This window comes from Melitaea cinxia, chromosome 17, assembly GCF_905220565.1.
Source record: "Melitaea cinxia chromosome 17, ilMelCinx1.1, whole genome shotgun sequence".
In the NCBI taxonomy this organism is placed as follows: Eukaryota; Metazoa; Arthropoda; class Insecta; order Lepidoptera; family Nymphalidae; genus Melitaea; species Melitaea cinxia.
Genome location: NC_059410.1, coordinates 2,277,503 through 2,349,591, shown reverse-complemented (window position 1 = coordinate 2,349,591; position 72,089 = coordinate 2,277,503). Strand labels below are relative to the sequence as shown.

General features: G+C 34.1%; 6 protein-coding genes and 1 pseudogene across 6 annotated transcripts in view; 2 read left to right on the top strand and 5 right to left on the bottom strand.

Moving 5' to 3' along the window:
* The window catches only part of LOC123661793 (homeobox protein TGIF1-like), a 12,580-nt gene extending 1,507 nt beyond the window's left edge, over nucleotides 1-11,073 (bottom strand). The window contains exons 1-3 of the mRNA XM_045596733.1: nucleotides 10,932-11,073; nucleotides 2,954-3,072; nucleotides 1,441-1,593 (exon numbers count right to left, since the gene is read on the bottom strand). Of these exons, the coding sequence (XP_045452689.1) occupies nucleotides 1,441-1,593; nucleotides 2,954-3,072; nucleotides 10,932-11,073 (414 nt within the window). The remainder of the gene's footprint in view (nucleotides 1-1,440; nucleotides 1,594-2,953; nucleotides 3,073-10,931) is intronic.
* Nucleotides 11,074-15,815: 4,742 nt separating this feature from the next.
* LOC123661792 (lipase 3-like) lies at nucleotides 15,816-17,545 on the bottom strand. Its single transcript, XM_045596732.1, has one exon. The coding sequence runs from the start codon at nucleotides 17,543-17,545 to the stop codon at nucleotides 15,926-15,928; it is 1,620 nt and encodes a 539-aa protein (XP_045452688.1). The 3' UTR covers nucleotides 15,816-15,925.
* Nucleotides 17,546-27,657: 10,112 nt separating this feature from the next.
* LOC123661791 (lipase 3-like) lies at nucleotides 27,658-29,429 on the top strand. The gene has a single exon (XM_045596731.1). It carries the CDS (start codon nucleotides 27,658-27,660, stop codon nucleotides 29,278-29,280), a length of 1,623 nt encoding a protein of 540 aa, XP_045452687.1. The 3' UTR covers nucleotides 29,281-29,429.
* A 2,043-nt stretch (nucleotides 29,430-31,472) lies between these two features.
* LOC123661682 (lipase 3-like) lies at nucleotides 31,473-32,916 on the bottom strand. Its single transcript, XM_045596635.1, has one exon. It carries the CDS (start codon nucleotides 32,914-32,916, stop codon nucleotides 31,531-31,533), a length of 1,386 nt encoding a protein of 461 aa, XP_045452591.1. The 3' UTR covers nucleotides 31,473-31,530.
* A 1,256-nt stretch (nucleotides 32,917-34,172) lies between these two features.
* On the bottom strand, nucleotides 34,173-41,022 carry LOC123661790. The gene is made up of 6 exons (XM_045596730.1): nucleotides 40,981-41,022; nucleotides 40,045-40,360; nucleotides 39,185-39,335; nucleotides 37,933-38,015; nucleotides 35,626-35,708; nucleotides 34,173-35,054 (listed from the first exon to the last, which is right to left on the bottom strand). Exons 1-6 carry the CDS (start codon nucleotides 41,020-41,022, stop codon nucleotides 34,173-34,175), a joined length of 1,557 nt encoding a protein of 518 aa, XP_045452686.1.
* A 2,964-nt stretch (nucleotides 41,023-43,986) lies between these two features.
* LOC123661788 lies at nucleotides 43,987-54,599 on the bottom strand. Its single transcript, XM_045596727.1, has 6 exons — nucleotides 54,558-54,599; nucleotides 53,658-53,973; nucleotides 48,535-48,685; nucleotides 47,266-47,348; nucleotides 45,905-45,990; nucleotides 43,987-44,847 (listed from the first exon to the last, which is right to left on the bottom strand). The coding sequence occupies exons 1-6, from the start codon at nucleotides 54,597-54,599 to the stop codon at nucleotides 43,987-43,989; spliced, it is 1,539 nt and encodes a 512-aa protein (XP_045452683.1).
* An 8,775-nt stretch (nucleotides 54,600-63,374) lies between these two features.
* LOC123661880 lies at nucleotides 63,375-64,157 on the top strand (annotated as a pseudogene).
* The last annotated feature ends 7,932 nt before the right edge of the window (nucleotides 64,158-72,089 follow it).

The following is a 72,089-nucleotide window of genomic DNA, read 5'->3' as shown; positions in this document are numbered from 1 at the left end:
TTGGTGGTATGAGGTAGGTGGTGTTTATCACGCTTCGTAGGCTTGCCGGTGTGCTATTGGTTGGACAGTTCGACGTCGACTCAAAATACTATCGCGCACAAAAGTTTTAAATTACAAAATAGTTTTACATAGAGAAGTAAGAAAAATCATTTATAAAGTATAATTCGCGTCATGTTAAAAGAAAGCTGGCTGTCAAAATGCGCAAAGGCGATTTACAGTGTTGCCAACTCTTGAAAAAACGTTTTTCTACTGTCCATTTTTGGAAGTCTTATTTGGTAAACAAACCACTGTCAATCGTAATTCACGTTTTTTCCGCATTTATCACTCATTTTCACAACACATTATCATACGGACACTTGTAAAACTCCATTTATTATTTATTTCACTAAAAAACAAATATCAATTTATCATTTTAAACATTCATTATAAAAAACTATTAAAATACAAATATCGAGAGATTAGTTAATTAATATTTTTGAATACGACATTTCAATAACAAAAAAATTTATTATTATTTTTGTTTAAGTGATGTGATAATTGTAAAGTGATAATGATCATACTTATTTAGTCCGAATTATTCGCACTGGTATTTCTAGTATTTTTTAATGTACGAATAACCATTATACGAAGCCGCGAGTGAGAGCCTAATTAAAAAATAAAACAGTAGTACTTTACACCCCCTCCAGTTTCTTTCAACGTCCTTTTTACATGACGCGAGTTATACACCTAGTACGAAGTTATGAAGTAGGTAACACATAAAAAAGTGATCAAAATGAGAGAACCTCAACCTATTTTTGAAGACCGTTAAAAATATTACATAGAATAGAATCATAGTTAAGTATCACAAGTAAGGGTGTGTGAATATCGTTTGAATAGAATAGAATCGAACGAATATAAATATTGGATACGAAATTCGAATCGAACAACTCGAATTATTCGAACTTTTTTCGAATTATTTGGAAAATTTTTCCACAATTTGGGATGTTTCGAATAATTCGATTCGAGAATCAAATCGTATATAATATTCGATTCGGAACGAATACATCGTAAATTCGGATTATTCGCAAACCCCTAATCACAAGGTAAAAAGAAAGAGCAGCCTTATTCGCTAAAAAGCGATCTCTTTCCAGGCCAGCTCGGACTAGAATACATGGTCTAATGGCAGCATATGTGTACAATAAATATGTAGTCAATTTTTATGAATATACACATTTATTTTTATTTGACAATGACACACTTAGTCAGTTAACAAATAAGAAAAATATATTTTATGACAATATTCGACACTATTTGACTGCAGTAATACCGTAAAAAATCCAATAATTATATAGTTGTAACCTCAGTTTTACCCGTCTAAGATTACATACTAACTAACTACATTAAAATTAGTTTAACATACACTGCTTACAGTGCATTTACGTGTATGTATACAATATTTACCTGCAATACAGTCAAATTAGCCTCTTGACTAAGCGTTAGTTTCTCGGCGTCGCTGGGGTACGCATTGTACCGATGTTCATATAGCCAGCGTTTGAGTATTTTGACAGAATGTTTGGGTAGGTTCCCGCGTCGTTTGCGGACTATTATCCCGCCCTGGTAACAAACAAACAAATAAATAAATAGAAAAATACAAATATTGATTCACTTAGGAACTAGTAGGTATGGCGTCAATTGTTTTAGTCACAGTGTGCTGTTTTATAGCCAAAGTAATGATGATTGAGCGTAGCAAGCAAACGTATTGTCCCCATGATGTTAAGCGATAACCATAGCCTATGGATGCTTGCGGCATAAGTAGCATCGCAAGCGTGTTGTCGACCTTTAAACGTAATTTGAGTTTAAATTTGGGCTAATAAAGTTCATCAATTAAAGATAATTTTTTCTATCTATTTGTCGTTTACTCCACCACTGTAAAAGAAAAAAATTTTTTTTTTTAAAGAGAAAAAGGCTTTTGCCCAACAGTGGGACATTACGGTCTGAATCAATAAATCAATCAATCAATACATATAGGCTTTCCTATAACCATATATTTTCTGTGAGGTGTGGTTGGGAGTCTTGCTGTAAAGTAGTAATTTGTATTGAAAAAGAAACAATATACGACGTATGAAGTGGGCAAGGTTGGTGCGATGTGGTCGCGAACAGTGACGTGGCGGGAATTTTAAAAAGCAACTGTCGATGTCAAATTGTGAATGTTATCTCTCATTCGATTCGACAAAAACGCAACGATAAATTCCCGGGAATCTATATTGAATTAAGTTTTACTCCAATCCATGTGAAATATTTACTCACAATCCTCCACACCTGCATGTTTTCAACATGCCGCCATATTGAGAGCACACAGCTGACACCTGACAGCGCTCAAATATGCGTTTTACTTATAAATTCGCCTACAATACCTACGTCTTTTTTTATTAAATACTATTTTCATATACTTTGTTAATGCTATATATGTTACTATATTTAGTTTTTAAATATAAATCTCTGTAAATTAGACTAAGAAATCTTCTGTTTTTTTATGCTTGGTGAATAAACGTCTTTATTATTATTATTACAGCGTTCTCGGCGTTTTTTACGTTAAAGGAACGCCAATTTCAGCAGTCGCGGTCAATGGCGTTGTGGGCCTTTTAGTTGAACGCGCCCGTAGTCTACGCACCGTACCACGTGACCGCACCTATCGATAGCAGTGGCGTACAGCGGCGTTGACGCGAACGGAAGGTTATGACACTATCGTACTAATCTCTCACCATTGAAATTGGGCTCAGTTGCAAGCCCTTGAGTATAAGATCCTGCCCGTCACACGACGACGTGACAGTTTTAATCGGCGGAATAAGCGCTTGCCAACGTATATTACAAAAATATTTATTTTCGTTTTTTATAGTTAGTTATATAATAAAATTTTATCGAACGTAACAATTATTTATTTAAAACAATAAGTGTAGGTAATGTTGATCGTTACCGGTGGTGGTCCGGGGTGAACGTGGGAGAGACTGGCGCGGCCTCTGGACCGGTCAGCCTCACCGTCCGTGCCAGACTCGTTGTCATCTGTTGAAGAAGTCGATGGGAATCTGTCGCGAGCTGGAAATAGATAAATTTGCATATATATAAATAAATAAATGCGATCTTTATTATTATCAATAAAAAAAAAAAATAAAAAAAATCAAAGTTACATCAACAAAATTAACAACCATTTAGAGCTTGTACATTATAATCTTGCTAAGTGTCACCTCAATTATAGGTGCCAACGACGATTCCAGATGGTGGATTTATATTGTAGCAAATATTACATACATTAAAGCATTAAGCATATTAATAAATAGTTGTGTTTGCTCGCAAACGGAATGAAAAGAAACCGACTTCAAATACATGAACAAATAATACAACGTAGGAAGACGATAAAACAGTCAATGAAATTACACTATTTGGGATATCTCAAAAAGTACTCGTCAGATTTCGATCGAGATTTAATTTGACAACAGTTATGACAAGCGCCAGCTTTTGATTAAAGAAAAAAAAAAACGGCCAATTGCGAGTCGGACTCGCGCACGAAAAGTTCCGTACCATTATTTATAAAAACTGCAAAAAAAAAACATGTCTGATGTATGTCAGCTCCCCTTAAATATTTGTTTTATTTTAAATTAATTATTTATTTTTAAGGTGAATATATAACTAAATATTCTGTGAATATTTCTATTTGTGACCGTTATCAATATTAAGCAAAAAAATCACGTTTGTTGTATGAGAGGCCCTCTAAATATTTATTTTATTGCTTTTTTTTACCACGCTTTTTTAGTATTTAATGTTATAGCGGCAAAAATAAATAAATCATCTGTGAAAATTTCAACATTTTCTAACTTCCGCGGTTCAGGAGATACAGCCTGGTGATAGACGGACGGACAGCGGAGTCTTAGTAATAGGGCGGGACCCTATTTTACTATTTGGGTGCAGAGCTTTAAAAAAGGAATCATCAAAATCTGTAAATCCAGTAAAAAGGTGTAGAGGAACAACACACAAAAAATACAATTGAATTGAGAACCTCCTTTTTTAAAGTCGATAAAAAATGAGTGTGCTTTAGACTACACGACTTAAGTAAAAGTTCTTTAGCTCGATCTAACTCATATCTTCCTCTTAACTGCCGTTCGCCTCACCCAATCACACTGTTCGTAACGATCTCGTCACGCATTTTCCAGCATACTCCACAAGTCAAGCGTGCGTAAAGAAGCTTTAATTCAATAAAATTAAAAAATTGAAAAATATCTAACTTCCTTACGAAGGAAGTCACTAGTAACAGCTTGTATTCGATAATCGAATATTTTACTATATACTATGCCAACGCATCGTTGCCACATTACTAACATAGAATGTTTTGCCTATTAGATACATCATACAATCCTTGAAGATAACTGTGGCTGTAAATATTTCTAAGCTTATTGTTATTCTACGATTACAACACGGACATAACTCACACGTCAACAATCAAGACGTCGGTCGCGTCGAGAGCTTACATACGTTTGCTTATCGACGGCTTAAAATTAAATTTAAAACTTTCAATACACTATTTTTTATCTTACATATTATATAGAATTTTCACGATATACCTTTCATATGTTATGTATATTATGTAGAAATAAAAGGAGTTATATGATGGGAGGGGGAGGGGGGTTTAAGTAGAGTAAAAGAAGTAAAGACAATTATTGTCTGTTAGATGGTCTAGTTCCGGCAATATGTTGAGCAAAATTGGATGCGAAAGTTACGCCTGTGATACAACGTAATCCATGTAAAATGTGAAATAAAAAACCCTTCCCCACTTATATAAAAAAAAAAAATAAAAAAAAATAGCTAATTAAATACGCAAGCCGAATGAACCTGTAGCGGCTAACTCATCACAGACGAAAACAACTTCAAAAGTGTGTGTGTACGCACGTAAGAAAGTTATACTTCATTGGCTAGCTAAATTCACGTTGCTAACTCCTTTGTTGACTAGCTAACATCAGGGTGTCGGTTTTTTCGTGGCGGTGTGCGCGCGCATCCTAAAAATTCATCATCATTACAGCCTTTACAGTCCACTACTGGACAAAGGCCTCCACAAGTTTACGTCAAAAATAGCGTGAACTCATGTGTTTTGCCCATAGTCACCACGCTTGGCAAGCGGGTTGGTGACCGCAGGGCTGGCTTTGTCGCACCGAAGACGCTGCTGCCCGTCTTCGGCCTGTGTATTTCAAAGCCAGCAGTTGGATGGTTATCCCGCCACCAGTCGGCTTTTTAAGTTCCAAGGTGGTAGCGGAACTGTGTTATCCCTTAGTCGCCTCTTACGACACCCACGGGAAGAGAGGGGGTGGCTATATTCTTTAGTACCGTAGCTACACAGTACCTCCTAAAAATTTACTCTCATCATTTTTCCCTAACGCGCTAAATGAAGTATAACTTCAAAAATAATAGATGTCCAAGTAAACAACAATAAACGACAATAACACGGGTCATGTGTTAACTTTAAAGTTATACTAACACAAGTAGTTATAGTTAATCGTGCAAGTTACATATTTGTTTTTATAATATACATCTAATTTTCTATAATATAAAATTCCTTAGTTTTCATGCTGTAATCATAAACACGAGTGGAAGCTTGTAGGAAGTTCTTTTAAACTATAATATTTATCAGTATTAAATAAAAACAAGCTACAACAACTGTTAAATATTACTTAAATAAAAAAAATTGTTTTTATATTCGTAAAAAAATATTTAACTGTCGAAGTAAGAAGAAGTATAATTTGCTATCTGTACCTGCCAAATGCTTTTCCCGCCTTAACCCCAATTCCCTTCAACCGTCATAAAAATGATAACACCTATTTTTAAAAGAAAATAAACAGTTATTTTTAAAAGAAGTATAGAAATATCGCAAATAACAAAAAAATCTTAATATCATCAACACATCGTTAGACGTCAAAAGTTCAGCCCCTACGCGTGGGGTGCGATGAGTGGCAGGCGGGCAATCGATCGAGTTGAACGACCGCAGTGACGCAACTTTCCAAGGACACTCGGAAGCTTGCGTGACCTTATTCTCTTACTCTTGACATGTTCTTTTTTTCATTATTTTTTTTTACGTTTTTTCATTTAAGATTTTTACTTTCACAGATAACACTTTTCACTATAAGCTACGGCAATCACTTACCATCTGATGAGCCGTAAACCTGTTTACCGACTTCATTAAAAAAAAAAAAAAACTTCACGAACTAAAATATCTTACAGATCGATATGCATCCAACGGAAATGGTACCTTTTTCCGGGATCAAAGGTAGCCTTGACCTATCTCCACAGAGATACGATTGATTAAACTGAACGAGATTTTACGAATAGAAACCTTTCTTGCGTTTAAGGAGTAACAGAATAAATGCAAATTTTCGCAGTTTCTTAAAAGTAAAATAAAAATAGGCGCTAATAGGCGTCCCTTTCGGTTTCGTTACATGTCATTTCATTACTAATAGGTTAATTAGCTTTTTTAAGAGTTTAGTTGATAGTCTTTGGGAAAAAAGATATTTTGGCAAATGATCCTTAATAGCTAAAAGGTTGAGAACCATAGATGTTGTAGTTGTTGTAAGTGACAGTTAAGATTTCATTAAAAACAATTCTATTGTTTATGACATCTTGACCCTTGGTTTCCTTTGTAACAACACATATCATGTTAACACAAATATACTTGTCTATTGTATTGGTATTTAAAGTACAATACCAATAATGTACAATGCCATTCATAAATTACGTCACAAGATTTTCACAATTCGTTAACTCCTCCCCAGTCATTGTGTTGTTGTGTATATATTACATTTTGAAATGATATATCACAAAATCCTATCCCCCCCTTAAGGTTTGACGTAATTTATGCCTGGTCCCTAAGGTATTACTGTCAAAAAGTATTAATATTATTTAAAACAAAAAAAAAAAAAAAAAAAAACTAAAAAGGCAAATGCTACAATATTAAGAAAAAAAAAGTCTATGTGTCAGCACCACCGACGCACGACTGGTGTTTTCTCCTTCAGATCGACTGTGAGATTAATACTATATCAAATAGTAAATCATCACATCACATCAGTTGGTGATTCATCATCACAGCAGCCTTTCGCAGTCCACTACTGGAGATAGGCTTCCACAAGTTAGAGCCAGAAATGGCGTGAACTCGTGTGTTTTGCCTATAGTCACCACGCTGGGCAGGCGGGTTAGTGACCGCAGGGCTGGCTTTGTCGCACCGAAGACGCTGCTGCCCGTCTTCGGCCTGTGTATTTCAAAGCCAGTAGTTGGTTATCCCGCCATTGGTCGGCTTTTTATGTTCCAAGGTGGTAGTGGACCTGTATGGTTATCCCGCCATCGATCGGTTTCAAGTTCCAAGGTTTTAGTGGACCTGTGTTATCCCTTAGTCACCTCTTACGACAGCCACGGGAAGAGAGGGGGTGGCTATATTCTTTAATGCTTCAACCGCTTATAAAATAGTAAATAAAGGAATCAAATAACGCCATCTATCAGAACCGTATTGGGTTCTAATTGATGGCGTTATGAATAACGTAACGAAGTTATTCATTCAGTAGATTTTACTCCTCATATTTTTTCATACCGGGGCCTTATATGAAAATCGATTCTTAACAAGTAACTCCAAAACATATTAAAAAAAATCAAATGTACAACAAAGTACACCACATAATCACATATGTACATTTTTGAAATAAAAAACAAACAAATTATTCTTACACATTCAATAAAGTAAAAAAATTATAAGATATTAATAAATTTTTATAGGAAAAAATATATTTTTTTTTTAGAAACAATAACTAAATTCAGTTTAAAAATAATGAATTATTTAAATCACAGAATAAGAAAACTAGAGAAAGTATGATTTGTCTAATTTATTATCGAAACTGGTGTCACCAAACTCACACATGCAAACATTCAATAATAATATATTGCATTATAAGAAATCAATTATGATGAGTGGCTGGACGTAATTGAGTCTTAAATGATGGAGCGAAAATAAACCTATGCAAGTTGAGACAGAACTTACTTTGCTTTGGTACAGAAGTATTCGTGATGTTTTCAGCTATTCTATGTGTTGTCCTATACCCAAAGGTTGTCTGGAAGAAATCGCTCTTTTAGCGATAAGACCCCCTTTGTACATCTTTCTCTAATTGTACTACTTTTATTTGTATCTTTTAATGGTGTGCAATACAGAATATTATTATTATTATTATTATTCTCTAACAGATGTTGTTTTTAACAAATTAAAGTAACTTCAGGCCACATCATGAGAAGTTCTAAATACCAGCTGCTTCGACTTATTATCCAGGGCAAGATCCAAGGCAAGCGCAGTGTGGGTCGTAGAAGAACATCTTGGCAAAAAAATCTACACCAATGGTTTGGGAAAAGCACCCGTTTGTTATTCAGAGCTGCGGTATCAAGGGTACAAGTTACCAAAATGATCGGCGAACTTCGTAAGAAGATGGCACTTTAAGAAGAAGAAAGTGACTTCACCTAATAATACCAAGCATAGAGTTGACATTGCCTTAACCCAAAAATTTAGCGATACTTGGTAGTGAAGTGATGAGTGATAAAAAATATTTTTTTCATCGATATTATTTTACATTGTTGAAATTTAAATATCAAGTACAATATTGGTATTTCAATTATCATTGTATGTAATATTATGTATGGCTTAATTTAATATGTAAGTATGTTAATTATGTAAAAATGCATAATTTACAATTGTCTTTATTCAAAACTAAAATAATATTGTAAACAAAACGTTAAGAAAATGTACAGATTATTATATTTCTTAATATTGTATCGCTGACATGACTTATTTTGTACACATTACAAAATGTAGGGGTTTATTTAAAGAAATTATGAATTATCTCTATTTTTAATTTTTGTTATATGAAGGGTAATAAATAGAGATGAAAATTTGACATTTTGAATTTTACTCATTATAATGAGAGAACTTTTTCTTTTTTTTTGAGTCCTCCCTTGAAAATGGTTGCTGTAAAGTATCTGAAACGTCAGGGATCTAAAAACCTAATAAACTACGATAAAATCTGTAAAAGTTTCATTATTTATTGTCCTTGAAATATAATTTATATACAATGAAGGTTTGTCTGTATGTCCTTAATAGAATCGTAAACTATGCATTTGATCATGTTATGATCTTCAGCAAAGTGTTGTGCATGAACCCACAAAGGTTTTTGAGTTGGTACGACCAAATAAAAAATAAATAAATAAATAAAAAAAACGTAGCAACACACAGGGTACAGCTAGTACATTTATGAAAAGTAGTGTTACAAATGTCGTCGTCGACTTTACACAATGTTTCTAAGCAACTAGTCAAAAAAGGGTAGCTTTGCTTATTTTTGAAGCAAATGCCCTGATTATTTAACACTTCCATAGTTCTTTCTTTTCTGTGATTTAATAAGTAAGAGTTATGTACATATTAGAATTACTTAAATTTTATAGATTATATGAAAATATATTTCCAAAACTAGCTGTGCCCGCAGCTTCGTCTGCATGGAATTTAACAAAATAGTTATTGTGCAGCTCACAGTTATAAAATAAATTTCTAAAATAAAATTAGCCTAAGTTACTCCTTATTATATCAGCTACCTGACAGTGAAAGTCCCGTCAAAATTGGTCCAGCCGTTTCAGAGATTAGCCGGAACAAACAGACAGATAGACAAAAATTATAAAAATAAAAAATAAAATGTTATTTTGGTATATGTATACAATACCGCTTTTTACTAAATTCATATGATGTATATATAAATATATATGAATTTTAATATTACAAACAGACACCAATTTTATTTATTTGTATAGATTTATTTTACATATTAAAATGGACATTCTGTATGTTTATTTAAGACAATAGTTAAAAAAAAATTGGTTTCAGTCTAAAAAACCTTTTTTAATGTTTAATTAATGTACATTTACTATTTGTCTTAAGTATTGTGATAGTACTTTTTTTTTATAATTGGAATATAATTTATAGTGTTTAGTGTATAAATTATGCAAGAATTAAAGACTTATGCTAACATGACTTAAAAGGAGTCTAATAGCTATGTTGAAATAATGAATCTCATATCTATAACCCAATTTAAGAGATAAAGCCTTATCTCAGTTTTAAATGTGATTTATAGCTGACAAACTTATGATAGCCGACTAACTCTTAAATTTAATAACAAATATACAATGTACGATAATTACAATCAATAACAACAGTGATAGTACATCAACAAAGCTACAACAGCGCCGTCTAGCTTGCCGCGTGATTGCTAGCACTCGAATTATCGCCGCCATCTTGTGTTGTATGTCCGCTGTCATTTTACTGTCAATACGACAAAGTCAAATAGGTAGCAATAATAAAAATAAACACTCGAAACATCTACAACAACTTTATGAGAATGATTACCGTACCGCGATTTATTACAGTGAACGAGTCAATGCAATGTATACGCCCTATGTGCAGTCGTAACCTTGCCGCTTACAAGACGACATTATGCGAGTGATCTAAAAATAACCAAAGCACGTGCCAAAACTAGGAAAATCTTACCTTTGCTTTGATACATGTTAAATCCAAGCGTAATGTTCGATAATACCACAAACCTGAGCACATAAAACTTAGTTTTTCTTTGTTAGAACGACTGTTTAGATAATGATAAGCGGAATGGAGCGCTCAATGTGGCGCATTGGCGCCATTTTACTTTCGCGCGATCGAGTTTCTAGATGACGTAACGGACCTAGTTTCCATCCTGAACGATTCCCGATCGACCTGGGATGTTATTAGTTTGGATTTTTGAGTAATTTAACGTGAAAAAATCGTTGTTTTTATATAAATGTCACCTTGACGTATGTCAATGTGACAAGCATGGCGGAAACGTGGCGTCGTTTAAGGCCGGCTTGCTTACCTCCAGGCGACATGGATTGTCTGTTTGAAATGCGAGCTTCTCTGATAATGTCTCTAGTTATTTCTCGCACGTCACGTCGTTGCTGATATGCCATTTCGGTCCGGTCACGTATTTGCGCTATCCCGGCCGTAGGTGGTAACATCGTCACTTAATCCATTCGTAGAATAGAATTTCACCGAGTCATTGATAATAAACGTAACTATTACACAGTTTTCGGTCCCACTATCAATACTGTAAACAACAATTTAAATAAAAAAACAATTAAACATAAGCTAACTACGTACGGCAAAGCGAACGAAAACGCGACTGTCGACCGACGATCGTTTGGGGGGACGGCGGGAAGATACGCTACAGCGCCGTCGCGCTGCTTTCTTTGTCTCGCTCATGTAATACGTATATATGTATCTCTTTTTTGCGCACAACGCTTCGATGTCAAAATGCGAATACTGTCAAAACAAAGCGTGGGTTTGGCACGGAAATATTATTCAAATGTCAAACAATCAACGTTTACAAATATAGAGTGCCATCTAGTTTGTTTTTATGTAATTATTGTAGAAATTGGGGCAAGTCTATTTACAATCTAGTTAGACCACAACGATATTTTCTAAGGAGGAAACGATGAATATAAACTTTGTAGCTTACATTTCTTACATTTTTATGCTTCACACGATAATACTGTACCTATATAAATAAAAATGGGTTGTCTGGAAGAAATGGCTAACCATACCTCCGCCCATTGTACTTCACTGTCTGTAACTATCTTTATGCTTTGTTTGTAATATATTTGTAGTATACAATAAAGTATAAAATAAAATAAATAAATAATAAAAATGGTAAGACTTTTATATAGGCATTACGGAAAAGTTACTGCATATATTGTAATATGTGAAAATATTACCCAAGGGTAAAACGACCCTATTATTAAAACCCCACTGTCCGTCTGTCTGTCACCAGGTTGTATCTCATGAACCGTGATAGTTAGACAATTGAAATTTATCATTTTTATTTTTGCCGCTATAGCATCAAATATTATAAAACAGAATAAAATAAATGATTAAAGGGCCGCTCATACAACAAACGTGATTTTTTTGCTCGTTTTTGCTGGATACTGATAACGGCAACAGGTAATTGCTTGAAATATTCGCAGAAAATTTATTTTTGTATATTCCTATACTTTGAAAATAAATAATAAAATTAAAATAAAACCAGGGGGTTATGACAAACAAGGGTATTTTTAGGGGTTGTCTCATACACAAACGTGAATTTTTGCCGTTTTTATAGATACTGGTACGGAACCCTTGGTGCGCAAGTCCGCGTCGCACTTGGCCGGTTTATTATTTAAACACGTGTTTTTGTACAAAGACGTTTTGTAAGCAAGGTTTATTTTTCTTCCCGGCTTTTGATTTTTTTCCTTTTGCACAAGAAATATATCGTTAATATATAATTGTGTTTGCTGGCAAACGAAAAAAACCGCCTTTAATTACTTCGACAAGTAATACAACGTAGGTAGACGAAAAACTAGTCAAGTAAATACGCATTATTTATTTATTTATTTATTTAACCAGACCTCGACGAAATTTAAATTTGACCACATGATAAACATCGGCTTTCGATTAAATTAAAAATGATCAATATATATATATATATATATATATATGATTACGTTATTGCACACACAACATTGTAACATATAACAATTACATAAGAATAAAGCTTAAAGGGAAAAAAATACAATATATATATACAATATATTGTATATAAATTGTATTATTATTATCGAATTGAGTAACCTCCTCCCTTTTTGAAGTCGGTTAAAAAGCAACACAAACGAAGTCCTAAGTATAAACATGTCTTAAATTAAGATACAAAATAGCGTCGAATCTATTTTGAATTATTGTAGTTATTGTAACTACTTAAAACTTTTAGAGTTAACTTATTTAACCTAAAAATAATTATAATAAAATTTTTATCGTAATCGTAAGGAATTTATTAATGTAACAGTTTAAACATTTTAAAGGTTGTTGACACTAAGCGATTAGATTATCATAGTTTATCACAGTTGTATATAACTATACTTAGTTGTATATGAACTTTATGAACTACCTAAATATATTTTTTTTGTGTGATGACAGGTTGGCACGTAGGTCACAATACATTATTATGATACGTTTGCAGGTTTGACCCTATCTCATGACAACTGTTTGGTGACACAGATCGTAAAAACACAGATGATTGTCGTGACGTTCTTACCTGTCGCTTTAGGTAGCTGGGTCCAGTTCCAGTAATGGAATCCCGGGGCGCGAATGCGCGTGGGCCGTGGGTGTGTAGCGCAGAGGGAATGTACGGCCAGTGGGGGCGTGGCTTTGAGAAGGTGCGGAAAAAAGAGAGATAGAGATACTTTTGTCCCCACTCGGTGGTAGGATTAGGCCTGGTTGGTACCCAGTCCATTCGGGGTGGGGCGCTGTTGATTACACGGCTATAAAATGGAAAGAGAAGAGATTGAGTTCAGGCTCTCTCCCTTCATTAGGCAGAATTACGACTCGTCCATCCCACAAAATGGGTCGTCAAATCGTAGTCGAGCCGAGCTATTTGCAGTTCTTACTTCTTTCCGTATAAGAACTGGTGAAAGGCTCATTCTCGTGGCAGCAGGTCGCATCTGGTATTCGTCTGCCTCGGTGGAGGCGACCTGTTAAACGGTCCTTCCGACGGGCCAAAGGTCAAACAAAGTCAAACACCGGAGCGTCGTGGTTTGCAAGCGATCACACAGCGTCTCATTATGTTGCCGCTGATATTGATGGGTTTGGTGGGTATTTCGGCCTGTCAGACTGACTTGCAAACTTGGCATTGGTCGATAAGCCTCATATCTGTCACTTCGCGGTACGATGTGTAAATGCAATCAGCGTCGTCGCATTTAATAAAATTGTGATTAATTCTATTAAAGAAAAAAAAAAAAAAAACATGACACATACATTACACATAACTTTTAAATAAATAGTTATATATACATCACGGATGTAAATTGTTGCTGAAATAATAATGTTTTGAGACAGATAGTAATTTTCTGTGCAATCGGTATTTTTGATTAATAATTTTTTTTAATACAAAATTTGATTAATAAATATTGATTTTTTTTTTAATACAGAAGGACTAATTTTTGTATAATAGTTAAATATCACTCTTTAAATAAAGTGTTCCGTAGATCGCTTTGCCATGAGTTTATTGTGATAATCATGGTTAAAAATCAATAATTTTATTAATAATTTTATTTTTATTCAAGTAAAACCACTTTTCAATTGTAATTTGCAAATTATAATTTTATTTGTTTTTAAATTATGTTACAATAACTTTTTAACCTAATTATAACTAATGTGAAGCTACCGCTGTTTAAAAAAATGAAATAAAAAAACCAAAGTAAGCTTCTCACCTGCTTTCAATTCGTTAATATAATAAATTTTCATTAAATCTACTAATAGATTATTTTAGCACAAAGCAACTGTTTGGATATTAAATTATATATGTGTCTTTTCATCTGAATGTATGTTTGTTGGTACATACTATGTAGCCCTAGGTATAAACTTGAATATGAATTTAATTTTATTCAAATTTTATTAAAGTGTTACGCATTTATCTAGAGGATAAATACAAATTATTGTAAACATTTATGAAAATATTTAATTAATTTTCATGACTTTTTGTCAAAAATTGAAAATATACCTAATTTTATAACCCAAGTACAGTTAACAATAAGATCATACAACGCTCAACAAAAGCGAAAAATCTAGGTTTATGGATAGATGATAAACTGACTTGGAAATTACACAGAATACGTTAGATCCAAACTATTATCTGTACTGGGTGCATTAAGAAGGGTTCAAACTCCTTTCCAAATAAAATACGAATAATAATTTATAACACCGTAGTTAAATATAAAATTGAATATTTTATAGAAGTCTGGAAATGTCCGCTAAGACAAACCTAATGCCGTTACAAATAATCCAAAATAAAGTTATTAAAATACTATTTCGATCTTCCTATTTTACAAAAGAAGAAACAAAATTACTAAATATTAACCAATTATACGTTTATTATACCTGCATACTAATAAAAAAACATTATCAATAATTCAATACACACATAATTATGTTTGCTCGCAAACGAAAAAAAAAAAAACCGACTTCAATTACATCGAAGAGTAATACAACGTAGATCGACGAAAAAATAGTTAAGTAACTACGCGTTATCAAAGATTACTCAAAAAGTAGTTATCAGATCTCGATAAAATTTATATGTGACCACATGATAAACATCAGCTTTCGATTAAATTAAAAATTATCAAAATCGATACACCCAGTCCAGTTTCGGAGGATTTTCGAGAGTTTCCCTCGATTTCTCTGGGATCCCATCATCATATCCTGGTTTCCTTATCATGGTACCAAACTAGGGATATCCCCTTTCCAACAAAAAAGAGAATTATCAAAATCGGTACATCCAGTAGAAAGTTATGCGGTATAATACAACGTAGGTCGACGAAAAAAGCATCAAGTAAAAACGCATTATTAGATATAACTCGAAAAGTAGTTGTTAGATCTCAAATAAATTTAAATGGGACCAATTGACACACACCACCTTTCGATTAAAAAAAAATTGTCGAAATCGGTCCACCTGGTCAAAAGTTCTGATGTAACATACATAAAAAAAAATACAGTCGAATTGAGAACCTCCTCCTTTTTTGGAAGTCGGTTAAAAATATGACATTCTTTATACAGTTTATTGTATTACCAGTATATTGATTGTATCTCATTCTAAGTGAACTTTATGTTTTTTTTTAAAACAAATAATTCTTTAAACCTAATTACAAAATGTTTAGGATTAAAAAAAATCAAATTTTAATTGAATGATAATTTTTATTGGACGGACATATTATGCAACCATGAAATATAAGATAAGCCCTACGTAATGAAAACTATTTAGATAAATACACATTATTCTAGAAATTAATTAGTTTTTGACGATGTGGTGTCAGCGGCGATAGCTTCGATCACACGATTGTAAATCAACTCAGGCGCTTTCTCGGAGAACTGGAATTCCATGTGGCTGAAATGCTTCTCTGGTACCTTGAAGGTGTCGACTACGTTAGGAAGTTCCTTTTGCAGCCTCTCTACGTCTTTGGGGTGTGCTAACCAATCCTCTTCGCTGTAGTACAGCACTACAGGCACTTCGACCTTGGTCAAGTTGTATTTCGGAGGCTCGCTCTGGCCATATATCATGCTGTTGACATTAGATCCGTAGTCGTACTTTCTGAACTCGTGGGACGCTACTCCTTGTCCGATATGTCTGATGTTCCTCGTCGACGCACCAGCTGGCAAGTGGCTCACAATACTTGGAAGCATAGCGAACTCAATACCGGTTGTATCAGCACCAGTTATGACGAAGTTTAAGTTCGAGCATATGTGTCTACAGCCGACTTCCTTTTGGCACATATTGCCCCCGACTGTGGCTAGGAGATCCTTGCCGATTTTGAATTCTCCGTTACCGAGCTGCTCGTGAAGACTCTCAAAAAAGGCGCTAGTAGGTGAAATCATTTTGAAGAAGGGACTGCGCACGTTGGTCATGTAAACCATGGGTGAAAGAGCGAACATCATAGCAACCTTTTCTTTATAATGGGGAAGAGCAGCCATGAAAGCGAAGAAAGCGGTATTTCCTTGAGAGTGACCGACGTAGTAAAGCTTTTCTTGTTCTGAAGTTTTGAGAGTATAATCGATTATGGCAGGTACATCATTGGTAGCGATTTCATCGATACTGTACTGCCAGAAATCTGGGTTAGATTCGTGCTTGCTGGCATGACGACGAGCGTACTTGTTGCCACGGGTATTGCCGAGCCATACTTCGTATCCTAAGTCAGCGAGCATGTAAGCGAGAGACATTTTAGGCCCCAAGAGTAACCAGTCATCGGCGCTTCCAACAATTCCATGCATGAGCAACACGACAGGTCGCTTCATCTCTTCACTGCTGCGTTGTTCTTGTTCCTTGGGCTGAATGCGGAACACAGTCAAGAAGTAACCGTCATTAGTCTTGACGACATGTTCCTCTACTTCATACTGGTTACTCCTAAGTAGTTCCGTTGCATTAGCGCGGACAGATGGTGCTTGAGCTACACCCTCGGGGCCAAAGGCTGCATGTATCATTCTCTTTTCCTCCTCGCTCAAGTGCTCCAAGGTTTTGTAAGCGTCTTTGAAAATCTTTTCAATTTCTTTCTCGTTCTTGACGGGCGATTTCGGTCCCGCTGCATATTGAATGCCCTGCCAGTCGATGACATCGCCGTAAGGTGTCTTTTCGACCTGCTTGTTGACTGAGAACCAGGACGAAAACCAGTTCCTGTTTTCTGAAAGAAAATCGACATTATCGTAGCTGCGCTTTTTCTTGCTTTCCTTGCTCTCCTCGCTTTCTTGAGACTGTGAGGTAGATTCTGATTGCCTCTGTTCTGGCCTCTCGTAGCCGGGTCCGGGGGGTTGGATGAGGAATTTATCCAACCTCGGTTGGAACTGGTGACGCACGATGTTAGCCGTGCAGTGGTAGGCCAGGGCGAGGCAGAAGAGGAAGTAGACAGCCTTCATTGTGCTGGTTGACTGTGCCGAATCGTACTCCTCTGGCCATTTTATATTGATATATTTGTATATTCAGCATATCGTATATACGGCGCGTTTAAAAAGCGTTGTTTAATTAATAATTTAACAGATATAAACATCATAATAAAACAATAGACATTATTATTAAAATTTTGATATAGTGCCTGAATTTGTGTTAATATTAAACATATAAAAATAAATTACTCTTTTTGTATTATGTGTTTGTGTTAATATGAACCCATATAAAAATATTAACACTTTTGCTACTGTACACTTTTGATAAAATTGTCCAGTTCCAAATCTGTATTGACGATATTTTTAATAGATAAGAATAAAAAATGTAGGCTTTCAGTACTCTTAAAATATTTCTAATAAATAATAAATAGTGTAACATTCAAATTTTTCCTTTAATTAGAAACCTAAATTAATAGAAATAGTTTAATTTAATAAAAAGTTTAATTTTGTACTATATTACACTTTTTTGTCTGATTAGAAACTAATGGATGTTTTGTCTATGTTTTGAAGCGCATATATCAAGTAGCAACTGCAAATACTAACATTACCTTCGCTGTACATCTTTGAAGTTTGTGTATTCGTATATTAATATAATATATTAATAATATATAAATAATTAAATAATGTATAAATAATTCAGTGATAAATAATCTACAGTTAATGTTAAAAATATTGTACCGAACCACATTAATATTTAATATTTGCACACCGTAAGGTAGAACATGTTTGGACTATACTTATGTTAATCTTGTACAACTTCAACATCATGTTCTTGCAAATAAACAATTATTATTAATAAATAAATCAATAAATATTTACACAATACACACGGTCGTCTGTTCCTAAAGTAAGCAACTTAATGCTTGTGTTATAGGTAACAGCCGACTGGTATATAGCTACATATTTTTTTTTCGATAAACATACTTATAAATAATACATATATAAATATATAAATAAATATTTATATTACACCCAGACACGCGGTGGGAGTCGAACCCACAACCCTCGGAGCAGAAAGCAGGGTCACTACAAAATGCGCCAACGGGCTAGTCAAATTTATTATTATTATAATTATAACTATTTCATCATTACAAAATATCTACATATGATTTATAAGTAAGCTATTAAATAAAAGCATCAAATCAAAATTTATTTATTGAAAGCGTCGCCTAGATAAAGTACCTAACATAAATAATATTATGTAAAAGAGATATTTTTTTTTTCTTCACTATTAAAAAAATCGTATTTTTTTTCACATATCCTCCTGTATATGATATATTTATTGTTTACGACAGTATTTTGTTTAAAATTTGGGTTAGTTTTGTAATAGCGTATGACAATGTTATTGATGCGTATTATTTGCTAGATCGTCTTATTTTCATTCTTTAATACTAGCACACGACTTTGTTTAATAAATAATTTATTTACGATTAATCTATAAAAATAAAAATGAAATGTACATATCGCGCATAACTACCGACTTCTCCAAATTTGATTTTTTTTTACTTTCGTTATTGGCAGGAATAGGTTTTAATGATCGAAAATTAAAAAAATGGTATCTACTTTTGCTGGGTATAATATGTAATGGCTGTAATAGCTACCAAGTATAATAATTATTTTTAAAATGTCGATTATTACGTTAGGTTTAAATCGTCGAAATATTAGGTTAGGTTTGTACGTTCGATTCCAGCCCGAGTCTCTGTCTCTGGTATATTATTTATATTTATTTATATATAAAAATATAAAAATATATTTATCTACGTCAGTCGGCTGTTGCCTATAATTTTTTTTAATATCTATTAAGAATAAAAATAATAAATGTATAGATACTCAATAAACAGACAAAGTTGTCTGCGATTTTATGAATATTCATATTACTTAACACAGTGTATTGACTTTATCCATGTTACAACTAATAAGAAAATTTTGGTTATTTATGTAGAATCTAGTAGTAGTCTAGTAGTAGGTAAAGTATATTCTATCTACTGTGTGTACCGCGTTTCTCAACTACCTAATTAAAATATAGACTTATAATAGTTTTATTGTAGATACTACTTTTTGACTGTGTCATTTTTCTCGTTAAAACATTACTTATGTCGGTTAGAGCTGTTGTTGTCTCAGTAAGAACTTAGCAATTCTATTTTTGAAAAAAAATTAAAATAGATTCAGAAGTTTTTGTGTCTACCCTCTGCAAACAAACATAAACCATATGCTTGCAAACGAAAAAATAACCGACTTCAATTTCGACAAGTAATACAACGTAGGTAGACGAAGAAATAATCAAGTAAATATGCATTATCAAAGGCTACTCAAAAAGTAGTCATCAGATCTCGATCAAATTTAAACTGGACCACGTGACTAGTACCAACGTGACAAGAAATCGGTACACCCAGTCAAAAGTTCTGAGGTACCATACATAAAAAAAACAAGAGTGCTTTAGACCACACGACTGAAGTAAGACTTACGAAACGTAACTCTCTCTTTCTTTCTATCTTCACTAACTTATATCTCCATCTCAATTTCCATTTGCCTCGCTCGATTACACTTTTCGTAACGCTCTCGTCACGCATTTACTAGCTTACTCTCCAAGTTAAGCGTAAAGAAGTTTTACTTCAAAAAAAAAAAAGTGTGTGTGTCAGCTCCGGCGCACGACTGGAGTTTACTCCATCAGATCGACTGTCTAAATAGGCACAAAAAAGGCTTACTAGTCTAAGAAAAAGATTAATACCATATTAAATGGTAAGTAAACTTGTTACTTATAATCTCCTTTTACCTGAGGTTGTCTGGAAGAGATTGCTTAAAGCAATAAGACCACCTTTGCATGCTATCATTGTAACCACTTTTTGTTTAATTTTATTTCTGTACTATTGTTTTTTTTCCCTTTTTTTTCGTAAAAGTGTTTGATTATATGTATGAAGAAGTAATAAATAAATAAATAAACAAATCAAATAAATCAATATTGGGTAGCGAAAACGTAACGAGGTCATTCGTTCAGTAGATTTTACTACTCATATTTTTTTAAATCCCGTGGCCTAATTGAATATCGATTCTTAATGAGTAAATTTCATAAATCGAATGGAGAACATACTTTCTTTTTGGAGTTCGGTTAAAAAACCCTTTTTTCTTTATAATATTGGTAGACTGTATAATAGGTAAATTAGTAAGAGACCGAATTCATACTTTAACAGTACTTCGTTAATGTCGCAAGTTTCAAATCACAGTATCATTTTCAACTATTGAGCAAATACTGAATAAGCGTAAAGTAAATGTTTTACTAAGCTTTTATTAAATTATAGGCTTTACCTACTTTTATACATGTCACTTGCCGCGGTTTCGTCTGTTTATTTATAGTTCAATGCTATGTATATCTATCAATAAATTATTTAACTGTTTTTTTCTTGTGGCTGTTCGAATATAATTTATCTTAACAAAAAGAAAAAAAAAATTAAGAAAAAAAATTATAAAAAAAAATCATAGATAAATTTATACATCTAGAATAAATAATAGAATAGTTAACAAAAAAAAAAAGTATCATACGTTAGAATAAGAACTGGTCGGTGGACTCTATTGGAGATATTAAGTTAGTCCAACTTAAACAATGATGTTGCCGGGTAACGCCTCCTTTGATTAAAAAAAAAGCCTGTTTTAGAAATAAGAAACGACATGGGTTCAAACGCCCGTGGATGTATATAAAAAAAAATAAAAATAATCTATGTATACAAAAAAATCCGTGAAATGTATGTACGCACATAACTTCCGTACGTTTCCGTTCGTTTAATCACCGAATTAAATAATTCGTTTTGTGTTCAATATTGTCAAGATAAGGTTCGTTTATAGGATAATTTAAAAAAATCGGTCTTATCCCAAGAAAAAAACGCTGGTAGTAAGTGCGCTTGTAACAGTCTGTATCACTGCAGTCTCTATCCTACTGCTGTGGATGGGCCTTTTTCCCCGTAAAGGAGAAGTATAAGTTAGAGGTTAGCTTAATCTACCATGCTGCTTCAAGGGCAGATCCATCGTTGTGGGCACGGTGGTCATACCCACCATCTTCAGTCGAAACATTTACCCCTTATTGTTCCGTGACTTTGTTTTTTATGGGATTATGGAATGACTGATATAAAAAAAAAACTTGTTCAGCGTTCTGATACTTTTATTATTTTATGGAATGTGCATACGATTCCAAGGTCTATTTAAAAAAAAATTAAAAACTAAATAAAACCTAATACCTACAAGTACAACCGCTCTGGTGGTGCGAGTAGTCGCCTAAAACACCGGTGGATTGCAGGTTCGATACCCGCTTGGTAAGGATATTTGTATTTGTGCCAATATTACTTTTCGGTATGTATATTTATATTTTATTACTCTGATGTTTATTAAGATTATAAATTAGGCCAAAAAAAAAATTATTTATAATAAATAACATTGCGCTGGCAGTTGCGGGTTCGAGCCCCGCACATGACAAATATTTGTATTGGCCATACAGATGTTTGCCGTGGTCTGGGTGTTTTGTGCAGTCCTTGTTGGTCTCACTACCACGTCTCGGAGAGCACATTAAGCCATCGGTCCCGGTTGTTATCATAAATACCTGATAGTGATCATTAATCGTAGGGAACGTATCTGACGACCCGCAATATAGCAGCGTGATGGATTAATTTCCAATCCTTCTCCTACATTGAGAAAGAGGCCTATGCCCAACAGATATTACAGGCTGAATGTGATGCGACGAATGCGATCTAACGGTATAGTGGTAACAAACATTCCATTAATTCCTATGGTTTCGGTTTCGATTCTTGTTCCGACTTTTTTTATAACGAGTCGGTATATATTTAAATGTTTGTTTTTGTTCTGGTTCTTCGTTGTTGTAGATGTCATTAGAATAATTGTAACCTTAAATTTGAGATTTAAAATACATGCAAAATGTAAATTAATTGAAAATATTGTTTTAAATTAAAAACGAAAGTTTCCCATAAATTATATGATACTAGAATAATGAAAATCTCGAACTAAGATAGTTTTCAGACATTATTTTTTCAAATCCTACTAGTTAACGTTTTTTCTATACGTATACTTAAATCCTTCTTCAAAATAGCTAATAAAAATAAATTCAAAATATAACTCAAGCTGAAACATTTTTTTTTTTAATTTGTGGTGATTCTAAATCAGTTTTTTAATATTAAAAAAAAATTACCGTCAAATTGAACCTCCTGCTTTTTTGAAAACGTTTAAAAGATAACAATATATCAATAGTTTTGTTTGTTATCAAACAAATAAAAACGACCTTTCAACTAACATCGAAAGTGAAACAATTCTTAAATTAAATTTTATTAAAAAGATTGTTTTTGACCTAAATATAAATTGATTAATTAAAAAAAAAAATAGACTTCAATTGACACGGACAAGTAATAATTTTTTTTTATCCAATTAGGTCGGCTAATAAGTGTACGGCTCATCTGATGGTGAGCGATTACCGTAGCTTATAGACGTCTGCATCACCAGAAGCATCGCAATTGCGTTGCCGACCCTATCCCCAATCTCTTAAGAACTCTGGTCACCTTACTCACCAACAGGAACACAATACTGCTTGAAAACAGTAGTGGTCTTTTGTAAGGTCGAGGTACTACCCCAGTCGGGCTGCTTCATATTTTGAGCAGGAAATTTCCTGCTGGGCCCTACCTCAGTTACAATGGACGTAGACGAAAAAATATTCTAAAAGATATTATAATTCTTATAAGATATTATATATTAACGATAACACAAGAAGTATTAGTCAGACATGACGAATTATCAAAATCAGAACAACTAGTAAAAAGCTATGAGATAATACATTCAAAACAATTCAGTCGAATTGAGAATCTCCTCCATTTTTTGAAATCGGTATTAGCTGACATGGTAAGGTAGCGCTGACGTCAATTAATACATTGAACCTGACATTTGACGCCTGAATTGTATATTGTAATTACGCTGCATTTTATTCTTAAGTAATTCTTTTTTATTATAATAGTCTAAAAATATTTTTAACCGACTTCAAAAAAGGAGAAGGCTACTCAATTCGACCGTATATATATATTTTTTAATTTTTTTTTATGTGTGTTCGGGGATAACTCCGTCGTTTATGAACCGATTTTGGTAATTCTTTTTTTGTTGGAAAGGAGATATCCCTAGTTTGGTACCATGATAAGGAAACCATGATATGATGATGTGATCCCAGAGAAATCGAGGGAAACTCTCGAAAATCCGCATAGCTTTTTACTGGGTGTACCGATTTTAATGATTTTTAATTTAATCGGAATCCGATGTTTATCATGTGGTCACATTTAAATTTCATCGAGATTTGATTACAACTTTTGGAATAATCATTGATTGACGCGTATTTACTTGACAATTTTTTCGTCGTTCGTGCTTTGTATTCGACAGCTGATGTTTTTTTTTGTATTCCCATTAAAATTTGAGCAAGATTTGACTAACAATTTTTTTATTTATGCCTAATAACGTGTATTTAATTGACTATTTTTCATTTGTTCTCGTTTTATCGCTTGTCGATGTAAATTTAAATCGTTTTCACTTGTTTGATAACAAAAAAAAATATTGAAATATTCTTACATTTTAAACGACTTCAAAAAAGAAGGAGGCTCTTAATTTGACTGTAATTTTTTTGTGTGTTTACCTCAGAACATTTTACTAAGTACCGATTCTGATGATTATTGTTTGAAAGTTTAAACTAACTTTAAGACTTTAACATTTGCCACCATCGTCATATATATAAAAAACAATTTTAACCCAAACTATCTGACGATAAATATAAAAATCTATCTGTAAACGAAGCAAACCGAAGAAATGTTTCGGATAACTTCGGATAGAGGAATATGTTGTTATGTTTTCCCGCTCAAAATCTAAACAAAAGCCGTGTGCGTCCTTTATTGTTTTGTTAAAAATTATTTAAGAATAATACAAAAATTACCCTCTTATATTGAAAAATAAATAAAAAATAAATAAAAATAACACACATTACATAACATGATACCGTTGTTGGGACATATAATATATAACTAAAACTTTCTATCAGGATAATTGTAAATGGGTCTCATGGCTACGGTTCATTTATCAAACTTATACAAAAATGTCAAATTCTCGCGTATTTGTAAGTATTTTTACTTTTGCTGTAACAATATTATAACTACAATTCACAACTAAGAAAAAAAAAATATTATATTAGTGAGGATTATTCGTTAGTTTACGATAGTTTCGGATACGAATATTAGAGTTTTAAGCCTTAAAAAATTGTGGAAATTTAAAGAATTGCTTTCTTGGCACCATTCCATCATAGGACACAACTATCTGATATTTAATGACTAACGGATAGTTGTTGAAACAATCCTAAAGTAACGGATAATCCGAAATAATTTAATATCCGTAATCGTAATCGAAACTGAAAAATAAATATTTTTTCTGTAAATAAAAAACAAATATTCAGATATTCATTTCCATATTCATATAGTCCATATCTGAAACTTAATATCCATGACATCCCTAATAACGTCTCGAAGTTGTGCAATGTAAAGTTAAGATAAAAAATAAATTTAATTTAATTTTACATTTTTACATTCATAGACCATTAGTGCTGTAGTCACTATTTTTTTATTCACTTCACCCTATTATTTCAGCCAGTCCGCTGCTGGACATAGGCCTCCCCAAGTTCGCGCCAAACATACGGCTTACTGCAACCCTCACCCACCGTTAATTGCCAATCTTACGTAGATTATATTATCGGTCTTGTGGACCGCGCGGCTGTCCTATTAGTAACAATATTTTTTTTATAAATTGTTAGTCATAGTGAGAAAAACTAAACTCGAGAACTAAATAATAATCTAAACGCATAATAAGTACATATTGTATTACACTAATATTAAATGCGTTACATGTTCACTTGTGTCGCAATCGCCTTAGCGTTACTGAGTTATGAAGTCTGAACTCTTTTGGGAATTAAGTACCTACTTATACATAACTAAGTAATTAATGAATACCCAATAGTATACGTGTCTCTCTCACTAGCAGTGAATCTTGCTTTGGGAAACATACACAATCTTATGTATATTCTTTATTCTACACCAAATAGGATTAACCCAGTAATACAAGAAAGATGTACAAGTGGCGACTCCATCGCTCAAACGGCGATCTCTTTCAGCCTATCTTAAGCAATATACTTACACAATAGCTGTGCTTGTGAGTTCGTCCGCGTGGAATAGTGACTTTACATGTTTAACTTGATTCTTTAAATTGGCATAACTTGAGTCGATTGTCATGAAACAAACACAAAATGTTAAGCTAAGCTTGCCACAATATATTAGTAAAAACTTTTTTTTTTTTGTTATCGTAGGGGAACCCATTTACGGGTGATATCCAGGATGCCCGGGTAGCCATTCCTAGACCGTATGTCGGCTTCAGCACTTGGGGGTGCAATACCGACCAAAACTCCTGCGGGAGCCTTCAGCCGTTTCAATTGGAGGGTCCCGGATCAGCAGGCAACAGGATCCCTCCAGCGACAGGCTGGCCTCGGCGAAAAGACCAGACTTCTCCTCCATGGGGACTGTCCGGCCCACCTCTGAACAATCCCGACGACGCCGTGTCTAGCAGGACCGGATTCCCATCCCGGCCCGACACGGGTAGGTACAGGGGCGTTACTGGAGGCGCATTAAGTAGCGCTCCCTTCTACGCACCCCCGTTCGTCGCCTGCGGACGGAGGGCTCGTCGGTCGGCCTCTCTCATCCGCTCATCATTCTCCTTCTGGGACATTACTGCCTCGCAGAAGATGACCATCGCCTTCCGTTGTTGTTGTTCCGATGTTGAAGTCGGTTTTTTTTCGTTTGCGGGCAAACACAATTATTCTATAAACGACACGAACAAACGGGTCAACTTATATTAAATTAATATACGGCAATGTTATTCACCCATATGAAACAAAAAAAAGGAAAATAAGTTACTTATGAGATTACTAGCTGTGCCCCGCGGCTTACACGCTTTAATTGGAGAAAACATAAATCTAAAAAATATTTTTAACCAGATTTTATTTTAAATGTGCGAAATAGATTAAGATATTTTTCTTTTCGTTTAAAACTTTTCCTAATAACATATGACGTCATTAAATAATTTATACGATACTAGCAGTTGCCCGCGACTTATAAAATCTTTTAGAGCCCTTCCGTTCTTGATGGACTTCTACTAATTATTAACTACCTCACCACAAAAAATGAAAGACTTTTGTAAAAACTTGTTAAAGCCCGATCTCTTTAATGCGGTCATAGTCGCAAAAGCCTTTTTTAGTTGAAGTCTACTTACTACCTATACCTAATTACTCACTATTTTATGAGAAATGAAGGACTTTCATAGAAACTTTAGAAAGAACCCATAAGACTCCTTTAATCTGGCCCTATTGAAAAATCCATTGTTAGCGGACGTTTACTGTTTACTACTAGTGCAAACTACATGCCTGCCAAATTTCATCGTTTAATTGCGCTTTTCGAGAATTCGTCATAAGTCAATAGTATAACGATTTGACATAAATAAAGGAGATACAAGCTCTTCGTGAGATTAAGTATTTACTTATTTTAATAATTTAAAAAATTAATAATAGTATTTAATTTCCTTTTTTATTTAATAAGTAAATACAAACAAACAAACTTTTCAGCCTTATAACATTAGTATAGATAAACACAATGGCGATTAATTTTTATTTATATTAGATATACATATAAAAGTAATTTATTGTGACGCTTTTATAATAACATCATAATATTGAAATATGTCTATTAATAGTTTTTCATTGCAGTTTTGCCTGCGTGAAGAATGTACACTATTTTGTTATCATCCTACTGGTTATATAATAATTTACCTGTTACAAACAAATTAACAAAAAATAAATCTATACTCTATATAATATAGATGATGTTTACCTTTTAAATTTTAAATTAAACAACACTTTTAAACTGAATGCTGTACGACAAACGAAATGCTGAATAATATGCTGAATACGCACATGTATCATTATAAAATAGCCACTGAAGTACGATTCGGCACAGTCAACCAGCACAATGAAGGCTGTCTACTTCCTCTTCTGCCTCGCCCTGGCCTACCACTGCACGGCTAACATCGTGCGTCACCAGTTCCAACCGAGGTTGGATAAATTCCTCATCCAACCCCCCGGGCCAGGTTACGAGGAGCCAGAACAGAGGCAATCAGAATCTACCTCACAGTCTCAAGAAAGCGAGGAGAGCAAGGAAAGCAAGAAAAAGCGCAGCTACGATAATGTCGCGTATCTTTCAGAAAACAGGAACTGGTTTTCGCCCTGGTTCTCAGTCTACAAGGAGGTCGAAAAGACACCTTACGGCGATGTCATCGACTGGCAGGGCATTCAATATGCAGCGGGACCGAAGTCACCCGTCAAGAACGTGAAAGAAATCGAAAACATTTTCAATGACGCTTACAAAACCTTGGAGCACTTGAGCGAGGAGGAAAAGAGAATGATACATGCAGCCTTTGGCCCCGAGGATGTAGCTCAAGCACCATCTGTCCGCGCTAATGCAACGGAACTACTTAGGAGTAACCAGTATGAAGTAGAAGAACATGTCGTCAAGACTAATGACGGTTACTTCTTGACTGTGTTCCGCATTCCGCCCAAGGAACAAGAACCACTCAGCAGTGAAGAGATAAAGCGTCCCGTCGCATTACTCATGCATGGAATTGTTGGAAGCGCCGATGACTGGTTACTCTTGGGGCCTAAAATGTCTCTCGCCTATATGCTCGCTGACTTAGGATGCGACGTCTGGCTCGGCAATACCCGTGGCAACAAGTACGCTCGTCGTCATGCCAGCAAGCACGAATCTAACCCAGATTTCTGGCAGTACAGTATCGATGAAATCGCTACCAATGATGTACCTGCCATGACCGACTACATTCTTAAAACTTCAGGAAAAGAAAAGCTTTTCTACGTTGGCCACTCTCAAGGAAGTACCGCTTTCTTCGCTTTTATGGCTGCTCTTCCCCATTATAAAGAAAAGGTTGCTATGATGTTCGCTCTTTCACCCATGGTTTACATGAAAAACGTACGCAGTCCTTTCTTCAAAATGATTTCACCTACTAGCGCCTTTTATGAGAGCCTTCACGAGCAGCTCGGTAACGGAGAATTCAAAATCGGCAAGGATCTCCTGGCCACAGTCGGGGGCAATATGTGCCAAAAGGAAGTCGGCTGTAGACACATATGCTCGAACTTAAACTTCGTCATAACTGGTGCTGATACAACCGGTATTGAGTTCGCTATGCTTCCAAGTATTGTGAGCCACTTGCCAGCTGGCGCGTCGACGAGGAGCATAAGACACATCGGACAAGGAGTGGCGTCTCACGAGTTCAGAAAGTACGACTACGGATCTAACGTCAACAGCATGATATACGGCCAGAGCGAGCCTCCGAAATATAACATGGCCAATGTCGAAGTGCCAGTAGCGCTGTACTACAGCGAAGAGGATTGGTTAGCACACCCCAAGGACGTCGAGAGGCTGCAGAAGGAGCTTCCGAACGTGATCGACACCTACAAGGTGCCAGAGAAGCATTTCAGCCACATGGAATTCCAGTTCTCCGAGAAAGCGCCCGAGTTGATCTACAAACGTTTGATTCTATTGTTAGGGAAACAATATCGTGAAATAAATAATATTAATTAACCATCCTAGTGTAAGAGTATTTAATTTAATATTTTTTTGTACTATCTAATTTTAATTTCATAAGGCTTCTTTAGTAGGCTTCTTTTCGTAAGGCTTTAATAGCGAATTGATTTATTATGCATTCGTCCAATAAAAATATAATTTAATACTAACTCGTTTTTGAATTCTTAACTTTTTTTTTAAATCTTACAAGTTAATAAATAAATATACTTCTTTTTTTTTTCTAAAAACTAGTATCTACAACCATTCTCGTATGAGGAGAAAAAAGTTTTTATCTACCAGGGAGATGGTAAAGGGAGGAATACAGACCGAATAAATTAATCAATTAACTCGTCAAATATTTTCAAATGATCATTTATATTTACACGCATTGCAGTCAAATACATAACACTCTTTGTTCAATTAGTAGGTATTGTTACAGGTATTTTGTTGCTGTAAGCGATATTAGAATGCGCATTGCATCTACGCTACATATTTATATGTATGACCATACTTTTTTATTACGTTAGTTAGTCCGTAGGCTCAGATTGCAGTGACCTTATTTACCGCTCCGGTGATTGTGGGTTCGATTCTAGCCCTGACTTTTCATGTAATATTTGTTAGTTATGTAAAAAGTTATGTTTGACATTCAGTAAAGACAATCAAATTAATCTATAATGTATTCTCAATTTGACCACAGACATTAACAATAAAATCAAAAGAGTACCTTTATAATTTTATACCTCTGTGTGTCAAATACATGGTAGTGTGTGTAATGTTTTTATTGATCTAATTTATTTTTATGCATAATTTACATCATGTATGTCATGTTATGTCATGTTAAAGCGGTTATTTAATATTACAAACAGACACTCCAATTTTACTTATTTGTATAGATAATAAAAAACCTAATAGCCCGTTTTACATAACAAAGTCTTAGCGAGCTTGTGATCATGAAAGCTTAAAAAGTTATTATATTGCTTATTTTATAAAGAGATAATGAGATTACAAACATATATTATATAATAAATAATAATAAATAATTATCAATAATAATTATCAATAATTATCAATAATATTAATACTAAATAAATCATCTATACCTAACCTTCAAGAATTAAATCAAAAATATTTTGCCGCAAGAAAACACATATCACGGAAGGCTTACTACTTTATAACTTACTAGCTGACCCTGCAAACGTTGTTTTGCCATATACTCGTATGTTATTAACCCCCCTTAGCACTATAACTTAGCTGTATGAAAAATAGATGTTGGCCGATTCTCAGACCTACCCGTTTCGGAGGAGTATTGTAACTAACATTGTGACACGAGAAGTTTATATATAATATTTTCACTGAATTTTTTGTTCAATCACAATAAAATATAGCCTATGTCACGCCTGAATAGTGTAGTTTTCTGTTAGTAAAAGAATTTTCGAGTTCGGATCAGTATTTGCGAAGATTACCCCCTACAAACAAATAAAGCTAGAAACTTTGCCTCTTTATAATATATAAAATAATAAATAATAAAAAAATTATATATATTTTTTATTATATAAAATAATAATAAAAAATAAAAATATATATTTTTTATTATATAAAATAATAATAAAAAATAAAAATAATAAAAAATAGATAAAAATAGTAATGTTTAAAAACACCAACAAATGTAAACAAGGGTTAGGCCAAGAAGCTTATTATAAGTTTCTTGGGTTAGGCTTAAGGGTCAATGTAGTACAATTTGGAATACTAATGACTATAAAGAGTAGTTTATGCCGTGTACGTGAACAACTGAACTGTATCATTTTAACCGACCGCAAATAAAAGTAGGAGGTTCTTAAGTCGTCTGTATTTTTAATCGTATTCAAAAAAAGAAGATGGTTCCCAATTCGACTGTATTTTTTATGTGTCCTTACTCAGAACTTACTTACCTCAGAAAATTTTATTGGGTTTAGCGATTTTAATGATTACTGTTGTTAATCAAAAGACAGCGTTTGTTGTGTGGTCCTATTTAAATCTGATCGAGATTTGACGAATACATTCTGAATTATCCCTAATAATGCGTATTTAATTAAGTTTTTTAAATCACATATTTTGATGATGTTCTTTACTTGATGATTTTATTACTAGTAGCTCGTAGATTTAAAATGAAGTTGTTTGATAAAGAACACGATTATATTTATATGAATAGATTACAAAATTAAAACTAAAAATAAGATTTTCTTTTTATTACACATTAAAAATTTATGATAATAACAAATCTGACAATATTTAAAATAATGACAGTAATTTTCGTAATCTCTTATAAATTAACTTTTTAAAATCTTTCGCGAACAAGAAGTCTAAATGATTAAATTGTTCGTAGGGTATCTTATGGACGTCAACAGCGTTGCCTAACTTGTCGTACAACTTACTGACGTCATCGGGATGAGCCAGCCAATCCGCTTCACTGTAGAACAACGATACTGGAGCGCTTATCAGGTCAAGCCGGTAACTCGAAGGCTCTGAATTACCATAACGTCGCATATTTTCCAATGAACCGTAATCGAATTTCTTGAAATCATTCGAAATTACGCTCTGTCCATAATGGGCTATTTGCTTAACCGACGCACCGGAAGGCGAGTGCCCGAACATAACCGGTAGATTCGTTACATTGAGTTGCCCCAAATCGAAACCAGCGATTAAAAATATAATATTGTTACACAAAATTTCTGCCACCGCTCCCTTACCGCACATTAAACGTTTTAAAATCCTCATCATTGTATTATCTGGTAGTAATTCGTAGATACCTAAAGCTTTAGTGAAACTATGTATAAGAGGGCCTCCTGGTGCTAAAAGCCTGACTATAGGAGATTTAGCGTTTCCCATAAATGCAACCGGTGACAAAGCAATCATTAAACTGATTTTGCTGTTATAGTGTGTTTTCTCTGAAGCCATCACAAAAAAGGCCGTCGTTCCTTGAGAATGACCGATAAATTTCAGGGTTTCCGAATTACTAACCTCAAGAGCGTAGTCTATCATTGCAGGCAGGTCGTAATAGCCTATTTCGTGCCAAGTGAAATCCCAGAAAACAGATTCGGATGCGTGATAGTCGACATGACGTCTCGAATGCTTGTTCCCGCGGGCATTACCCATCCAAACATCGTAACCTTCCCTTGATAATAAATAAGCAAGTCCGCTCTCGGGGCCTGCGATCACGTAATCGTCAGCACTGCCTAATAAACCATGCATCAAAAACACTACGGAACCGTTGTTTGGTATTCTATACATATTGAGAATGTAGCCATCCTCTGTTCGAACCGTATGCTCCTCCACAGGATATCCATACTTAGCTATGAGATCTTCAATATTCAGGTTAGCGTCTTCATTGTTTAATTCAGAATTGAATTCAGCGATGAAATTGTCTGTTATATCTATGACATTAGTTTGACTTATGAGAGTGGGAAACTTGTACCCATGGCGTAATATACTGGCGATGGCGATTGGAAACTTCGTGATAGTATCAACAGTGTTAGTTATGACTTCACCCGTTGCCCGAGCTGTGAACTGAACTATGGGTTGGTTCTTCCACGCGTCTATGAACAGCGAGGTGAATGCGGTCAACTGACCGTCGCATGATGCTAACAAAATCGATAATATAATGCGGCTAACGATCATTACACACAATCAACTGACACTAACCGTGACAGGCGACGAACTGAGCTCATCTCATGAGTTTGACCTTGGTGTATGTTTGATAGTTTTTTTTATATAATAGGATGTTGATGTGATATAAGGTATATTTCTTTTAAGATTTCGGAATTACCGCATTAGAATTCATGATGTACAATCGCGTGTCGTGGGTATTAATATTTATATATGTTATGACTAGCAATACCTGTGCGAATAATTCACACTTAATAAGTATAATAATTATCACTTTACAAAATTAAGTTTTTTTTTTACAAAAGCGATAAAAAATATTATTGTTGTTGTTGCCGGTAGAGCAAGCAATTATCTTTAAGATGATATATAATTTCTATAGAGTACTTGTGAGTTTTTTTCTAAAAAGGGAGGTAAACATCTTAAACCTTAGCATATTAATATATATGATACATTGTTTCCAATTTAACTATTTGTAACAACTATTCGGTTATAGTTCAATGGAGTAGTTATCTAGTAATGTGGATTTTTTTGTCTAGTCTTTAAGTTGTCTGTATATCGACGCATGTATGTTAGTGAGAATAAACGATTATTATTATTATTAAGTACGTTATCAGATATATTATATAGCTCGTATATTATGACAAAGTAAAATTTATAAAGGACTAGGAGATTTTTTGTTGCTTGCAACGTGATCTATAACACCTACAGAACCTTAATTTGAAGGAACGCAGTCAGGAGTCGGAGAGCCCTATATATTGTTAGTATACTTAAATAAATAAATGGGAGATTTGGTATATGGTAAGAGTTTTGAGGTAAATTAAAGATGCTATTTCTAAACTAAGCACTATTGAAATTATTTTTGCGGATCATCGATAATAAATAACCTTAATCTCAAAGATTAAATATTGTTATTAAACTTAATTATCAATGAATGAAAAATAAAAATCACAAAGGTAAATAATTAAAAAGTTTATTTGAAAACATATTAAAATACAATACCTAAAAAATATTATCTTCTTAATATAAAATACAAAATTAAAATTTTCTCAAATGACCATGTTTGCTGTAAAGTATCGGAAACGTCCGGCATTTAAAAAACTTTATAAATAGTTATAAAATCCGAAAAAGTCGTTTCAATAATTATTAACAAAACTTTCAAAGCTTTATTTATATATTCCCTCATTTCAAATGATATATATAATACGTACAAAATATATTCAAAAAGATAATCTCTTTTTTCATAAAATATATTTGTTAGTAACTGTAATTTAATTAATTTTCAAAACGGTTCCAATGCTGGACCAAATAACTTTCGTGTCATATCGAATTTGATTTCTAAAATCGTTGTCTATAAATGTAAAACCCACGGGCGCTCCACAACTTTGTAATTCTTTACAGTATTTTATAATTGCATCTCTTTCAGACGATTCTTCAATCAGGACAACAACCGCACTGCCTTGTAAAATAAAGTTCATGTGCTTTAACAAATCTTGCAAAGATTTTGTTTTGACGTACAATAAAACTGGACTTCTGAAGACCGTACATATCTTGTTTCCAATATGTGTTGTGCTGTTATTAGAGCATTTGAATACGATATCCAGTTTAGAACCTTCGATGTCTGCTCGAATAGTTCTGTTCGCTTTCCAAACGTTCAAATATCGATCAGTTTCATCCAATTTATTCCAACTGTTTCTTATTTCCAAGATTTCCTCTATTTCCTCTTCTAGTATGTCTGGTTCGTCTCCATAATTGAAAACTGATGAATAGAACGCCTGGGAAGCTACTGGAGGACCATCGAAACGACCAAAATCATTTATCCAAACAATGTTTGCTTTTATATTGAAGGCTATTTCGTTAGACTCGGCGACAGCGCTCGACCAAAGCGAAACGCCTAGAGTTTTAATTTCCGACATTAAAGATATTAGTTCCTTGTTTGTTCTGTAAACTTCTATTTTAATTGAACTGTTGCTGATTTTGTTAATGTTTTTTGAAAACTCGAAACGGTGAAAAGGTGAACTGACTGAGGAGCAGGATTTGATTATCGTCTTATCGACATCGGAAGCCGGTTCCTTTGTCTTCCATTCGACGCGTTCCTTGAACTGATCAAGGATATGTTCCTGGACGTATATTGTTTCAATATTCCATGGAAACTAAAAGAAAATAAAAAATGTTTATATTTTACTAGCTGCCCTGACAGAATTTATTCTAAATAAATGTAACTAATTTTAATTTTTTTTAAATTTGTTTTTAGCATTAAAACCTTCCGTGGGTCTTAAGGAACACACAAAAAATAAATAAGCTGAATTGGTCGAGCCATTCTCGAGTTATACGCTTAGCATTATTTATATATATATTTACTCCGATGTTAACTAACATTATAAATTAGGCTAAAAAACAATTATTTATAATATACCGCTTACCGCCAGTTTTAATTTTTTAACAATCAATTAAACAATTATAAAAAAGGAAACAAAATATCGGCCCGGTAGTGTAATGTGTATCTATAGAGGTGGGGCACAGTAGAACATATCCTGCTCAAAATCTGGAGCAGCCCGACTGGGGAAGTCCCTCAACCTTAGAGAAGATCACAGCCACACTGCGTATGTTAAATGGACTGGATGCATCCCCCTCCTCAAACAAGGTTGATTTAATTATCCCCTTAAAGGACATTGTTTACCATGTAGTTATCACTGGATATGCAATAGCATTATTATTACTTACTCGGCGTGTCGTGAGGAAGGTGTCTATGGCAGAGTCTATGTCTGCTTTCTCTGTGACGATTACCACACAACCAGAGCGTAACTCTGAAACAAACAAATCGTCAACCATTTAATTTAACAAAAAAAAAGTACTTAAACATTATATAGCCTATGTCCTTCTTCTATGCAAAACAAAAAGAATTTATCAAGTTAGTGCGATCAGTCAAACAATAAACAAACTTCAGTTTGATACTTACACAATCCTTAATCCTTATCCTTAATTCCTAATAATATTACAAATGTGATTGTAAGTTTGTTTGTTACGCTTTCACGCGAAAACTACTTAACCGATCATCATGAAACTTTGTACACATATTCTTGGAAGTATTAGAAGTAACATAGGACTTTTTATTTAAAAAATTCAATGCGAGCGAAGCCTTGGGTAAAGCTAGTATTATATTATATAATTTTTGGACATAAATAATACTAATTACCATAAATGAAACTCTCGAAGTGTTAAGGCCTGTAGATATAAACAATTACTCAATTGAGGTAGGGCACAGAAGGAAATTTCCTGCTCAAAATATGGAGCAGCCCGACTAGGGTAGTACCTCGACCTTAAAGAGGACTCAGAAAAATGGTAAATACTACTGCTTTCAAGCGGTGTTGTGTTCCTCATGTGACTAAGGTGACCAGAGCTGCTGGGGAGAGTCGAGGGTAGGGTCGGCAACACATTTGCGATGCTCCTAGTGTTGCAGGCGTCTATAGGCTACGGTAAACACTTACCATCAAGTGGGCCGTACGCTTGTTTGTCACCTTTATAGTATAAATAATTGTGATGTGTGTTGTGTTGTACTGCGTTTATTCGTAAATTTTATTGTTAGGAGTTTTTATCTATAACAAAACTAATAAAAGTTTGAAAGTTTCTTCTAAAAATACTTAGTAAAAATATGTGAAACAAAAATTTTTTAGATATTTTTTGAGCTAATCTTATGATGATACGGAAAATATTATCTGCACTTAAACTTACTAAAGTAAAACTAATCATTACAGTGAAAAACTTGCACAATCAGCTATCCAGAAGACAAAAGAGTGTACACACACACACACACACACACACACACAGACACACACACACACACATACACATCCACAGATACACACACACAGATACACGCACACAGAGATACACACACAACAACAGGCTAGCACTTACTCTCACTTCGCTTATATACTTAATAAAAATTCGTAAATATTAATTTTAAAAAATCTTATTTTAGTTTCTGTAACAGATTATGTAAATTGGGAAAAGAAAAGATTACAATAGTAATACATTCTAAAAAAGTACATAATATTATATCATTTGTCTCATTTGTATAATCACATATATATATCTTGTGTTGTTCAAGTAGCTATACTATACTCATTGTCTTTGTCTAAACCGACTTCAATTACGTAGACAAAAAAAAATTAACAAACGCACTTATCTTCACTAAGATTTTCGAGGGTTTCCCTCGATTTCTCTGAGATTCCATGATCAGATCTTGGTTTCCTTATCATGGTACCACACTGGGATTATCTCCAAATGATCAAAATCGGTTCACAAGCGACGAAGTTATCCCCGAACATACATAAAATACACACAAATATATATATATATATATATATATATATATATAAACGGCTAAATTGTGTAACCTCCTCCTTTTTTGAAGTCGGTTAAAAAATATATAGAGAAAAGATTTTGCACAACAGTGGTCCGTTTACGCTTGTAGGCTGAATAAGTTCAGTTCAGTATAAGTTATGCATTTTGTATATGTAATATAATCTCTCTACAAGAACCATTGATATTAAAAATAATTTTTATGCTTATTCTCAAATATATATTATTTCATTTATTCAAAACAGTTTATACAATACATTTATAGGGCATAGGCCCTTTCCCCATGTAGGAGAAGGATCAGAGCTTAATCCACCACGCTGCTCCAATGCGGGTTGACGGATATGTACCTTACTACGAGTAACGATCGCTATCAGGTGTACATGATAACAATTGGGACCGACGGCTTAACGTGCTCTCCGAGGCACGGTGGGGAGACCCACAAGGTACAAAAACCCATACCACGGCAAACATCTATAGCCAGCCAACACAACAGCCACAAACTAGTGCTGTGACCGTTGCGCAAACCCGTCGTCGTAATTAAACCTTACAAAATTATTATTAATCTTATATAAAACTAAAATTATCCAATAGCGTGCCGTAATCCTTATGGACTAAAACTCCTTATGGACTAAAGCTCCTTAAATAAATAAAACAAACACTATCTACCTTCAGTGAAGAACGCTCCATATTTGATATATTTGTTTATATCAGCAATTGTAACAAATACTAAATAAACATAATCTGTGAGTCTGAAAATGAAAAAAAAAAAAACATTGTGAGATATAATATAGCCTATCTGCGTTTTGAATAATTTTGTCTGTAATTATAGTAGCTAAATTATTACTGTGCTTTCTGCTACAAGAATTGTGGGTTTGATTACCGCCCCGAGTTTCGGTGTACGAAATATTTATTTATAGCCTTAATTTATACGTACACTTATATTAAAAAAAAGTGTATCAACAACAACAAAACAGGTAAACGGATCTATACATTACATATATTTATTAATTTATTTATACATATCACTACAGCCTATACAGTCCACAGCTGGACATAGGCCTTCACAAGTTCACGCCAAAAAATAGTGCGAACTCATGTGTTTTGCCCATATTCACCACGCTGGGCAGGCGAGTTAGTGACCGCAGGGCTGGCTTTGTCGCACCGACGACGCTGCTGCCCGTCTTCGGCCTGTGTATTTCAAAACCAGCAGTTGGATGGTTATCCCGCCACCGATCGGCTTTTTAAGTTCCAAGGTGGTAGCGGAACTGTGTTATCCCTTAGTCGCCTCTTACGACACCCACGGGGAGAGAGGGGGTAGCTTTATTCTTTAGTACCGTACCCACACAGTAGTTATTTATATATAATATGTATAAATCTTTTATATCATATAAATTGTGTAATGGATCTGAGTGTGGGTGTAATGTGTGTGTTGTTTGATGGTATGGATCAACAGGTAGACTATTTTTGAAGTGAAAATTTCTTTTGGCGCATCGCACATACATTTTTTTGTAGGTAGTAAGTTAAGCTGATCCATCACGCTCTGAGGCGAAAACCTCGATCAGGTGAACTCGGAATCGCCGAGCGTACCCGAGCGAGAAAGATACAGTCAGCTGCTCTTCGTTGTTGAGTCAAAGTGTTTAGTATATTCAATTAATTATATTTCTTCACAAATAAATGTATATATTGCACGTAAGTCCAGTTTGGAAATTCCCTGGACTGACCGAGAAACTCTTTTTGATTTTGCTTATTTCTCATGACAGGTGGTGATGGGTGGGTCTAGATGATGGTTACGGTTTGTGTATTAAAGTTTCTAAATAAAATAAAAATAAAAAACTTGCCGCACAATATATGTGCCACTAACTACACCCACATTGTTCACAGCAAATAGCTTATAAGATAAAAAAAAAACCATAATTACCCGACTTTATGGCAGAGTTCGACGAAGAGTGAGCATATGACAGCTGTGTGCTTTGTAGATATAATTATTAAAGGTATTTGATTTGATACAGCGATAAGGCCCAGTTGCGAAAGTGGAATGTCATCGTACATACATATTTCGATGTCTGTATCTGACAATTTTTTACAAAATTCATCATGTTTAAATTTTTAATTTTTAATTCATCATGTTTTTTTTTTAAATAATAACAAAAATCTGTAAATTATCTGTAAGTATACAACGTGCAATATACAAATTACTTGGTAAAATATTACATAGGGTATACCCCGAGTTTCTTGACATTGATTTGTTATTGTCTGATAAATAACTTTTTTATATTGAAGGGTAAGCTATAAAAACAAAACGATTCGAGCAATAGGTAAATGAAGTCAATTGACCTGAAGGTACAATTACGGTATTTTCGCGTAGTATCCTTGCTTTACGATATTACATACTAAAAGTCATGAAATAATGGTACAAATAGTATAATAACACTACGAAATCCAACACTGTTCGTGCCATACATGTTGTTATGCGAATTCAGACGGGAAAAAATAAAATATTGCAAATCTTGCGAATCCCGCAAGCGTAATGCCGCATTTGTAATCCCGTTAATTTTATACGGGATTGCGGATCCGTGGGATTGCATTCCCTAATCTATACACGAGTTAACAGAAATATGCGCAACTGTAATAATTGACTTTCAAATACAAAAACTATCATCAAAATCGGTACACCACGTAAAAAGTTGTGAGGCAAAATACATAAAATGTGTTTGTTCTTTTTGGTTGTGTAACCTTAAAAAAAAAACAAGTTGTAATAAGTCATACATTAATACTCACAACCAGATTCGTCTCTTTCCTCAAGAGAACTATGGTAGATTAAGTTTTGTACCAATAACTTAATTTCAACATCCCGTGTTTCGTCTATCGGTGTTCTTCTAAGAAGATAATCTAGCTGACATAATAAATTCATATTTTCTAGAACAAGTTCTGCTAAGTCCAAGAATTTTGCTGATAATTCACTTTTTGATAAATTGCTTGAACAACACTGCAAAGTTTCGACAGATGATAGAAATATTTTGTTGTTGCAGGCATCGTATTCAAATTCACCGCTGTCTTTACAGCTTAATGAATGGAATTCTTTGTTGATATATTCCTAAAAGTTTTATCACATTGTTGTTACAAATTAGTCAAATCATAATTTATACATAACTAACTTTAAAGTTTTTTTGAAAGAGTTACGAAAGTTTCTTGTTGTTTCTTCTTTTAATTTCGTTATAATTACATTTGTTCGACAGAATCTTCAGATATTTAAAATATCAAGGGAAGCTTTGCTAGGAACATTGATTACTAAGAGTTCCTTGAAAGAGAAATTTGGAAACAGATTTTTAATATCATATCAAAAATCGACCGCTCCAGCGGGGTTCAACCCTGCACCTCCGACTCAGCGTGTCGGTGCTCGTTCCATAGCTTTACTGGCTAGAGCCAGTAAAGCCAGAACGACGTACCTATTAGATCGAAAATTTTGATATAACGATTTTATATTCGGTTCTAAGCGACCGCGGATCCGTCTGTAGTGGTTATTATAGGTGGGTTTAGAATTCCTTCATGTGTGGGTAACACTAAAATAAATGGTACGAATTTTGAAATCGAGTTCATCTTATGATTATAATAATAAAATCCGAAAGCTTGAATAGGTTAAAATCAAAGCATAAATAATACTTAAATAACGTTAATAAAGTTATAAGATAATTTAATTATATTATATCAACTTACTTCAACTATTTCAATATCAAGTTGTAAATCACTGCACGACATGTTTCTGAAACATTAAAATATATTGATATATAAAACACCGATATAAAAATTAAACAAAATGCAAAACTCTTATAAGTTACATTTTATCATTATTACATTTTATTAAAACAACAACTTTGTTAACTTAATAGCTGATACGGAGGATTTGAAATTGAATAAAAAGAGACAAATCTAGGAAACTGAATTTTAAATGTAGGTACTTTAATAAGAAGCAGTTTTTTCTTTTATTTCTTTGATAATTCAGGAGGTAGTTCTCAAAATTGTTTTCATTCAACTTTCAAAATCTACAATTGTAAACTTTTGCTTATTGTTCTCCAGATATGTCTACTAAGAATCGGAACCAATTTATTTCATTTCAAGTCTAATAAATTTATTATGTAAATTCCTAAATAAGATCGATCGATCGATCGATTTGTCGAATCGAATGTTGTCGTCGCTGGAATTGTGAAAAAGTGGATATGAATATTTTTTAATTACCTTCTAAATGTTTTATCCAATTGAAACATCTAAAGGCCAGAGGCGAAACAACGAATTGAATTGATTTACTTGCGATTTTTTTTAATTGACAAATTTATCGATTTCCTATTCATTACATACATATACAGGTGTCCCAGAACTCAACGTCAAGCTGAAACGGGGTGACAGGATTGATTGTAACCATCATGAGACAAATCAGAAAAAAATCTATCCTATGCAGTTAATTATGGGCATTTAAGAAAAACCTAGAAATTTGGTCAAACTGTAACCATTTATCGGTTATTGTGGTCAATTTTTATTATTTTCGTTCATTTAAACTTTGAAACCGTAACCTTAAATAACATTTCTAGAACCACAGTCAACATTAATGACACAATTGCCCCAAGTTTTCTAGAATTAAGACTATTTGTTAAACTATGAATTTAAAATTTTCTAAATTTGTCGACTTTGAAAGCCCCTCCTTTAAAAATAACTCATCCCCAATTAGGGTTTCGAGGGTGGGCGTTAACAATGACAATTTTAGAGTGATCGAAAGCAAACCATCTAAGTAATCTGGTAGTTTTATAATATATTCATATTCTATACATTTTATATACATTTTATGAAAATCAATAACAGCTTTATTCAAATAAGCACTTTCGGATCGTCATTAGGCATAATTCCGTTACAAAAAAAAACCCCTAACCTATCTAATTTAAAAATTACACCGTTTATAGACATAGCACGTTACAAAAAAAAAAAAAAATCCTACACTATGTAATTTAAAAATTACACCGTTTATAGACATAGTTTTTTACTAAAAAAAAAATATAACCCTAGCCTAATTTAAAAATGACACCGTTTATAGACATAGTTTTGATATTAAAAAAAACCCTAACCTATCTAATTTAAAAATTACGCCGTTTATCGACGTAATTTTATAACAGCGAATAAATAAAAATAAAATATATTTAATTAAAAAACATAACATGAAACAAGGCTGTATGGTCTTAGACCTTTGCCTTTACAGTTATTTAAACAAAAACAATGAATTTTGCCTACATTGCTTTGGAGCGAAACGATAAGTGGCGCGCCATTTTTTTAACCGACTTCCAAAAAAGGAGGAGGTTCTCAATTCGACTGTATTTTTTTTTATGTATGTTACATCAGAACTTTTGACCGGGTGGACCGATTTCGACAAATTTTGTCTTAATCGAAAGATGGTGTATGCCAATCGGTCCCATTTAAATTTATTTGAGATCTAACAACTACTTTTCGAGCTATATCTAATAATGCGTTTTTACTTGACGCCTTTTTCGTCGACCTACGTTGTATTATACCGCATAACTTGTTACTGGATGTACCGATTTTGATAATTCTTTTTTTGTTGGAAAGAGGATATCCTTAATTTGGTACCATGATAAGGAAACCAGGATCTGATGATGGGATCCCAGAGAAATCGAGGGAAACTCTCGAAAATTCGCAATAACTTTTTACTGGATATACCGATTTTGATAATTTTTGATTTAATCGAAAGCTGATATTTATCATGTGGTCACATATAAATTTTATCGAGATCTGATAACTACTTTTTGAGTAATCTTTGATAACGCGTAGTTACTTGACTATATTTTCGTCGATCTACGTTGTATTACTCGTCGATGTAATTGAAGTCGGTTTTTTTTTTCGTTTGCGAGCAAACACAATTATTAAAGCATCTATATCTCAGTCATTAAGCATCAGTTGTATCGTTTGTTAAAAAACCGTGTGAAAACAATATCTTAACGTCTGAAATGTTTAATATCAAGTGCGAAATGTGAGTATAACATGTGAAAGCTACGGAACTAAGCATGGTTACCGCAAGTTGTATCGTTTGTTGATCTTAGAGTCGAGATCGTTGTTACGTACTCCTGAGCCGGAGCTAAAATAATTTCTTAATTCTCATCGATAATTAATAACCATAATCTCAAAGATTAAATACTATTATTAAAGTTATTTATCAATTGATGAAAAATAAAAATCACAATAGCACATAGTTACAAAGTTTATTTAAAAATATATTAAAAGACAACACTTAAAAAATGCCAATTTCTTAATATAAAATGAAAAATAAAAAACAAGCCCTCAAGTGACCTTGGTTCCTGTAAAGTACGTCCGAAAGGTCGGGCATTTAAAAAAAGTTGATAGGCCGCTATAAAATCCAAAGTTGTTTCATTGCAAAAAAAAACAAACTTCTAATAATCAAACACCGTAGGCAATTCGTGTGTTAAATTTTATTTCTTTATATTTTCGCTCATTTAAAACGATACATATAAAATATATTCAAAAAGATAATCTTATGTTATCATATAGGTATATTGATACACTACACACAACTCAAAAATTTAAACTATTTAAAAAAGAAGGTTAGTTAGCTTTAAGAAGAAGGAAACGCGGCTGAAACCACGGGGCCAGCTAGTAAAATATATTTGTTAGTGACTGTAAATTTAATTAATTTGCAAATATGGTTCAAATGCTGGACCAAATAACTTTCGTGTCATATCGAATTTGATTTCTAAAACCGTCGTCCATAGATGTAAAACCCACGGGCGCTCCACAACTTTGTAATATTTTACAGTATTTCATAATTGCATCACTTTCAGACGATTTTTCAACAAGGACAAAAACAGCACTGCTTTGTAAAATAAAGTTCATGTGCTTTAACAAATCTTGCAATGATTTTGTTTTGACGTATAATATAATTGGAATTCTGAAGACCGTACATATTTTGTTTCCTATATTTGTCGTGCTGTTATTAGAGCATTTGAATACGATATCCAGTTTAGAACCTTCGATGTCTGGTCGAATAGTTTTGGTCGCCTTCCAAACCTTCAAATATCGGTCAGTTTCATCCAATTTATTCCAACTGTTTCTTATTTTCAAGATTTCCTCTATTTCCTGTTCTAGTGTGTCTGGTTCATCTCCATAATTGAAGACTGACGAATAGAACGCTTGGGACGCTACTGGAGGACCATCGAAACGACCAAAATCATTTATCCAAACAATGTTTGCTTTTATATTGAAGGCTATTTCGTTAGACTCGGCGACATCGCTCGACCAAAGCGAAACGCCTAGAGTTTTAATTTCCGACATAAAAGATATTAGTTCCTTATTTGTTCTGTAAGCTTCAATTATGATTGAATTGTTGCTGATTTTTTTTATGTTTCCTGCAAACTCGAAACGGTGAAAAGATGAACTGACTGAGGAGCAGGATTTGATTATTGTTTTGTCGACATCGGAAGCCGGTTCCTTTGTCTTCCATTCGATGCGTTCTTTGAACTGATCAAGGATACATTCCTGGACGTATATTGTTTCAATATTCCATGGAAACTAAAAGAAAATAAAAAATATTTATATTTTTCTAGCTGCTCGGACAGACTTCGTTCCGTCAAAAGAAAATAGTAAAAACTAAATAAATGAAACAAATTTTAATGTTTTTAAAAATTTGTTTTTAGCATTAAAACCTTCCGTGGGCCTTAAGGAACATACAAAAAATAAATAAGCTGAATTGGTCGAGCCATTCTCGAGTTATACGCTTAGCGACATTCATTTTTATATTTACTCCGATGTTAACTAACATTATAAATTAGGCTAAAAAACAATTATTTATAATATACCGCTTACCGCCAGTTTTAATTTTTTAACAATCATTTTAAATAATTATAAAAAAGGAAAGAAAATGTCGGCCCAGTAGTGTAGTGTGTGTATCTATAGAGGTGGGTACAGTGGGCACAGCAGAACATATCCTGCTCAAAATCTGGAGCAGCCCGACTGGGAAAGTCCCTCAACCTTAGAGAAGATCACAGCCACACTGCGTATGTTAAATGGACCAGATACACCCCCCTCCCCAAACTTCAAGGTTGATTTAATTATCCCCTTAAAGGACATTTTTACCATGGAGTTATCACTGGATATGCAATAGTATTGTTACGACCACACAAAGAAACTAGCGCCATCTAGCGGCAACCATTGAAACCACACAAAGACAGCGATAGCATGAAACTCTCTACTCAATACTAGATGGCGTTAGAGGAACTATTGTGGAACTATATAGAAGTATAGTCTCGAAAACCGGGTACATGCGCGAACTTTCCAGAATGGTCTGGGCCTCGTCTCGGCCGATATAAATAGCAGCAGCGAGGCGAGCGAGGCAGTTCAGTTTGAGCGATCTTCAAGGCGACTTCAAGAGTGAAAACTAGTGATCAAGAGTGGTACCAGCGAAACCTACGACAGTGGCTACGACTTAGGACATCGTTAGTGCTTAGTGTTTGAACCTAGTGCTTTGTGTTGGACCTAGTGCTAGTGAATAAGGTCTCGAAAAGAGTCAGCAGGTTTTTCTCTCCAAATCCTTCGAACCCTAACACGTAACAGTCTTAATATAACTTACTCGGCGTGTCGCATGTAGGAAGGTGTCTATGGCAGAGTCTATGTCTGCTTTCTCTGTGACGATCCCCACACAACCAGAGCGTAACTCTGAAATGAACAAATCGTCAACCATTTAATAAAAAAAAAGTACTTAAATATTATAAAGCCTATGTCCTTCCTCTTATGCAAAACAAAAAGAATTTAAGAAGTGAATTTAAGAAGTGCGATGAATCAAACAATAAACAAACTTCAGTTTGATACTTACACAGTATAATATAATTTTTAGAACATAATTATAATACTAATGACCATAAATAAGACTCTCGAAGTGTTAAGGCCAGTAGAAATAAACAAGAAGCGCTTTGTACGTATGAAGGGTATATCAACTAGTTAGGGATGAAAGCCTGCAGTACGTCTGTAAGTCCGATGGAAGAAAGGAGATGGGGGTATGAGCTCGTGCAGCTCCAGGGCACACTCCCCAAAGTACAATCTGTCAAAGACCGTTAGACTGGCAACTTTTCTTCGGTGAGCTAGAGTGTGAAGAGACTCCACCAATCCGGCGTTATCGATTAGCCGCTTGGCTCTGCGTCATATATATTATTGAATTTATACAAAACAGTTTATACAATAAAATTACAATTACGCTTCAGCATTTAATATCCCGCTGGGCATAGGACTCTTTCCCTATGTAGGAGAAGGATCAGAGCTTAATCCACCACGCTGCTCCAATGCGGGTTGACGGATATATACCTTACTATGAGTAACGATCGCTATCAGGTGTGCATGATAACATTTGGGACCGACGGCTTAACGTGCTCTCTGAGGCACGGTGGAGTGACCCACAAGCACTGCACAAACACCGAGACCAAGGTAAACACCTATATGGCCAATACAAATGTTTGTCATGTGCGAGGATCGAACCCGCAACTACACAGCAGCCTATTGCAGTCCACTGCTGGACATAGGTCTCCACAAGTTCGAGCCAAAAATGGCGTTAACTTATGTGTGTTGCCCATAGTCATCACGCTGAGCAGGCGAGTTGGTGACCGCAGGGCTGCCCTTGTCGCACTGAAGACGCTGCTGCCCGTCTTTGACCTGTGTATTTCAAAGCCAGCAGTTGGATGGTTATGCCGCCATCGGTCGGCTTTATAAGTACCAAGGTGATAGTGGAACCTTGTTATCCCTTAGTCGCCTCTTACGACACCCACGGGAAGAGAGGGGTGGCTATATTCTCGAATACCGTAGTCACACAGCAAATGCGTCGTCGTAATTAAACATTACAAAATTATTATTAATCTTACATAAAACTAAAATTATCCTATGGAGTGCCGTAGTCCTTATGGACTAAAGCTCCTTAAATAAAGAAAAAAAAACACTATCTACCTTCAGTGAAAAACGCTTCATATTTGAGATGTCTGTTTATATCAGCATTTGGAACAAATAATAAATAAACGTAATCTGTGAGTCTGAAAATGAAATAAAAAACATTGAGAGATATAATATAACCTATCTGCATTTTAAATAATTTTGTTTATGTTAATAGTAGCTAAATTATTACTCTGCTTTCTGCTACAAGAATTGTAGGTTTGACTCCCGCCCTGAGTTTCGGTGTATGAAATATTTATTTATAGCTTTAACGTACAATTATAACAAAAAAAGTGTATCAACAACAACATAATAGGAAAACGGATCTGTACGTTACATATATTTATTAATTTATTTATACATAATATGTACAAATCTTTTATATCATATAAATTGTGTAATGGATGCGAGTGTAATGTGTTTCTATTTTTATTCTTTTTTATTTTTATGTTTTTCATATTTTCGCAGGTAGTAAGTTAGGCTGATCTATCACGCTCTGAAGTGAAAGGCTCGATCGGGTGAACTCGGAACCGCCGAGTGTACCCGAGCGAGAAAGATACAGACAGCTGCTCTTCGCTGTTGTAACGCTATATTTAGTATATTCAATTAATCCTATTTGTTCCGAAATCAATGTATATATTGCACGCAAGCCCAATTTGGAAATTTCCTTGACTGACCGAAAAACTATTTGTTTTGCTTAGTTTTGATGCCCGGGGGGGTCTTAATGGTGGTTACGTAAGCAATATTTACTTATTATAAGCTGCCCGGACAGACTTCGTTCTGTTAAGTTAATAGTAAAAAAAAATTCAATTTTTTTTAGTATTACCTTCCGTGGGCCCAAAAAAAATTAGCCGAATTGGTCGAGCCATTCTCGAGTTATGCGCTTAGCAACATTCATTTTTATTTATAAAGATTTCTAAATTTAAAATATACATACAGTCGTAAGCATAGGTAGTAGGATTTTGCTAACTTTTGCTGACAAGAGATGGGGTTACAAATGACTAAAATTCTGCTTACGTAATACTTGAATAACCACTTAACTGAATGTATATGATTAAATTCTCGCAAATAAGGCATTATGAGACTTATGAATTTGAATATATTAGATAGGTACTAGAATGTTTAGCGGTATACTCCCATATTCAACATCTAATGAGGCCACAATCTTATTCAGACTCATAAGCCTCATTTGACTGTCTAGTTAGAATGATGTCACGACGGGGCTGGCATGTATTTGTGTATAAAAGTTTCTAAATAAAATAAAATAAGATTAAAAACCATAATTACCCAACTAAATGGCAGAATACGACGAAGAGTGAGCATATGACAGCTGTGTGCTTTGTAGAAGTAATTGTTAAAGGCAGTTGATTTGATGCAGCGATAAGGCCCAGGTTCGAAAGTGGAATGTCATCGTACATGCATATTTTGATGTCTGTATCTGACAATTTTTTACAAAATTCATCATGTTTTAGTAAAGTTATTAATGATAATCATAATGAAACGTAGCGAAACACATATCACATTTTAAAACATACTTTCTGAAAAATAAGCTTCATGAACTAATGACTCTTTGTTCAATTTCAATCTACAAGTAATAAAATGAGACCATCGTCGTCTCAAAGTAAAGTGTATTCGTATTGTTAGGAATAATAATGATTATTTAATTGACTTTGGTATAATTAAGGTCAAAGATGATTTATTTCTCAAAAGAATACAATTCACTTACATGAGAAATTACGAACACTCAAATTAAACAAATTTATATGTTGGGTACATCGCAATACAATATATAAACAATTCATAGTTAAGGCAACAAACAAACAATATGTAGAGCAGTATTAAAATATCTATACTAGGGAATGCAATCCAGCACCTAAAACGACTAGGATTGTAAAATATTTTAGAATTATTAGTCCACAAAATTATTTTCTAAGTCAGTAAATGAAACAATAGAATTTACTTATAAAAAACAATTAGTATAATTATATTTTGATCAAAAATAATGACAACAATCTAAATTATGTTATGTAAAATTAAAGTCTGAAAATAATATTAATAAGATTTGGGCTTTTGCTTCTGAAATTGCTTTCGTAGTGTACATAAAGTATTTTTTTATGTCACTAGGTCGGCAAACAAGCGTACGGCTCACCTGATGGTAGGCGATTTCCGTAGCTTATAGACACCTGCAACACCAGAAGCATCGAAAGCGCGTTGCCGACCCAATCTCCAATCCCCCCAGGAGCTCTGGTCACCTTACTCACCAACAGGAACACAATACTGCTTGAAAACAGTATTATTTTTCTGTGATCTTTTGTAAGGTCGAGGTACTACCCCAGTCGGGCTGCTCCATATTTTGAGCAGGAAATTCCTGCTGTGCCCTACCTCAGTTGCAATTTAAGGTTTCATCTTTTACGTTTGATCGTATTTTACTGCACATGTTAGCCAGCAGCTGAAAATGGTTGTGAATGACGAATGACTTAACAAAGTTGTAACTCATAACGACCGGGATAGTAAAATACAGGAAATTTGTATAATACGTGCAGTATACAAATTCACTTCAGTCTATGGCAGTTCACTGCTGGTCGGCCTCCCCAAATTCGTACCAGACATCCTGGTTTTCCGTAATCCTCATCTAGCCTACACCGGCAATCTTACGTATCGGTCCCACGGGCCGGAGGACGTCCCACGCTGCGTTTGCCAAGACGCGGTCTCCACTCCAGGACCCGTCTACTCCATTGGCCATTGATCCTACGACATGACCAGCCACTGCCACTTCAACTTGCTAATTCTACGGGCTATGTCGGTTACTTTCGTTCTCTCGCGGATAGTCTCATTTCTAATTCTATCTTTGAGAGAGACCCCAAGCATAGCCCGTGCCATTGCACGTTGAGCGATATTAAACTTGTGGACCAGTCCCTTCGTCAGTGTCCACGTCTCGGCTCCGCATGTTAACACAGACAGGACGCATTGCTCGAAGACTTTTGTCTTCAAGCATTGCGGAATCTTCGAAGTGAAGACTCGACGAAGTCTGCCAAACGCCGCCCAGTCCAACCGAATCCTCCTGTAGGCCTCCTTCTCGAAGTTGTTGCGTCCTAGTTGGATCATATGGCCTAGGTAAATATAATCCTGAACAACTTCGAGAAGGGTACCAATACTGGTCTACGGTATGACTTGGTTGTTAAACATAACTTTCGTTTTATCCAAGTTCATACAGAGACCGACACGCTGGGTGGACTCGTTTTGGCCAGCCACCATCTTGTCTAACTCATCCAACGTCTCCGCAAAGATGACAATATCGTCGGCGAAACGAAGGTGAGAGATGAATTCACCGTTGACGTTAATGCCACGTTCTCCCCAATATAAGGTCTTAAAGACATCCTCCAGCGCAGTGGTAAACAGTTTCGATGATATTACTTATCCCTGTCTTACCCCACGCCGGAGGGGAATAGGTCCTGTTCTCTGGTCTTGGACACGAACGCTCATCGTCGCCGTGTCGTACATAGATTTCAGTTTTCGTTATATCGCCAGTCGATATGACATCTCTGCAGAGAGTCCAGGACAGCCCAGGTCTCGACAGAGTCGAAGGCTTTCTCGTAGTCCGCAAATGCCATACACAGCGGTTGATTATATTCTTCCGTCTTTTGGATAATCTGCCGAACAGTATGGATGTGGTCCACGATGCTGTAACCATTTTGAAACCCAGCCTGCTCTGGTGGTTGGAATTCGTTCGTAACAACCCTCGAAAACAACGTGGCTCAGAAGTGAGATCGGTCTGTAATTCTTCAACAGAGACTTATCGGCTCTCTTAAAGAATAGCACCACCACTCTCCTGGACCACGCCTCCGGCGTGGTACCTCGGTGGATGACGGCGTTAAAGAGTCTTGCCAAGGTTTTTGGAACAAGTCGCCCTGCGGCTTTAAGGAGCTCGGATTTCGGTGTGCAAATATTAGTTAAATGTAACATAAATAGTTCATTTTAATTTATAAATTGTTAAAAAACGAAATAAATTATGTCAATAATAAAAAAACATATATGAATTTGAATTAATTAATAACAAAATCCATGTCACATATGGTCATTTAAGTAGTCATTAACATTATATTATAATTTATTTAACAGAAATTCATAAAAGACCTTCTTGAATACTATCAGTGGTAAATCCTTATAAGAGCCTGGTATTTTACTGTATATTCGAATAAACATACAGTAAGCATTCTTTTTATATATGGCCAACTTTTGCATTGTCATATGTATATAGCTTGTCTTTACGTCGAGAATTGGTCCGAAGTACACTGTCATAAGTTTTAAACAAATATATGTTTTGCTCTACAAATATCCCTATTTCGTAAATGTATAAGAAGGGTTAGCAATAAAAACAAAACGATTCGAGCAATAAATGAAGTCAATTGACCTGAAGGTACAATTACGGTATTTTTGCGTAGTATCCTTGCTTTACGATACTGCATACTACAAGTCATGAAACATTGGTATAAATAGTATAATTACACTACGAAATCCAACACTATTCGTGATGTACATGTTGCTATGCGAATTCAAGCTGGAAAAAATAAAATCTTGCAAATCTTGCGAATCCCGCAGGTGTAATGCCGCATTTGTAATCCCGTTAATTTTATACGAGGTTGCGGATCCGTGAGATTGCATTCCCTAATTTATACACAAGTTAACAGAAATATGTGCAACTGTAATAATTGACTTTCAAATACAAAAACTATCATCAAAATTGGTACACCCCGTAAAAAGTTGTGAGGTAATATAAAATTTGTTTGTTTGGGCAATGCTCTAGACTAGTAAAAACCGAATCATGGGGTTTTTGGGGGTGGAGGGCAGAGGGTGTAGGGGAAGCTATACAAGGTAACACTGCCATACTTCGAAACCCCATGGTTATGGAGATCAATGGTTAAAGTTTTGAGATTAGAGGAAGAATTTAAAGCTGTTATAATACCTTTGAGCTCCACATCTGATTTCACCTTAGCTCTGGCGCTATGGGGAGTGCCACCCATGCGCCGTTTCGCAACTTTATAAGTCATTTTCGAACAGGAGTACATAAAAACGATCTCGACTCCAAGATCAACAAACGATACAACTTGCGGTAACCATGCTTAGTTCTGTAGCTTTCAGATGTTATATTCACATTTTGCACTTGATATTAACATTTCAGACGTTAAGTTATTGTTTTCACACGGTTTTTTAACAAACGATACAACTGATGTTTGACTGAGTTATAGATGCTTTAAAAAAAAAATGGCGCGCCACTTATCGTTTCGCTCCAAAGCAATGTAAACATAAATTCATTATTTTTGTTTAAATAACTGTAAAGGCAAAGGTCTAAGACCATACAGCCTTGTTTCATGTTATGTTTTTTTATTAAATATATTTTATTTTTATTTACTCTTATAAAATTACGTCGATAAACGGTGTAATTTTTAAATTAGGTAGGTTAGGGTTATTTTTTTTTAGTAACAAAACTACTATAAACGGTGTAATTTTTAAATTAGGTAGGTTAGGGTTATTTTTTTAGCAACAAAACTATGTCTATAAACGGTGTAATTTTTAAATTAGATAGGTTAGGGTTTTTTTGTAATAGAATTATGCCTATAACCGGCCCCTTACTGAAGTCAGATAGATTATGGTATTTTTTTTTATTCATGTCATGTTTTTCACTTTACTATATTTTTTATTTATTTATTTATTGTCACATAAAATGAAGTAAAATATTGAGTATTTTTCGTATATAACAGTAAATAAATAAAAATAAAATATATTTAAGTAAAAAACATAACATGAAACAAGGCTGTATGGTCTTAGACCTTTGCCTTTACAGTTATTTAAACAAAAACAATGAATTTATCCTTACATTGTTTTGGAGCGAAACGATAAGTGGCCTGTCATTTTTTATTAAAACATTTATTTCTCAGTTGTTAAACATTAGTTGTATCGTTTGTTAAAAAACCGTGTGGAAACGTTAAATTAACGTGTGAAATGTTAAAATCTTGTGCGAAATATGAAAATAACATGTGAAAACTACGGAACGGAGCATGAGTAACGTAAGTTGTATCGTTTGTTGATCTTGGAGTCGAGATCGTTTTTATTTTAAAAATAAGTTATGAAATGTGAAAATAACGTGTGAAATGTGAAAATAACGTGTGAAAGCTACGAAATTCTTCTTCTAACCTAAAAACTTTAACCATGGATATCTCCATAACTATGGGGTTTCAAAGTGTGACAGTGGTACCAGGGGTAGCGTTCCCCACCCTCCACGCCCCCTTCCCCCCACGGTCCCGAAATTCGGTTTTTCCTAATCTAAAGCTTTACCTTTGTTTTTTCTTTTTGGATCAATAAACTAAAAAAAAAATCAAGTTGTAATAATTTGTACATACATTAATACTCACAATCAGATTCGTCTCTTTCCTCGAGAGAACTGTGGTAGATTAAGTTTTGTACCAATAACTTAATTTCAACATTCCGTGTTTCCTCTATCGGTGTTCCTCTTAGAAGATAATCTAGTTGACATAATAAATTCATATTTTCTAGAATAACTTCTGCTAAATCCAAGAATTTTGCTGATAATTCACTTTTTGATAAATTGCTTGAACGATACTGCAAAGTTTCGACAGATGATAGAAATATTTTGTTGTTGCAGGCATCGTATTCAAATTCACCGCTGTCTTTACAGCTTAATGAATGGAATTCTTTGTTGGTGTATTCCTAAAAGTTTAATTACATTGTTATTATAAATAAGTCAAATCATAATTTATACATTTTAACTAACTTTAAAACAAAACAGTTTTTTTGAAAGAGTTACGAAAGTTTCTTCTTTTAATTCCGTTATAATTACATTTGTTCGACAGAACCCTGAGATATTTAAAATATCAAGGGAAGCTTTGCTAGGAACATTGATTACTAAGAGTTCCCTGAAAGGGAAATTTTGAAACAGATTTTTAATATCATATCATAAATCGACCGCTCCAGCGGGGATCGAACCTGCATCTCCGACTCACCGTGACCACCGCTCTAGCCAATTAAGCTATGGAACGATGTACCCGTTAGATCGAAATTTTTGATATGATGTTTTATATTGGGTTCTAAGCGACCACGGTACCGTTTATAGTGGTTACTATAGATGAGTTTAAAATTCCCTCATGTGTAGGTAACACTAAAATAAAATTCACGAATTTTGAAACACAGTTCATCTTATGATTATACGATAATATCAGAAAGCCTGAATAGGTTTAAATACTTGAATAACGTAAATAAAGTTATAAGATAATTTAATTATTATGTCAACTTACTTCAAATATTTCAAAATTGATTTGTAAATCACTGGATGACATGTTTCTGAAACATTCAAATATCGCACCCTTAATAAAACAAAGATGTAACTCAAAAATCGCAATTTGTGGGAATTGGCGTTTGAAGTTTAGCACTTTTTCCGCATTGTGTTTGATTAAAAATTACCAATTATTTGTAATGCTCTTAATGACTTTTACTATTGATATCAGTAGTTTAAAGTACAGAGATTAATAGAAAAATAGAAAAACAACTGTGTTAAAATCTATAATAGCTGTAAAATGGAGATGAAAAAAAAGTTCCGACTTAAATCTCTTTATGCCAAAAATTACTTAATATTTTAGGTAGTATTTCAAAAAAAATCTCTTTAGTATTAAAACATAACAAAAAGTTTTAAAAATAAATCACAATATTTCGTTTTATGATTATTTAAGTGTAATTATGACGTTGTATGTACTAATGCATCATTTTTTTATAAAATGAAAACTGAAATTTATCACCTTTTTTTTTAAATTAAACAAATTTTTATGAATCATCTGATATTTATATATTTCTTTATGGCTACAAATATTGTTTTTTAAACAAAACAAAAGCTATATACTATTATAAGAATTAGGTACAATTAGTCTCCAGTAAATATCTCCTAAACTCACAAATAATTACTAACCACAAATAATCTAATATATAAAATTCTCGTGTCGCGGTGTTTGTAGTTAAACTCCTCCGAAACGGCTAGACCGATTCACACGAAATTTTGTGTGCATATCGGGTAGGTCTGAGAATCGAACAACATCTATTTTTCATACCCCTAAGTTAAAAGGAGGGGGGATTAAGGGGGTTAATAACATATATGGCAAAACAACGTTTGCGGGGTCAGCTAGTAAATAGTATAAAAATCAGCAGTCTCTTCTTTCTTATATTGTCTATCATCTTGTTTTTTCTCATTGTTTGAATTATCATATGATACACATAGATCACACTGACCTTTTTTTGGTTGGTTAAAACCCTAAGTTAAATACCGTCGGAATCAATATTTTCTGCACATTTGAATTTACATTTTTCGGTACATGTATCTTTTATAAAACGAGCTGGATTTGTTTACGAGCTTTTGACACTGACGTATATGATTGGCCTTTGTTTCTGAGCCGTTTTGCTCTAATTTGATGCCATTTTTCAACGTTTAGTGACCTTTTGCGGCCCCCATACATTTGTACAACTGAGCTTCTTAAAGCCGCAGAGCGACCTGCCCTAAAAGACTGAGTGACGTATGTAAGCTGTTTTCGAGGGTAGTTTCGAATCGTCTCGCCATAAGACTCGACGAATTCCAATCACCAGAGCAGGTTGGGTTTCGAAATGGCTACAACACCGTAGACCACATCCATACTGTTCGGCAGATTATTCAAAAGACAGAGACATATAATCAGTCGCTGTGTATGGAATTTGTGGACTGCGAGAAAGCCTTCAACTCTGTCGAGACCTGGGCTGTCCTGGACTCTCTGCAGAGATGTCATATCGACTGGCGATATATCGTGGTACTGAGATGTATGTACGACGAAACGACGATGACCGTTCATGTCCAGGACCAGAGAACAAGACCTATTTCCCTGCGGTGTGGGGTAAGACAGCAAGATGTAATATCACCGAAACTGTTTACCACTGCGCTGGAGGATATCTTTAAGACCTTAGATTGGGGGGAACAAGGCATCAACGTCAACGGTGAATACATCTCTCACCTTCGTTTCGCCGACGATATCGTCATCTTCGCGGACACGTTAGATGAGTTAGGCCAAATGCTAGCCGGTCTAAACGAGTCCTCCCGACGTGTCGTTCTCTGTATGAACTTGGACAAAACGAAAGTTATGTCTAACAACCAAGTCATACCGAGACAGATGTCGGTCGATGTTACCCTTCTCTTAGCTGTTCAGGATTATATTTACTTAGGCCATACTATCCAACTAGACTGCAACAACTTTGAGAAGGAGGCCGATAGGAGGATTCGGTGGGGCTGGGCAGCATTTGGCAGGCTTCGTCGAGTCTTCACTTCGAAGATTCCGCAACGCTTGAAGACAAAAGTCTTCGAGCAATACGTCCTGCCTGTGTTAACATACCGAGCCGACACATGGACAGTGACGAAGGGACTGGTCCACAAATATAAAGTCCCTCAACGTTCAATAGAACTGGCCATGCTTGGGGTTTCCCTCAAAGATAGGATTAGAAACGAGACTACCGCGAGAGAACGAAAGTAACCGACATAGCCCACAGAATTAGCAAGTTGAAGTGGCAGTGGGCTGGTCATCTGTGTCGCAGGACCGGTGGCTGTTGGAGCAGACGCATCCTGAAGTAGAGATCGCGTCTTGGCAAACACAGTGTGTGACGTCCTCTGGCCCGTTGGGCCGACGACCTACGTAAGATTGCCGATGTAAGCTGGATGAGGATTGCGGAAAACCGGGATGTCTAGCGCGAACTTGGGGAGGCATATGTCCAGCAGTGCATTGCAATAGGCTGAACTGACTGACAAATAATTGGTTTATTATTGCAGTCAGAGTCAGAAGAACTTTGATTTTCAAACATAAAATTTCTTCTGTTGATAGGCTTATTAAACAACGTATTAAAATCTACAGTGGATCGTCGTCACTCAGGTCGACGTCACTTAGATCTGTGTATGCTGGAGAAATATTGTAACTGGCCACACTATTTTAATTTCGTCGCTCTCTCAGCTGAATTTGCTGCCTCTCACTATTTTGTGGTGAATTGGTGTAAGACGTCTTTTCTTTACAATCCGTTGTAACGTTTTGTGGGGCAGGGTTTTGGGTAGGCATTGAACTATTGGAGCTTGAAAAACTGGATGAAGATGAGCTAGAAGAGCTTGACGATGATGAGCTAGATGAATCGGAACTAGATGAAGATGATCTTGAAGACGAACTAGAGGACTGTAAATGGCTAGTATTATTTAGGTGTCATTTTTCTCGTCAACTCATAAGTGACAGTAAAATATTGAGTCGGTGTCATCATTTTCGTCAGCTCTTCAGTTACCTTTTTGGGCTCTGGAGATATATGTATTTTGTTGATTTTCCTCTTCAACCAGCATAACTTCTTTAGTCTAAAATAACAATAATTGATAATACTGAGTATATTTTAAGGGTGAATAATAATCATAATTATTTAACTTCAAAGTTTGTTGAATGACAATGATCTATTCAGTCGTTTTGCCGTGAAAGAGTAACAAACATCCATCCATACGTCATCCTCATAAACTTTCACATTTATTACAGTAATCAGATGAAAAAACAATTATAACTTATTACACTATTATGTTTATCTTATAACTTTTACGCTCGATACGCTGTAACTCTTCATTGTGGTGTTCAGTTTCTGATTGTGGTATTAAACTTAAAAAAATTTGTGAGCTCTAAGACGACACAATTTTCAAAACCTATACAAATAAGCACAACAGTTACAAGTTATTCTTAACTTTTACACGAAAAGGGAATTAATGTTGAAAGTTTTTACTTATCTTTCGTCATTCTAAATAATAAAAAGAAGTAAACAAAAGTAACTTTTATAAACAGCCTTATTTATTACAATAAAGTGATACTTAATCAATTACTCCAACAACTAAGGCATATATTTCAATATAAAACTGAAGTGTTAGGCGTTAACTTTGTAAAATTTGTCAATTTTTAAAACAAAAACGAAGTAAATCCAAATGTCATCACATCGTCATCGAATGCGTTTTCTGAGAGAATGAAGTATAACAAAAATTTTCTTTTTATTTTTAAATAATAAAATATTCCATATTTACCTTTTAATCCAATATCGAATTATTTGATGTTATTCAAAACGACAGAACTTCAAGCTACGCTCACTGCCGGTGCATCTCTGAATCACGCCACTTTATAAGAACTGACTTGTCAGCTCCAGTTGATAGAAAAGAGAGCAACAATCGCGTATCTCTCTGTATCTTATAGTTAAAACGCCGGAGTCGAAGTCTACCTATTCTTTACGCGACGAAGACACGTTTGGTTGTAAAATCTCCAAATCCACAAATTTTGAGTTACATCTTTGTTTTATTAAAGGTGCGATATATTGATATATAAAACACCGATATAAAAATTAAACAAAATGCAAAACTCTTATAAGTTACATTTTATCATTATTACATTTTATTAAAACAGCAACACTTTGTTACCTTAATAACTAATACGGATTTAAAATAGAATAAAAATAATAAAAACTGACAAATCTGTGAAACTGAATTTTAAATGTAGGTATGTACTCTAACAAGAAGCCGTTTTTTCTTTTATTTCTTTGGTAATTCAGAAGGTAGTTTTCAAAATCGTTTTCATTCAACTTTCAAAATCTACAAAAAACTTTTTGCTCAATGTTCTCCAGATATGTATGTCTACTAACAATCGGAACCAATTTAATTCATTTCAATTCTTATATATTTATTATGTACATTCCTAAATACTAATTTCAATTTAGTTTCTATTTAAAAATATGATCGATTACCATCGAATGTTGTCGTCGCTGGAATTGTGAGAAAGTGGACATGAATATTTTTTTAATTACCTTCTAAATGTTTTATCCAATTGACATTTTAAAGGACAGAGGCCAAACAATGAATTGAATTGAATTTCTTACTATTTTTTTTAAATTGACTAATTTATCGATTTCCTATTCATTACATCCATATACTCGTATATAAATAAGAGATTTCCACCTATATATTGACTCATCACGATATCTCTGGAACCATAAGGCGTAGAGACTTGAAATTTGGTAGGAATATTCCTTTCGCCGAGTAGAGGTCAGATAAGAACGGATTTTAAGAAATTCCACCCACAAGAGGGCGTTGCGTTACCAATAGAAAATTCCCGTTTTTAAACTATAGCTCTCATCGACTCCAAATTTGGTAGGGATCTCCTATATGTGATCTAGAAATGATCGATGAGCGGATTTTATGATAACTCATCCCCAATAAGGATTGCGAGGGTGGGCGTTAGCAATGACAATTTTATTGCAACGGGTCACAGAGGTGAGGGATCTAGACGTTCGATTCGATTTACCTTTGATCTCAACTTTCGGGGGCATATAGCCGAGGTATGCAAAAAGACATACCGAAACCTTGGTTTCATACTGAGGCAAGCGGGAAGCTTTACCAATATAGCCGCTTTGCGTGCATTATACGAGGCACTGGTGAGGAGTCACCTGGAGTGTAACTCGGTTGTAGGGTCTCCGGGTGAGGTCGAGCTTATGATGAAACGCATCCAAAATAAATTCAGTAGGTTCCTCTACCTTAAAATGTATGGAGTGTATCCAGGCTTCCCTTGCTGTATCCCAGCTTGTTCGTTATAGGCATGGTGGGATACAGCAAGCTGGAAACACGGCGGGAAGTCACTCTCGCCAAATACCTGATAAAGGTGGTGATAACGTGATCAACGTCGCGTCTCGCCAAATATCATGATAAAGGTGGTGGTGACCCTAATACGCGATAAAAAATGTATGCGCGAATAATTATTTTCATTTCACCTCGAATATTTTATAATAAGGAACTTAGTTATTATCTGGTGTCACACGACACCACACTTTTTTTATGTATACATACTCTACTCACACTAACACTCATTCGTGCACACAGACAGAACCTAACACATGCATTACATTACATTACATTACATACTTATACACACTGTGTGTACTCTATACACTCCTCTGTATGGGTAGGGTACTTCCCCATTTAGCCTGCATAAGATTTTAACAGGATATTTCCTGTCTTGTGCATTAGATTATTTCAATTAGAATGATAATTTTGAGTTTTGACACCACACTTTTTTTTATGTATACATACTCTACTCACACTAACACTCATTCGTGCACACAGACAGAACCTAACACATGCATTACATTACATTACATTACATTACATTACATACTTATACACACTGTGTGTACTCTATACACTCCTCTGTATGGGTAGGGTACTTCCCCATTTAGCCTGCATAAGATTTTAACAGGATATTTCCTGTCTTGTGCATTAGATTATTTCAATTAGAATGATAATTTTGAGTTCCGCCACATCTCAACTATTGCAAGATGCTGTGTGGTTACGGCAGCAATGAATATAGCTACCCCCTCTCTTTCCATGGGTGTCATAAGAGGTGACTTCGGGATATCACAGTTCCAATACCACCTTGGAACTTAAAAGACCGACCGATGGCGGAATAACCATCTAACTGCTGGCTTTGAAATACATCGACCAAAGACGGGCAGCAGCGTCTTCGACGCGACAAAGCCAGACCTGCGATCACCAACCTGCTTGCCCAGCATGGTGACTATAAAGACATGAGTTCACACCATTTTTGGCGCGAACTTGCGGAGGCTTATGTCCAACAGTAGAGTGCGATAGACTGAAATGATGATGATGAAAAAATAGTGAAATAAATTTTTGAGAAACCTTAAGTTCTTTGAATCAATATCATATTTTTTATATTCATTGATAAAAAATAGTGAAATAAATGTTTGAGAAACCTTAAGTTCTTTGAATCAATATCATATTTTTTATATTCATTTAAGTTTGAGATCTCTTTTCTGGTTTATGGTATTCGCAGGTATAATAAAATCCCACAAACAATTTTGGATTTGTCTCAACATCAATTTAAAGTTTTTACTAAAAAAAATAGATAAAGGGTATTATTCGGTGCAGAATTACATAGGTTGATAAGAATGTGTGGACTTTGTGACGCTGTATTTTATGCAACATGTTTCTAATTTTGTACTAAAACACAGTATATATTGTTTTTCAAAAGAGTAACTGCGGAGTTTCTAGCCGATTCTTCTCTGCAGAATCTACATTCCGAATCGGTGCTAGCTTTACTTTTACAAAAATAATATTTATTTTTAAAATTTTAATTTGTAAAATGACTATCTGAAAGTGCTCATGGCCTATTTGAATAAAGCTGTTTTTGATTTTGATTTTGATAAAATGAATATAATATGATTAGATTATAGAACTACCAAACTACTCACATGGCTTGCTCTCGAACACTCTAATTTTATTTATTTATTTATTTATGCATAAAAAACTTAAAACTAACATTACAGCGAACTCAATGCGTTAGTTAAGTTGATCACCAATTCCACCTCTATCTACAGATTTTTGTATACAAATAATATTAAATTTAACAAATAATTTAAAAAATTCAATAAATCAATTAATTTTTTTTAAGTTTAACTACTTGAATAATCACAATTAAAAAAATTCGTAATATTCCTATAATCAAACATTCAATAACAATAACACAAATTAGTACATTTATATTAATAAAATAAAAATCAATTTCAATCTGTAACATTAAATTAAACAATTAATTTAAACAATTCTATAAAATCAATTAAAAAATATACAATAATTTTACGTCTAATTAATGAAATAATCAAATTTAAAAAAAGAAACATAAAATTCATAAAAACAAACATTCAATAATAATATCTAACACAAATTAGTACATTTATATTAATAAAATTAAAATTAATTTCAATCTGTAACATTAAATTTAAACAATTCAATAAAATCAACTAAAAAATATATAATAATTTTACGTCTAATTAATGAAATAATAAAATTTAAAAAAAACATAAAATTCATAAAAACAAACATTCAATAATAATATCTAACACAAATTAGTACATTTATATTAATATAATTAAATTCAATTTCAATATGTCAGATTGAATAAATAATGTCGTACTTGATCAATTTTTAAAGAATAAAAAGATTACCGAAAAAATTAAGTACACAATTTTTAACAAACTTTAGTGAACTCGTCCAGTGTACTCGTTGAGCACTCGCAACGACCGCACGAGCGGCGCGCCTCGCTGCAGGCCGGTGCGCGCGGACGGCAGTGCCAGCAGTGGCGGCCGCCGGTGACGCTCGACACTGCCAGGTGGCGTGGAGAGCCTCAACTCCTCCAGAACTGCAGGACTATCTAACTCACCACGTATCACCGCGTATATATATATATATATATATATATAGCTCGTATATTAAGACAAAGTAATATTATAAGATATTGTTTTACTTGGAACGTGATCTATAAAACCTACAGAAACCCCATTGGAAGGAACGCAGTCAGGAGTCGGACAGCCCTATATATTGTTAGTATACTGAAATAAATAAATGGGAGTTTGGTATATGGTAAGAGTTTTGAGGTAAATTAAAGATGCTATTTTTAAACTAAGCACTATTGAAATTATTTTTGCGGCTCATCGATAATTAATAACCATAAACACAAAGATTAAATATTATTATTAAAGTTATTTATCAATTGATGAAAAATAAAAATCACAATAGCACATAGTTACAAAGTTTATGTAAAAATATATTAAAAGACAACACTTAAAAAATACCAATTTCTTTATATACAATAAAAAAAAAAACAAGCCTTGTGACCTTGATTGCTGTAAAGTACGTCTGAAAGAAAAAAAAAAAAAAAAACGTAAATAAGTGAAGTGTAAGCAAACAACAATCTACAAATTTTTTTTTTAAGTCTATATTCGCGAATCCAGGAACTTAAATTGAACTAGTGTCAATCTATGAAGGTGCCGGAGTGCAAATAAATGAAAAATCGCGAAGCTATCCCTTTTTTGGAAAAGCATAACCTCACATCTTAACAAGTGCAATTTTATAGTAAAATAAACTGTGAAACAGCGCCATCTATTACAAAAGAAGCACACAACTTTCGAATTACGCACAATAAGAAACAATAGTATCCAATTCTACTAGAGGGCGTAACGAGTACCAAAACAAAGCAGACACTATGGAGGAAATTATGATAGTCTTACAAAATATTCAAAAAGAATTGAAAGTTCAAAAATTATAAATTCAGAAAAGTGGCGAAAAGGTGACAGAACAAGTAACACTCAACATAACTAACAAATTAGAAGAGAAATTTACCATATTAGAAGAAAAACATCAAACCTTGAAAGAAAATGTCGAACAACAAGAAAAAAGAATCCAATTTATGGAAAAACAAGCAAGACAAAGAAACATAATTTTCTTCGGTATTGAAGAGAACGAGACATCCTACCATAATTTGGAGAACAATATATTGCAATTCATAAGGGAAAAATTGTCCTTAAAATTGGATTGTAGAGATATTCAGGAAATAAAGAGAGTGGGGAAAAAAGGTGAGAAACCACGACCAGTAATTGTAACTTTTTCTACCCTTGGTTCAAAGATCAGCATTCTCAAGCAAAAAAGATTATTAAAAGACACCCAATATTATTTTAACGAAGATTACCCTAAGTACATATTAGAAAAAAGGAAAGAACTACAGGAAGAAGCAAATAGAGAGCGCGAGAAAGGAAATAAAGTCATGATAAAATACGATAAACTTGTTATATTCAAATCAAACAACAAAAGAACACTGATTACTTCACCAGAGTCAGATTTCAATTCTCAAACACTAGTAATTAATAGTACAACCAGACCTAACAAGAAAAACAAAATAAAACAGTCAAACCTATCTATACCCAGATCAAACAGTGTCTCAGAAGGAGTTCTAAAACCAAGCATTCTAAGCTACTTAATAAACAAATAACATCAACAAAGCGTACAAACAAACCAACGACAATACAACTATTAGCTTAGATTCATAGCAACCAACACCCCCCCCCCTCCCTCAAAGATCCAACATTCAATCAATTTCAACTAAGCAACGTAAACCATCTTCCAATCCGGCTGGTCACCGTGGAAGATTAAGACCAAAACCCTCTAAAGAAGCCATCTCAAACCTCTTCTGTAATAAGAAAAGAGACACAAACCCAAGAAATACTTAACGAAAAAGAAGAAAGATTAGCTGGTCATATAGTAACTTACAACGTCGGAACTTTATCAACTTATGAACGCTTAATTGGACTTAGCTCTTTAGAGGAGGCCGTCACCCTCACATGAGGAGGGGTTCATGCAAGACAAACTTCTATATTATATCTAGATTTAAACAGTTTTCTAATATAAGTGAAATATGTGTAAATAACATCATTATTTTTCTTGTCTTATTCTTTTTTTCTTAAACTATGTACGTATTTTACTTTTTGCATGGAATAAAAGGCTTTTCATTTCATTTCATTTCACGTCTGAAAGGTCGGGCATTTAAAAAAAGTTGATAAGCCGCGATAAAATCCGAGCAAGTTGTTTCATTACAAAAAAAAAACAAACTTCTAATAATCAAACACCGTAGGCAATTCTTGTGTTAAATTTTATTTCCTTATATTTTTGCTCATTTAAAACGATACATATAAAATATATTGAAAAAGATAATCTTATGTTATCATATATATTAATACACTACACACAACTCAAAAATTTAAACTATTTAGAAAGGAAGGTTAGTTAGCTTTAAGAAGCAGGAAGCGCGGCTGAAACCACGGGGCCAGCTAGTAAAATATATTTGTTAGTGACTATAATTTAATTAATTTGCAAATATGGTTCAAATGCTGGACCAAATAACTTTCGTGTCATATCGAATTTGACTTCTAAAACTGATGTCCATAAATGTATAATCCACGGGCACTCCACATCTTTGTAATATGTTACAATAATTCATAATTGCATCTCTTTCAGACGATTCTTCAATCAGGACAACAACCGCACTGCCTTGTAAAATAAAGTTCATGTGCTTTAACAAATCTTGCAATGATTTTGTTTTGACGTACAATAAAACTGGACTTCTGAAGACCGTACATATCTTGTTTCCTATATTTGTCGTGCTGTTATTAGAGCATTTGAATACGATATCCAGTTTAGAACCTTCGATGTCTGCTCGAATAGTTCTGGTCGCCTTCCAAACCTTCAAATATCGATCAGTGTCATCCAATTTATTCCAACTGTTTCTTATTTCCAGGATTTCCTCTATTTTCTCTTCTAGTATGTCTGGTTCGTCATCATAATTGAAGACTGACGAATAGTATGCCTGGGACGCTACTGGAGGACCATCGAAACGACCAAAATCATTTATCCAAACAAAGTTTGCTTTCATATTGAATGCTTTTTCGTTAGACTCGGCGGCATCGCTCGACCAAAGCGAAACGCCTAGAGTTTTAATACCCGACATTAAAGATATTAGTTCCTTGTTTGTTCTGTAAGCTTGTATTTTGATTGAATTTATGCTGATTTTGTTAATGTTTTCTGCAAACTCGAAACGGCGAAAAGGTGAACTGACTGGGGAGCAGGATTTGATTATTGTCTCGTCGAGATCGGAAGCCGGTTCCTTTGTCTTCCATTCGACGCGTTCCTTGAACTGATCAAGGACACGTTCCTGGACGTATATTGTTTCAATATTCCATGGAAACTAAAAGAAAATAAAAAATATTTTTTTTACTGCCCGGACAGAATTCATTCTGTCTAAAGTTAATAGTAAAAACTAAATAAATGTAACTCATTTTAAGTTTTTTTTTATTTGTTTTTAGTATTAAAACCTTCCGTGGGCCTTAAGGAACGTATACAAAAAATAAATAAGCCGAATTGGTCGAGCCATTCTCATTGCAACATTCATTTTTATTTATATAGATTTACTCCGATGTTTACTAACATTATAAATTAGGCTAAAAACAATTATTTATAATATACCGCTTACCGACAGTGTTAATGTTTTAACAATCAATTAAACAATTATAAAAAAAGAAACAAAATGTCGGCCCAGTAGTGTAGTGTGTGTATCTATAGAGATGAGGGCATAGTAGAACATATCCTGCTCAAAATCTGGAGCAGCCCAAAAAGTCCCTCAACCTTAGAGAAGATCACAGCCACACTGCGTATGTTAAATGGACCGGATACACCCCCCTCCCCAAACTTCAAGGTTGATTTAATTATGCCCTTAAAGAACATTTTTTACCATGGAGTTATCACTGGATATGCAATGGTATTATTATTACTTACTCGGCGTGTCGCGTGTAGAAAGGTGTCTATGGCAGAGTCTATGTCTGCATTCTCTGTGACGATCCCTACACAACCAGAGCGTAACTCTGAAATAAACAAATCGTCTACCGTTTAATTACCGTTAAATAACACACACACACACACACACACACACAACAACATGCGAGCACTTATTCTCACTTCACTTATATACTTAATAAAAATTCGTAAATATTAAAGTACATAATATTATATCATTTGTATAATCACATATATAACTTGTGTTGTTCAAGTAGCTATACTCATTGTCATTGTCTAAACCGACTTCAATTACGTAGACAAGTAATAAATACATCGTAAATTGACGAAAAAAATTAATAAACGCACTAGTCGTCACTACGATTTTTGAGGGTTCCCCGCGATTTTTCTGGGATTCCAAGATCAGATCCTGGTTTCCTTATTATGGTACCACACTAGGGATAGCTTCTTTCCAATAAAAAAAGAATTATCAAAATCGGTTCATAAACGACGAAGTTATTCCCCAAAAATATTAAAAAACATTCATATATATTATACGGTCGAATTGAGTAACCTCCTCCTTTTTTGAAGTCGGTTAAAAATATATAGAGAAAATATTGTGCACAACAGTGGTCCGTTTACGCTTACAGGCTAAATTAGTTCAGTTCAAAATAAGTTATGCATTTAGTATATATATGTAATATAATCTCTTTAAAAGAACTATTGATATTCAAAATAATCCTTATGCTTGTTCTGAAATATATATTATTTAACTTATGCAAAACAGTTTATATAATAAAATTATAATTACGTTCAGCCTGTAATATCCCGCTGGGCATAGGCTTCTTTCCCCATGTAGGAGAAGGATCAGAGCTTAATCCACCACGCTGCTCCAATGCGGGTTGACGGATATATACCTTACTACGAGTAACGATCGCTATCAGGTGTACATGATAACAATTGGGACCGACGGCTTAACGTGCTCTCCGAGGCACGGTGGGGAGACCAACAGGCATTGCACAAACATTCAGACCACGGCAAACATCTATAGCCAGCCAACGCAACCAGTGGTGTGACCGTTGGGCAAACCCGTCGTCGTAATTAAACATTACATACCTAAATATTATTAATCTTATATAAAACTAAAATTATCCTATGAAGTGCCGTAGTCCTTATGGACTAAAATTCCTTAAAAAAGAAAAAAAAGAAACAAACCCTACCTACCTTCAGTGAATAACGCTACATGTTTGATATATCTGTTTATATCAGTATTTGGAACAAATACTAAATAAACATAATCTGAGAGTCTGGAAATGAAAAAAAAAAAACATTGTGAGATAATTATAATATAGCCTATCTGCATTTTGAATAATTTTGTGTACGTCTATAGTAGCTAAATTATTACTCTGCTTTCTGCTACAAGAATTGTGGGTTTGATTCCCGCCCTGAGTTTCGGTGTACAAAATATTTATTTACAGTTTTAATTTATACGTTTCATTATATCTAAAAAAAAAAGTTAATCAACAACAACAAAACAAGCAAACAGATTTATCATTATTACAGCCTATACAGTCCACTGCTGGACATAGGCCTCAACAAGTTTACGCCAACTTACTTACGTTAACTCATGTGTTTTGCCCATAGTCACCACGCTGGGCAGGCGGGTTGGTGACCGCAGGGCTGGCTTTGTCGCACCGAAGACGCTGCTGCCCGTCTTCGGCCTTGTGTATCTCAAAGCCAGCAGTTGGATGGTTATCCCGCCACCAGTCGGCTTTTTAAGTTCCAAGGTGGTAGCGGAACTGTGTTATCCCTTAGTCGCCTCTTACGACACCCACGGGAAGAGAGGGGGACGGAAAAACGGATCTATACGTTACATATATTTATTAATTTATTTATACATAATATAATTAAATCTTTTATATCATATAAACTGTGTAATGGATGTGAGTGTGAGAGTAATGTGTGTGTTGTTTGATGGTATAGGTCAACAGTTAGATTATTTTTGAAGTGAAAATTTCTTTTGACACATCGCACATACATTTTTTTGTAGGTAGTAAGTTAAGCTGATCCATCACGCTCTGAGGCGAAAGGCTCGATCGGGACCGCCGAGTGTACGTGAGCGAGAAAGATATTATCAGCTGCTCTTCGCTGTTGTGTCAATGTGTTTAATATATTAGATATACATATATTTGTATTGTATTTTATAATTGTATAATATAGTATATTAGTTCAGAAATTAATGTGAATATTGTACGCAAGTCCAATTTGGAAATTTACTAGACTGACCCGCAAACTCTTTTTGATTTTGCTTATTTCTGAAGATAGGGGCTTGGGGGGTCTAGATGGTGGTTACTGTTTGTGTGTAAAAGTTTCTAAATAAAATAAAAGTAAAAAACTTGCCGCACAATATATGTGCCACTAACTACACCCGCATTGTTAACAGCAAATAGCTTATAAGATTTAAAAAAAGCCATAATTACCCGACGTTATGGCAGAGTTCCACGAAGACTGAGCATATGACAGCTGTGTGCTTTGTAGATATAATTGTTAAAGGCAGTTGATTTGATGCAGCGATAAGGCCCAGTTGCGACAGTGGAATGTCATCGAACATACCTATTTCGACGTCTGTATCTGACAATTTTTCACAAAATTTATCATGTTTTAATAAAGTTATTAATTTTAATCATAATGAAACGTAACGAAAAACAAATCACATTTTAAAACATACTTTCTGAAAAATAAGCTTAATGAAATTATTGACTATTTGTTCAATTTCCATCTACAAGTAAAAAAATGAAACCATCGTCGTCTCAAAGTAAATTACATTCGTATTGTTAGGAATAATAATGATTATTTAATTGACTTTGGTATAATTAATATTTCTCAAAAGAATACAATTCACTTACATGAGAAATTACAAACAATAAAATAAAACAAATGTTTATGTTTGCTACATCGCAATATAATATATTATAAACAATTCATAGTTGGGACAAGAAATAAACAATATGTAGGGTAGGAATAAAATATCAATGCTAGGGAATGCAATCCAGCAACTAAAAGACAATCTTGCAATCCAAACATTGAGACCATCAGTCCCGCGGATCTACATGATTTGCAGGATTGTAAAATATTTTAGAATTATTAGTCCACAAAATTATTTTCTAAGTCAGTAAATGAAACAATAGAATTTACAAAAAACAATTATTATAATTATATTTTGATCAGAAATAATGACGAAAATCTAAATTATGTTATGTAAAATTAAAGTCTGAAAAAAATATTAATGAAATTCGGGCTCTTGCTTCTGAAATTGCTTTCGTAGTGTACATAAAGTATTTAAGGTTTCATCTTTTACATTTGATCGTATTTTGCTGCACATGTAGCCAGCAGCTGAAAATGGTTGTGAATGACGAATGACTTAACAAAGTTGTAAGTCACAACGACCGAGATAGTAAAATACAGGGATTTGTATACTACGTGCAGTATACAAATATATATAATGTATATTTGGGAATAACTTCGTCGTTTATGAACTGATTTTGATAATTCTTTTTTTGTTGGAAAGAAGATATCCTAGGTGTGATACCATGATAAGAAAACCAGGATCTGATGATGGGATCCCAGAGAAATCCAGGGAAACCTCGAAAATACGCATAATCATCGCAAACATCGGCTTTCGACAAAATTAAAAATCGGTACACTTAGTAAAAAGTTGAGTGGCAAAACACATAAAATGTGTTTGTTCTTTTTGGCTGAGTAACCTTAAAAAAAAACAAGTTGTAATAAGTCATACATTAATACTCACAACCAGATTCGTCTCTTTCCTCAAGAGAACTGTGGTAGATTAAGTTTTGTACCAATAACTTAATTTCAACATCCCGTGTTTCCTCTATCGGTGTTCCTCTTAGGAGATAATCTAGCTGACATAATAAATCCATATTTTCTAGAACAAGTTCTGCTAAGTCCAAGAATTTTGCTGATAATTCACTTTTTGATAAATTGCTTGAACGATACTGCAAAGTTTCGACAGATGATAGAAATATTTTGTTGTTGCAGGCATCGTATTCAAATTCACCGCTGTCTTTACAGCTTAATGAATGGAATTCTTGGTTGGTGTATTCCTAAAATTTTAATTACATTATTATTATAAATAAGTCAAATCATAATTTATACATAACTAACTTTATAACAAAACAGTATTTTTGAAAGAGTTACGAAAGTTTCTTGTTCTTTTAATTCCGTTATAATTACATTTGTTCGACAGAACCCTGAGATATTTAAAATATCAACAGAAGCTTTGCTAGGAACATTGATTACTAAGAGTTCCTTGAAAGGGACATTTTGAAACCGATTTTTAATATCATATCAAAAATCGACCGCCCAAGCGGGGATCGAACCTGCATCTCCGACTCACCGTGACCACCGCTCTAGCCAATTAAGCTATGGATCGATGTACCTGTTAGATCGAAATTTTTGATATGATGATTTTATATTCGGTTCTAAGCGACCGCGGTGCCGTCTATAGTGGTTACTATAGGTGAGTTTAGAATTCCCTCATGTGTGGGTAACACTAAAATAAATGGTACGAATTTTGAAATACAGTTCATCTTATGTCCATCAATAATATCCGAAAGCCCGAATAGGTTTAAATCAAAGCATAAAGAGTACTTGAATAACGTAAATAAAGTTATAAGATAATTTAATTATTATGTCAACTTACTTCAACTATTTCAAAATCGATTTGTGAATCACTGGACGACATGTTTCTGAAACATTCAAATGAACTTATTTAAAACAATATTATTTTAATAAATATATTGATATATAAAACACCAGAATAAAAATTAAACAAAATGTAAAACTTTATAAGTTAAACATTTTATATTTGATTATAACTTGTGACTATCTTATGACATATAAAAGTTCAACATTACTAATAATGTCAGCTTAACGAGATAAACGATAACACTTCTTTGAGAGTTCAATGAAATAATCAAAAAGCAGCAACACTTTGTTAACTTAATAAATGATACGGAGGATTTGAAATAGAATAAAAATAATAACAACTGACAAATCTGTGAAACTGAATTTTAAATGTAGGTACTCTAACAAGAAGCAGTGTTTTCTTTTATTTCTTTGATAATTCAGGAGGTAGTTTTCAAAATTGTTTTCACTCAACTTTCAAAGTCTACAAATTTAAAGTTTTTGCACAATGTTCTCCAGATATGTCTACTAAGGATCGGACCAATTTAATTCATTTCAAGTCTAATATAGTTATTTTTTTTTATTTTTTTTAAGTCGCTTTTTAACAGCTTAGGTCATTAGCGACTACAATAATAACATTTATATAGTCTTGTACATATTTATCTTTTTCAAAATTTTTACTGTCTGTATAAGGTCATTTTCAGTTAAACAATCTTTTAAGTTATTACGTAGGTTACATTTTAATTTATCTCTATTATAGGCCTGACAAGCTACTAGAATATGTTTTACTGTTAAATCCATCCCGCATTTACATTTTGGTTTACTAATCTTTTTCATAATGTATACATGGGTCATGTTTGTGTGCCCAATACGGAGCCTAGTAATAATGGTT

Bases quoted from the DNA above. Each gene is read 5' to 3' on its own strand.
- LOC123661792 (XM_045596732.1), bottom strand. From the start codon at position 17,545: ATGAAGGCTGTCTACTTCCTCTTCTGCCTCGCCCTGGCCTACCACTGC.
- LOC123661791 (XM_045596731.1), top strand. From the start codon at position 27,658: ATGAAGGCTGTCTACTTCCTCTTCTGCCTCGCCCTGGCCTACCACTGC.
- LOC123661788 (XM_045596727.1), bottom strand. From the start codon at position 54,599: ATGTCATCCAGTGATTTACAAATCAATTTTGAAATATTTGAA. The intron at 48,686-53,657 runs GTGAGTATTAAT...AAAAATTGTCAG, and splicing joins GGAAAGAGACGAATCTGATT to ATACAGACATCAAAATATGC. The intron at 44,848-45,904 runs GTAAGTTATATT...ATTTTCTTTTAG, and splicing joins TCCTACATGCGACACGCCGA to TTTCCATGGAATATTGAAAC.
- LOC123661790 (XM_045596730.1), bottom strand. From the start codon at position 41,022: ATGTCGTGCAGTGATTTACAACTTGATATTGAAATAGTTGAA. The intron at 35,709-37,932 runs GTAGATAGTGTT...TGTTTGTTTCAG, and splicing joins TGGAGCGTTCTTCACTGAAG to AGTTACGCTCTGGTTGTGTG. The intron at 35,055-35,625 runs GTAAGTAATAAT...ATTTTCTTTTAG, and splicing joins CCTTCCTCACGACACGCCGA to TTTCCATGGAATATTGAAAC.
- LOC123661682 (XM_045596635.1), bottom strand. From the start codon at position 32,916: ATGATCGTTAGCCGCATTATATTATCGATTTTGTTAGCATCATGCGAC.